The sequence below is a fragment of the Helianthus annuus genome, chromosome 9, assembly GCF_002127325.2.
Source record: "Helianthus annuus cultivar XRQ/B chromosome 9, HanXRQr2.0-SUNRISE, whole genome shotgun sequence".
Lineage (NCBI taxonomy): Eukaryota > Viridiplantae > Streptophyta > Magnoliopsida > Asterales > Asteraceae > Helianthus > Helianthus annuus.
The window spans coordinates 148,975,349-149,047,437 of record NC_035441.2 but is presented as its reverse complement, the minus strand read 5'-3'; the positions used below and the strand labels follow the sequence as shown (position 1 = coordinate 149,047,437).

Below are 72,089 nucleotides of genomic sequence, written 5' to 3'. Positions count from 1 at the left end.
TTCGTGAAGTCCCGAGGGACGGATAAAATTGAATCTTTTGAAAACAAACCCAACACAGATTTTGTTATGCAAAAGAAAATTTTGAAAAGAAACAGTCAAAACAACTACACACAACACACAAACTGTTGTGATGTAGGACCAAGTACCTCAAGATCACGAAGTTCATCATCAAGCTTTTACAATTATGATACTCCGAGGTTTATTGAGCGGAGATCATGTTTTGAATGAGGTGAGTATGGTCACATTGTCAGAAACTGTCCATATCTCACGAAAGGAAAGGCAAAAGTTGATGACCCCCATGGTAACAGTTACCGTACAAAATTTATTTCACCAAAACAGGACCCTCGTCTTGTTAAACAACGAGAAAAGAAACAGAAAAAGAAACAAAGAAAAGAAGTTGAAAAGGCTTTAAAACCAGAGGTTGTCCAAACACAGTCTGTTAAATCAGATGTTAAAATGAAAAACAAAAACAGATTTGGAAACCAAAACCAGTAACTGTTTCAGGGGGAGCTACATCAATTCCGAATCATCGGGAAATGGATGTCACAATTCTCGATGATGAGGGACGACCCAAGTCTGTGAAGGCTTGGGTCCCCTTCTCCAACTAATCTTTGAATGAGTGTGCAAGATGTTCCAAGAAGAACTATTGATAGTCTTAGGATTGTTGATAGTGGAGCGTCCATGCACAAGATCGGCGACATAAGGCTCCGAAGCATTGTTACATCTAGGAGAATATTGTTGCCTTTGACGGAGAGAGGAGAAAAGAAGACGAAAATTTCCAATGATGGAATGATGGTGAAAGAATGTGGTTGGATGAAGTTGAAAAATTCGACAAGATAAAAAATGTGCCAAAATTTGGTTGTTATGGTTTTTGATTGGGTCAAGAGGAAAGATTCCAATGAAATGTACGCGCCTGCAGCACCTCTGAAGCTTTTCGAAGATTCATGGATTTTTCTTCCACAATAAGTTCAAAGTCCACAAGATGAACGTGTAGTGTACTTTTCTCTACGGTGTGATTGAAGAAAATGTGTTTGTTGAACAAACCAACCGGGTGTGCGGATACCTTGGCATGGATTGAACAACCGCACACTACTTCTAAAGGAGAAAGACGAAGACCTTCGTTGGTGCAAAAGCATGTGGAATACATCATGCATGGATCGACCAATGATGATGTGTACAAGCTTTCCCACATGCTCCATTTGCCACTTACTAGCCGGACCCGGAGGTTTATCATATTGTTGCTGTGAAGAGAATTCTCAGTTCATAAAATCGACTTTGAAATCCACACCGGGTGGATATCCAGTTTAGGAGAGCACTCAGATTCCTGCCAATGCACAAAGAAGTTGCAGGATTATGGTTTTGAATTTCTAATCTCCCCTATCCTTGTCGATATTTAAGCTGCTTTATGATTTACTAAGATTTTGTACAGCACTCCTTGACCAGACACGTTGATCTTAAATATCACCTCACACATGATCGTTTCAATATGAATCTCATCAATGTTGTTTTGGTCCACACCGATGACCAACGTGCCGACCTTTTTACCAAAGCTTTTGACAAATCACGATTTGACTATTTACTAATGGTAAACGGCATTAAGGTCAAACCAGAGTAAAACCAACATCGGAAAATCATTTTTGTAAATATTTGTTTGTGTTTTCTTAATTTCTCATACTTTTTGCCTTTTAGGGAGAGTAAAAACGAAAAATACAAAAACATTAAAAAAATTTAAAAATACAAAAACATCGAAAAATTTCAAAAACACAAAAACAATAGAAAAACAAAAATGAGTTTCCTGGCGAGAAAAAGAGAATATGATAGTACATCAGTGGTCTGTCGAAACCTCTTTGAACCTAAAACGAAAAACGATAAGCAGCTCTATATAAGATGTATCGGTAGGCTCACAATCATTTTAAAGTGTGCAGGGTGATATAAACCTAAATCGACTGAAGACCGTGTGGGAAACGCTCATTGGCATATGGTCTGGGTACCGAAATTTCGTTTGATAGATTGCCGAGGTTCTGAAATACGTGGTCTTTATGCTGTTTATCATCTGGGTATCATGGTTGTTTCTTTTACCGAAAAATAACGAGGACGCAAGTCAAGAGCTTCCATGATACCATACATACATGTACATATTGCATACGACCTCAATAAGTGATAAACAATCACATGTCCCAAATCAATAAGTGATAAAATATCACAGTTATTCGGGAGTCAAGTTCGTCTCTTTGTCGGTACGATGGTACTAACTTGTTTCACGGACTTGCTCTTGTGCCCTTCATGCATCGAATATCAAGTTCCTCATTAATAAGTGATTTTATCACATAGGGCTTGTATTCATCCAAAAATAAGTGAGTATCTCACATCATACGTTGAAAACAAATGATAAATGGTATACTCGCCAGTAAGATGAACTCTCGTGCATACCTTGATACGGGAATGTGTCGTGTGTGGATGAACACCGATCGGTAAGTATAAATCATACCTTAATCGTATCCCCTAACTACGAGTACATCTGATGCGTTGAACTTAAGTGGACAACAATACCGATAATCGTTATAGGATGCTTATCTAAATGTTAACTAATTGAACAACAAGAGCGTTTTGGCATGACCATACACTGATATGATTCTCTTACCCTCGAAACTCGCAAAAAGAATGTCTGTAAATATTTATTTACTACTTTCCGTCTTTAAATTTGAAATATTCAAAAATTCCAAAAGGATTTTAGGTGTGTTTTAATATAAACTTTATAAAAGCCAAAAAGATTTTATTTCAAATTTCTTTTTGATTGCCCGATGTTGGATCTCGAGTCTTTACCACCTGAATCCTGATTGAATCCTGATTGAATCCTAAAACAACTGCATCTTCATAAACGGTCGACATTTAGTAAGTGTTGAAAGTTAAAATCTAAAATTGATCAAATTTTTATAACTTTCAAACTGTTGTCGGTCGGTGTTTGATTGAGAGTTGGTCATATGTGTGTCGTGTGTTTATGTTGACTATATTCCAAGCAGTTGTTCTCATTACGCGTTTAGCTTTCTTGTATGTGCAGATGCGACATCCGGATCAGCTAAAGGCAAAGAGAACGTGTTAGAAGACAAGCTTCGGAATGAAGACACGACATTGATGCAATCAAAGGATCAAGATGACTGAGTTGCAATTGACCACTTTTCAACACCTCAAGGATCTAAAATACGAAGATCAACGTTTCACGAGCATCATTCAAGGGGGAGTTTGTTGATACATTCGCTGTCCGTGACACGTGAAGACTCTGAAAGATCTGACAACTACGTGAAGAACGAACCCTCACGAGCAGCATCCAAGGGGGAGTTTGTTGATACACTTTGTGGATGCGGCTCGGTTCGAGCCCGACGTCGCAACATTCCTCCGTCGTGCGCCCCAGAGTTTGACACGCGAAGCACGAAGAGTCGCGAGCTGACATCACCATGACATCACCATGATGATGTCATGTAGGTTGAACAAATGCATGCAAATATTGAAAGAATTGATCTGCACGTTGATTTAATACATATTGGGCCAAATTGGATTGATTGGGCTTGTGTACGCAACTAACAGTAGATTGGACGAACCCTCATATGTGACGAAGACTTTAAGCCATGAACCCTTACCCTTCGTGGGCTTGTTGACAGTTCGTGGCCAAGTCCACAGTTCGTAGATATGTTGTTTTGTTTGTCTATTTAAACAGTCTGTTGGTCACAGAAGAGAGTAAGACACACAGTGAGAGCACACATCTAAGAGTTTGAGAGCATTATTTCTTGTATCATTCCTGTAACCAAACTCTTCCAGATCTATACACATTTAAGCTTTAAACGTTGAATCTTTGTTTGTATGTTTGCTCTCTCGCTCGGTTTGTGTCGTGATGAGGATTCCGCACTCGTTACGGCATCCGAAACAAGAAGTTATCGTAGTCCGACGATCCGTATCGGGACCTACAGCTACCCTCGGCCATATTGGTCTGAGTCAGTAGGGATATAGTCCTGCAAAGCCGTGATACTGAAAGATAATTAAGTAAGTTATTAATGCAAAATGTGGCATGTCCCTCTTTTGGAGGCAACGCTACCCTCGGCCATATTGGTCTGAGTCAGCAGGGATACAGTACCGTAAGGCCGGTTTAAAGTTTTAGTAATAGTTTATTTATAGGGATTAAAGTTGTTCTTACTACCCCCGATTTAATGCTATCTGCCTCAAGAGAAGTCCTAATAAGCTTGAATCAATTCCTCGCATGATCTATACACAGAACGAGGCAAAAACTTTACTCAAACCACCCTTCTAACCCCCTTCCAGGCAGTTAACATACTTTATATAGATCGTAAAGACACAAATTAGTGAATCAACAAATTAGTGGCAGCGGTAGTAGGTGTTGATGGTGGTGGGTTGGTGGTGTAGAGTTGATGGTGGCAAGTGTGATTTTTTGAAATTGTTTGTTTCGTATAAAATTTTGAATCATTTTGATCTTTCATTTTGGAACACTCAGGGGTTTTAGATTTTGGCATAATTACCGGTAACTGGTAAGTGATGGAGTGGGTGGTGACATGTGGTGGTAACTAGTGGTAGTTTGGTGGAGCTGTGGAGAAAGAGAGAGGAAGATAGAGAGTGTGTGAGAGAGAGAGGTGGGTGGTGGCAAGTGATGGAGTGGGTGGTGGCATGTCGTCGTGGTGGTGGCGACAGTAGTAGGTGTTGATGGTGGTGGGTTGGTGATGTAGAGAAAGAGAGAGAATGGGGAAGAGTTGAGACATGGTACATGTCTCTGTATATATATTGTTATATGTTTGTCTAGATATATTATTTTATGCTTTATAGTTTTTTACTCATTGGACTTTTAAGTTAACAAATAGAAAAAGTAAACCAATATTATTTATTTAATATGTGTGTGTTTTTTATAACATTAACTTTTTGCTTTTATTTTTTTAATGTAAAATAGGTTTTGGACTAAAATGGCAAGTTAAAAAGTATCTAACGAAAACGCCAAAAATATCCCTGGTTAAAATTGAGATTTTTAGACGGGGTTAGGCAATGTGATCAAAATGGCAAAAAAAAAAATGGAAAACTTAAGGACTTAGAGATGAAAATACTATTTGGACTAAAGTGGTAATTTGAGACAAACCTTAGGGACTAAAATGACAGTTTACTCTATTTTTTTTTTTGAATATTTTAATATGTATCTCACTCATGCTTTATATTATTATTGATAATAGAGTAAACTGCCATTTTGGTCTCTGAGGAGGTTTGGTCACTTTTGCCACTTTAGTCCAAAACTCAAACTTTTTACATCTAGTAGGTTACCACCCATGCTCCGCGACAATTTCGGAACACAGATAAAAATAAGAAAATCACGAGAGTTAAAGTTGTTTGATGTTTTAGTAAAGGGGCTAAACATGCCATTATTAAAGTAGAGGGTTAAACATGTAATTATTAAAGTTGAGAGGCTAAAGTTGTTTATTATTAAAGTTGAGGTGTGATAGTTGTCTTAGTTAAGGGGCTAAACATGTCATTATTAAAGTTGAGGGGTTGAAGTTGTTTATTTTTTAAGTTGAGGGGCTAAAGTTGTTTGATGTAGTTAAGGGGCTAAATATGTCAGTATTAAAGTTGAGGGGCTAAACATGTTGTTATTAAAGTTGAGGGGTTAAAGTTGTTTATTATTAAAGTTGAAGGGCTAAAGTTGTTTCGGTTAAAGGTTTAAACATGTCCTTCTTGATTATCCTTGTTAATCTTTTGCATGGCACCTCGTTGAATTGTGTGATATTTTGTAATATTCTCTTTGATTAACCTTTGGGATGGGATGCTTGTAATATTCTCTTTGATTAACCTTTGGGATGGGATGCTTATACACCGATAGATCCTTACTTATCTAAGACTGTGAGGGACCTAATTAAGAATAACAATTGGAACCTTACTCTACACATGAAAAGTATATATATTTTAGAGACGGCCATTTTTGAAGATTTGAATAATTGTATTACATAGTAGAATTTTTTTTTTTAATTTGCTTTTATACATACTTATTTGAAGATTTGAATAATTGTATTACATAGTAGATTTTTTTTTAATTTGCTTTTATAGATACTTATGTTATTTAGTATATATTTTGTGAATTTTGTTATTATTTTTTAGGATTCGTATATGTGTATACTAGGTTAGAACCTCATGTGTTACACGGGTTGAAAAAATATAATTATATATATTAAATAATAATTATATATACTAAGTAATAAAAAATTATATCTTTCAAAAAAATTAATTATAGTATTGCACACGCTGAATAAAATTGTAACAAAGTTAAAAAAAAGTTACATATACATCAATAAAAACACGACATATTGATTAGTAGATATTAGTTACCATTAAAAGCTCTTTTTAACATATAATAATAATAATAATAATAATAATAATAATAATAATTAAATTAAAAGATAAGGATAAGATTAGTGATATTTATGTATTAATTATTAAACAAAATAAAAAAAAAGTAAAATTGTGAGGTTAAAGGAGGGAATGACATGTAACGTTAATTGGAAATAAATGTAATGTTATATACTTAGTAATATAAAAGTTGTGTATTTAAAAACCCGTGTATTGCACAGGCTGTATAAAATATAATGTAATCTCTTACCACGTTTCTTACCGTCCAATCACATTAAATATTTGATTTTTTTAGAAATCACTCATAAAAACAATTATCATCATTATAGCACATTAAATATTCGATTATTTTGAGAAATCACTCATAAAAACAATTATCATTATTAATCTTTGTTTTTTTTAATATTTTAACTAACATAATAAAAATATAAGTTTATTTAAAAGATTAATAATTAATCTTATATTAAGTTTATTTAGTTAATGATACAATAATTATCTTTAATTAAAAATAAGTATCCATTGTTAAACGATTCTAATATATTATATTGAGAATTACGTTTTAAATTTGTTACTGTTCTATTCTTATCATTAATTAATATCTTCATATAATGACTATCTATATTTATAAAAAAATAAGTATCTATAATTAAGCAGAAGAATGAGTCGGGAAAATAAATAAATAGACAGCTCCAACAGTTTCTTCTATTATATGGTATACAAAATATAGATACAAATTTAAGGGACAATTGTATATACCCCCTATAAAAGTTATTTATTGCGTATTTCCCCAAATAAAATTGCATTTATCCCCCTCCCCCTCTATTAAAACAAATTGTCAATTTATCCATTTTGATTTTATTCATTAAAAGTAAAGCAGAGAATGACTATTTTACTCTTATTTGTATTAAAATTAAAATCTATTAATTTTTTCATTTAAAATTATAAAATCTTTTAATTTTTCATATTTATTTAAGAGTGAATTTCAAGTTTTGTCCTCTATCTTTAGGCCACTTTGCAAGTTTTGTCATTTATGTTTATATTTGACGAATTTTGTCCTTTATGTTTAAAATCAAGCACGTTTTGTCCTTTATGCTTGATTTTTAAGGACAAAATGTGCTTGATTTTTTAAACATAAAGGACAAAACGTGTTTGATTTTTAAACGTAAATGATAAAACGTGCTTGATTTTTAAACATAAAGGACAAAACTCGTCAAATTTAAATATAAAGGACAAAACTTGCAAAGTGGCCTAAAGATAAAGGACAAAACTTGAAATTCACTCTTTATTTAAGTTTTTCTAAATCTTTTTCTACTTTGTTTTTGTTTTCTTATTGTTTCGCTAATGCGTTTCTTTATTTTTCTTTCGTATGTGTGTAATCCACTCTTCTTCATAAAAAGTTTGTCATTTTGTTCGATCCCTCATTTTGCAAGTTTCATAACTAAAATTCGTAACTTTTGAAATAAAAATTTCATGTCGCAGGCCTCATGATTCAATCTATAAAAATCACATTCCTAAGTCCAAAACAATCTCGATGATTCTAATTTCGAAAGCTTCCTCCATAATCGATGTACTAAAAGTGAAATCTCATGTTCAGTCAACTCAATCTGAGAAAAGAACAAAGTTATGAAATATTCAATTCACACTCGATTAAGAACATGAAGAGTTAATTGGACGTAATGGCCTAGATGGAAACTTAGAATGAGAGTGAACTTTAGAATTTAATTTGTTGCTTGATAGGGTTTGTTTTAAGGTTATTTTTGTCATTGTGTGAAGTTTCATTAAATAAGGGGATATATGTAAATTTAGTTTTGAGTTGGATAAATATGCAATTAGGGTTTTTTTTATAAGGAATATATGCAATTCTCCCTAAATTTATCACGGTTTTTTTTAAGGAGATATATGCAATTCTCCCTAAATTTAATACAAGTTTTTTTTATAAGGAGATATATGCAATTCTCCCTAAAGTTAATACGTTTAGAATTTGAGTATAAGGCCATAGGGTGTGGTCATGACCCTCATGACCATCATAACCCTCCACGTCAGTGTTATATCACCCACCTCTAATCCACCATTCAAAACCAATACTCTAAGGGTGTGGTCATGGCCCAAACCATTATCCCCTTATTTATTTTAATTTATCTTTGTCTAAAGAAAAAATGAAATGATTTCTTGAAAAATGGAAAGAATAACCATGATTGCCATGGTTTAATATATGCAAACCATGGTGGATCATGCAAGAGGTGGTGTAGCCTTCCATTCATGTTCCTACATGGTGAATCATGTCTCAACTATGACCCCTACACGTTTTAGCCTACGTAGTTTCTTCCCGTATTTAAAATCTATTATTTTCTTTTGTAATCACCCGCAATTAATTCAAATATTATGTTTTCCTACGTCATACCAAATTAACAGTTTTAATATTATAATTATAATCGTTTATTTATAAATAATCTAAAGCTAATACTATTTAAACATTTTAATATATTATCTACAAAATACACGTTCATCAATATCAATGAATTTTATCTACCTAAACTTTTTAAATATAATATTGGGTAAATTACTTTTTGAGTCCCTGTGTTTTAGTGGTTTTAACCACTTAAGTACAAAATCAAAAAGTTTAACGCCCTGAGTCCCTAGCCATTTATTTTATAACGTTTTGAGTCCAATTTTGTTCATTTTATAACAATTTGAGTAAAAAAAATTGGGCTCAAAAGGTTAAAATTTGGACTCAAAAGGACTCAAATCGTTAATGAAAATGCTTATAGGGACTCAGGTCGTTAAACTTTTTGCTTTTGGACTCAACTAGTTAAAACCACTAAAACACAGGGACTAAAAAGTATTTATTCAATGGTTATATCAACTAATCTATCTATAGCATATAAAGAAATCTTTATATAAATTTTTAAACATAATATTTATTCGATCATAATTCTTGAATATTTGCATGACTATCTTTAATTATAAAAGTAAGTATTTATAATTAACTATGAGAGAGAAGCAGGAAAACAAATAAATAGATAAGATAATTAATATATTATTATCAGTTATCTTTGTATTTTATCAGTAAAATCTCTTCTAAAATTTTAAATCTAATATTATCAATAATTGACTTTTTATAATAAATATTTAGAAAAATAATTAAGACTGCCTCATAGAACGACATGTGTCCCTAACATGGTTTCTTTTATTATATGTATAGATACTAGGATCTTGACCTGGCGCGCTTTGCGGCGGCGTCGAAAGTTATAATAACTTGCATTTATAGTGTATATTTGACTTGACACTTTATCAAAAAAAAATGTACGTCTTCGTCGAATGAACACGCATTATATTTGACCCGACTCGCTTTCTAACACAGTTTACAACGTACACAAAATAAGTATAAAAACGTATTATTTTTTACCAGACTCGTTTGAGAGAAAAAATTATGTCAAAACGTGAGTCGTTTACGTTGAAACGTGAATTTAAAATGACAGGTACGTTAAAACTGTCATACGTCGCGCATTACGGTGGCGACACCTTAGTTGTTTGTAGTCGGCGGCACGTTATATGATTCGTTAACCATATAAAAAACATGTTTTGACATATCCGATCTAACTCTGTATAATATAAGCATTGCGGTTACAATATACGGTGATGACATTAACGTGTGATACCTACACGCGACATTACACGTGTTTGACTTTGTTATATACAGTACGTCTTCTTGACATTAACGTCACTAGATATGGATAAAAAAAGAGTATGAATCGCTCATTGTGGTGTAAAGTTGTAACAACATTTTAGATAACCGTGTAAAGTCGTAAAAGTAATTTCGACATTAACATGATTATACATAGATAAAAAAAAGTATATTAATGTGTGACGCTATGATCTAAAGTCGTAAAAGCAATTTGTAGTAAAATGAGACGTCAAGTTATTAAGTACAAAAAGTTGGTGGATCAAAGTTATCAATTACCAAAGTTGGAAATGAATAACTTACTTAGTTTAAGAGTGTGAAATGAAAGAATTAAAAATATAAGGGTTAGAATTGTAACTTTTGATGGTTATTTGAAAGTTGAAAAAGATAAAAGTGTAAGGGCTATATGTGTTATTTTTCAAAAGTTAAAGGAATTAAAGACAAAGGTCGGTGGACCTTTGTCTTTAATATATATTAAATTTATATAATTTTGAATATATTTGTAATTTAAAAAGTACTTGATTTTCATTTTGTTAGAATTCGATAGTAACAAAACAGTTTTTTGTTTATTTTCAATCCATCAGTTAAGACCGTTTGGAACCGTTTCACACCCAAGCCATGCCGCATTGGGGGGTTTGGGGGGGGGGGTAGGGGAATACTTGCGTGGGCCCTTTAACTTACTTTGTTTTATAATTTTTCTTGTAACAATATGTTGGTGGTGAGTGGCTGAAAGGGTGGTGGTTTGGATAGGCTGAAGAAGAAGGTTGGTTTGTTTTTAGGTATTTTTTTAAATGATCCTTTAAATTATAGAAATTTACACTTTAAACCTTAACTTATTATTTTTACTTCACTTTTATTTGTTAATTTTATTTAAATATTTATCCAAATTATTTAATGATATTTAAATTAGTGGGCAATGATTAAAAAATGATTAGGGTGGGCGATGTGGAGTGAAAGGGGTAATGTGTTAGTGAGCAGGGCCGGGCTTTTTTTTTTAACCGTAAATTTGGATCACTAACGGACCAATAGAGTATCATTGTGCCACCAGCGGAACCAACTGATCATATCCATCTCCAGTACGCATAGTACATATACACCAATTCAGGAGGAAAACCGATAAATATGGGAAAACCCACGTCTGGGAATCGAACCCAGAACCTATTGGTTCCAAAGCCTTATCCGACCCCAAGATGCCCCTAGGCTACAAAGTAATGGGCGAGCCGCACCCCCGGCCAAGGCCTGTTTTTTCCGAGCGCACTAAATAAAAAATTATTTTTTACATATACACATTTCGAGTTGGATTCTAAACAAAAATGAAGTTTGTCCAGTTAGTTCATGTGCTTGCTTGTTATCCATGGGACTCTATGTTTGATTCTGGTTCCCTTCATTCATTAATTTAAACTAGTTTTAATAAAAACATTTAATTCTTCTTTATAAGTTATAACGTGAAACCATAAAATTATTAAATTTGATTTCTAAAACTGAAAATTTATTTATTTACATGTGAATATAAATAGGTGAGTTTATTAACTGTTTTCATCATCAATTAAGCATCAAACACAACACAAACAACCCTATGGAATCCATCATCAAACACATTTGTTTACTTGCCTTCATTTCCCTTATGTGCATAGGTATACTTAGAATTATACTAACATTGTTTCCAATTCTTATTTTTGATCATGTATGTTCATTAATATATTGTGTGCAATCCTATAGATGTTTATGGTCAAGATTTCAACCTCGCCATCCGTCAAGTGCCAACACGTGCATCAGGAGAGTGGGATGTGACACTTGAAAACACCAGCCCTTGTGTCATTCTAGAAGCATACTTAGATTGTAAAGGGTTCCAATCCCACATAGAAATTGATCCTAAAGTCATCGTAAAACAGGGTGATGTGTGCGTCGTGCAGCGGATAGATCCTAGAAATAGCCTTCACTTCATCTACGCATGGGAAACTCAATTTCCTTTCAAATTGTTGAACCAATCTATAGCTTGTTTATGAATAACTTATTTTTGTTTAATCCCGTTCATTGAGCTGCAAAATTAATAAATAAGACAAAAGAGGAAATTACTTTCATATCGTTCAATATATGATATTCTCTTTAGTTAAAATTTATATATCATGAGTTAAGTACAAAATGTTTGTCTAAAATATGTTTGAGTTGATGATAAGCAAATGAACTTAATAAAAATTAGAACACAGGACTATACTACAATTGAGATAGAATCATATAATGATAGAACAAACAATTGACAAAAAATAACTTGGTATTTCAATACACATAAATTAGTATAAACAAACTCTTCTTTTAACTTTTTATTTGAAGTTTAATTAATTTTAATGACCCTTTCTCAAACTTAACAAGATTCACAATCTTGATGCTTGACTTTGAATTCTTTAAATATAAATTTTTAATCAAAGCTAGACGGAAGATCGTCCTTATCCATGTTTTAATACTTTTCTTATATTTTTGTTTTATAAGCGGAGAATCACTCTATGCATAAATACATAAGTTTTAGGTATAAAATCTTATTAGTATAACTTTATAACCATTTCTATGTAGTGCTTATCAGATAGGAGAGCAATAGAGAGACAAATATACGGTTACACAACTTTATGCGTCGTAGTCAGTGGTGGATATATGGTTTTTCTTTACCAGTGGCTTTTGAATATGTGTGGTGAATCAGAGTCACTGTTTGTACATTCACATATAACACTTTCGGATACTAAAAACACTAAAAAGATTTCTCCGGAGTCACCTGACCCCGATACCCAACACTTGGATCCACCTCTAATATCTGTCAAAACAACATGTACTGATGTTTATGCAGTTCTCGTTGTTTAGTGCTTTTACATAAAGGGTCCTTTATTAAAAAAACTACAATTACCACCCGTCGCGATGTGGCGGAGGATTCGTTAATTATATATCATATTACATGAACGGCAAATGTTTCTTACATGATTACGAGCCTGTGTGTAAAATATAGAAAAGAATAACTAAGTCGATCTCTGACCCATGTGTTGTGACAGACCTATCAAACGGGGAAAAATATATGTGTTGCGACGAGCCTGTCAAACGGGAAAAGATATATGAAAAAACGTTGAACCCCATACGCATATTGCGACGTGTTAACTCAGAAAATTTAGAACGAAATGTTAAATGGAAAACTTGCGTAAGATGAAAAGTATAAGGGACCAAAGTTGAAAGTATAAAAGTTTTGCGGTTAAATTGCAAAAGATCAAAAGCTTTGGGTTAAAAGTAAAAAAAATAAATTGGTTAAATTGCAAAAGATGGAAAGCTTTGAATTAGAAATGAAAAAACAAATTAAACAAAGGGGTTAAATTAACAAAGATTGAAACTCTAGACTTATATTGTCAAATATTGAAACTTTAAAGTTAGAAAGGAAAAATCTATTTTTAGGTTTTTGGGGGGTGGGGGTAGGTTTTTTAGGGGTTTTTCTTGGTGAGGTATAGTTTTTTAATCAAAATTACTCTACAAGAACATTTTACTAAATTACTCCACAAAAATATTTTACAAAATTACTCTACAAGCTCAAAATTACTCTACAGGATCATTTGTAGAGTAATTTTGATAATTACCCTACGAACAAATAATTACGAAAATGTCACAGCGTTTTACTTTTTCTTTTTTTTTTTTTTGCATTTTTCATGCTACTCATACGTTTAGTGCGTTAAAGTTATTTGTACGAAAACTTTTCTCTAAACATAAATATGTTGCTTATTTATAGTATTTTAATTTAATTTAATAATAGTTTGTACTTTATAGTAATTTATGAGAAATAAATGTGTATATCGCTTTCAATTGTAATCGTTGTCTAAAATGAAAAAGTTTAACGCCCTGAGTCCCTAGCTATTTATTTTATAACGTTTTGAGTCCAATTTTGTTCATTTTAAAACAATTTGAGTCCAAAAAATTGGACTCAAAAGGTTAAAATTTGGACTCAAAAGGACTCAAATCGTTAATGAAAATGCTTATAGGGACTCAGGTCGTTAAACTTTTTGCTTTTGAACTCAACTAGTTAAAACCACTAAAACACAGGGACTAAAAAAGTATTTATTCAATAGTTATATCAACTAATCTATCTATAGCATATAAAGAAATCTTTATATAACTTTTTAAACATAATATTTATTCGATCATAATTCTTGAATATTTGCATGACTATCTTTAGTTATAAAAGTAAGTATTTATAATTAACTATGAGAGAGAAGCAGGAAAACAAATAAATAGATAAGATAATTAATATATTGTTATCAGTTATCTTTGTATTTTATCAGTAAAATCTCTTCTAAAATTTTAAATCTAATATTATCAATAATTGACTTTTTATAATAAATATTTAGAAAAATAAATAATAAATATTTAGAAAAATAATTAAAACTGCCTCATAGAACGCCATGTGTCCCTAACATGGTTTCTTTTATTATATGTATAGATACTAGGATCTTGACCTACCGCGTTTTGCGGCGGCGTCGAAAGTTATAACAACTTGCATTTATAGTGTATATTTGACTTGACGCTTTATCAAAAAAAAATGTACGTCTTCGTCGAGTGAACACGCATTATATTTGACCCGAATCGCTTTCTAACACAGTTTACGACCGTACACAAAATAAGTATAAAAACGTATTATTTTTTACCAGACTCGTTTGAGAGAAAAAAATTATGTCAAAACGTGAGTCGTTTACGTTGAAACGTGAATTTAAAATGACAGGTACGTTAAAACTGCCATACGTCACGCATTACAGTGGCGACACCTTAGTTGTTTATAGTCGGCGGCACGTTATATGATTCGTTAACCATATAAAAAACATGTTTTGACATATCCCATCTAACTCTGTATAATATAAGCATTGCGGTTACAGTATACGGTGATGACATTAACGTGTGATACCTATACGCGACATTACACGTGTTTGACTTTGTTATATACAGTACGTTCTTGACATTAACGTCATTAGATATGGATAAAAAAAGAGTATGAATCGCTCATTGTGGTGTAAAGTTGTAACAACATTTTAGATAACCGTGTAAAGTCGTAAAAGTAATTTCGACATTAACATTGTTATACATAGATAAAAAAAAGTATATTAATGTGTGACGCTATGATCTAAAGTCGTAAAAGCATTTCGTAGTAAAATGAGACGTCAAGTTATTAAGTACAAAAAGTTGGTGGATCAAAGTTATCAATTACCAAAGTTGGAAATGAATAACCTACTTAGTTTGAGAGTGTGAAATGAAAGAATTAAAAATATAAAGGTTAGAATTGTAACTTTTGATGGTTATTTAAAAGTTGAAAAAGATAAAAATGTAAGGGCTATATGTGTTATTTTTCAAAAGTTAAAGGAATTAAAGACAAAGGTCCACCAACCTTTGTCTTTAATATATATTAAATTTATATAATTTTGAATATATTTGTAATTTAAAAAGTTTCAATCCATTAGTTAAGACCATTTGGAACCGTTTCACGCCCATGCCATGCCGCATTGGGGGGTTGGGGGGGGGGGCAGTGGCGAAGCTTGAGATTTCCGACCGGGGGTTAAAAACGTATTTACCCAAAAATTTCTATAAAACGGGGGGTCGAAAACCTATATACCCAAAAATTTCTATACGAAAACCACATACTCTCCACTACTGAAAGAAAAATTCGGGGGGTCGGCCGCCCCCTCCCGTCCACACTATCCTTCGCCCATGGGAGAGGGGGGGTTCCTGTGTGTAGGGGAATACTTGTGTGGGCCCTCTACCTTACTTTGTTTTTATCATTTTTCTTGTAACAATATGTTGGTGGTGAGTGGCTGAAAGGGTGGTGGCTTGGATAGGCTGAAGAAGAAGGTTGGTTTGTTTTTAGGTATTTTTTTAATGGTCCTTTAAATTATAGAAATTTACACTTTAAACCTTAACTTATTATTTTTACTTCACTTTTATTTGTTAATTTTATTTAAATATTTATCCAAATTATTTAATGATATTTAAATTAGTGGGCAATGATTAAAAAATGATTAGGGTGGGCGATGTGGAGTGAAAGGGGTACTGTGTTAGTGAGCTGGGCCGGGCTTTTTTTTTTAACCGTAAATTTGGATCACTGACGGACCACTAGAGTATCATTGTGCCACCAGCGGAACCACCCGATCATATCCATCTCCAGTAGGCATAGTGCATATACACCAATTCAGGAGGAAAACCGGAAAACCGATAAATATGGGAAAACCCCCTTCTGGGAATCGAACCCAGAACCTATTGGTTCCAAAGCCTTATCCCACCCCAAGATGCCCCTAGGCTATAAAGTCATGGGCGAGCCGCACCCCCGGCCAAGGCCTGTTTTTTCCGAGCGCACTAAATAAAAAATTATTTTTTTACATATACATTTTTCGAGCTGGATTCTAAACAAAAATGAAGTTTGTCCAGTTAGTTCATGTGCTTGCTTGTTATCCGTGGGACTCTATGTTTGATTCCGGTTCCCTTCATTCATTAATTTAAACTAGTTTTAATTAAAACATTTAATTCTTCTTTATAAGTTATAACAGTCTATTGATTTATTTGCAGTTTATTATTGAAAACATTTAATTCTTCTTTATAAGTTATAACATGAAACCATAAAATTATTAAATTTGATTTCTAAAACTGAAAATTTATTTATTTACATGTGAATATAAATAGGTGAGTTTGTTAACTGTTTTCATCATCAATTAAGCATCAAACACAACACAACAACCCTATGGAATCCATCATCAAACACATTTGTTTACTTGCCTTCATTTCCCTTATGTGCATAGGTATACATAGAATTATACTAACATTGTTTCCAATTCTTATTATTGATCATTTATGTTCATTAATATATTGTGTGCAATCCTATAGATGTTTATGGTCAAGATTTCAATCTCGCCATCCGTCAAGTGCCAACACGTGCATCAGGAGAGTGGGATGTGACACTTGAAAACACCAGCCCTTGTGTCATTCTAGAAGCATACTTAGATTGTAAAGGGTTCCAATCCCACATAGAAATTGATCCTAAAGTCATCGTAAAACAGGGTGATATGTGCGTCGTGCAGCGGATGGATCCTAGAAATAGCCTTCACTTCATCTACGCATGGGAAACTCAATTTCCTTTCAAATTGTTGAACCAATCTATAGCCTGTTCATGAATAACTTATTTTTGTTTAATCCTGTTCATTGAGCTGCAAAGTTAATAAATAAGACAAAAGTGGAAATTACTTTCATATCGTTCAATATATGATATTCTGTTTAGTTAAAATTTATATATCATGAGTTAAGTACAAAATGTTTGTCTAAAATATGTTTGAGTTAATGATAAGCAAATGAACTTTATAAAAATTAGAACACAGGACTATACTGCAATTGAGATAGAATCATATAATGATAGAACAAACAATTGACCAAAAATAACTTGGTATTTCAATACACATAAATTAGTAAAAACAACTCTTGTTTTAACTTTTTATTTGAAGTTTAATTAATTTTAATGACCCTTTCTCAAACTTAACAAGATTCACAATCTTGATGCTTGACTTTGAATTCTTTAAATGTAAATTTTTAATCAAAGCTAGACGGAAGATCGTCCTTATCCATGTTTTAATACTTTTCTTATATTTTTGTTTTATAAGCGGAGAATCACTCTATGCATAAATACATAAGTATTAGGTATAAAATCTTATTAGTATAACTTTATAACCATTTCTATGTAGTGCTTATCAGATAGGAGAGCAATAGAGAGACAAATATACGGTTACATAACTTTATGCGTCGTAGTCAGTGGTGGATATATGGTTTTTCTTTACCAATGGCTTTTGAATATTTGTGGTAAATCAGAGTCACTCTTTGTACATTACAAATATAACACTTTCGGATACTAAAAACACTAAAAAGATTTCTCCGGAGTCACCTGACCCCGATACCCAACACTTGGATCCACCTCTAATATCTGTCAAAACAACATGTACTGATGTTTATGCAGTTCTCGTTGTTTAGTGCTTTTACATAAAGGGTCCTTTATTAAAAAAAAAACTACAATTACCACCCGTCGCGATGTGGCGGAGGATTCGTTAATTATATATCATATTACATGAACGGCAAATGTTTCTTACATGATTACGAGCCTGTGTGTAATATATGGAAAAGAATAACTAAGTCGATCTCTGACCCATGTGTTGTGACAGACCTATCAAACGGGGAAAAATATATGTGTTGCGACGAGCCTGTCAAACGGGAAAAGATATATGAAAAAACGTTGAACCCCATACGCACATTGCGACGTGTTAACTCGGAAAATTTAGAACGAAATGTTAAATGGAAAACTTGCGTAAGATGAAAAGTATAAGGGACCAAAGTTGAAAGTATAAAAGTTTTGCGGTTAAATTGCAAAAGATCAAAAGCTTTGGGTTAAAAGTAAAAAAAAAAATAAAGTGGTTAAATTGCAAAAGATGGAAAGCTTGGAATTAGAAATGAAAAAACAAATTAAACAAAGGGGTTAAATTAACAAAGATTGAAACTTTAGACTTATATTGTCAAATATTGAAACTTTAGAGGTAGAAAGGAAAAATCTATTTTTAGGTTTTTGGGGGGTGGGGGTAGGTTTTTTAGGGGTTTTTCTTGATGAGGTATAGTTTTTTAATCAAAATTACTCTACAAGAACATTTTACTAAATTACTCCACAAAAATATTTTACAAAATTACTCTACAAGCTCAAAATTACTCTACAGGATCATTTGTAGAGTAATTTTGATAATTACCCTACGAACAAATAATTACGAAAATATCACAGCGTTTTTCTTTCTTCTTTTTTTTTTGCATTTTCATGCTATTCGTACGTTTAGTTCGTTAAAGTTATTTGTACGAAAACTTTTATCTAAACATAAATATGTTGCTTATTTATAGTATTTTAATTTAATTTAATAATAGTTTGTACTTTATAGTAATTTATGAGAAATACGTGTGTATATCGCTTTCAATTGTAATCGTTGTCCAAAATCAAAAAGTTTAACGCCCTGAGTCCCTAGCTATTTATTTTATAACGTTTTGAGTCCAATTTTGTTCATTTTAAAACAATTTGAGTCCAAAAAATTGGACTCAAAAGGTTAAAATTTGGACTCAAAAGGACTCAAATCGTTAATGAAAATGCATATAGGGACACAGGTCGTTAAACTTTTTGCTTTTGAACTCAACTAGTTAAAACAACTAAAATACAGGGACTAAAAAAGTATTTATTCAATAGTTATATCAACTAATCTATCTATAGCATATAAAGAAATCTTTATATAACTTTTTAAACATAATATTTATTCGATCATAATTCTTGAATATTTGCATGACTATCTTTAGTTATAAAAGTAAGTATTTATAATTAACTATGACAGAGAAGCAGGAAAACAAATAAATAGATAAGATAATTAATATATTATTATCAGTTATCTTTGTATTTTATCAGTAAAATCTCTTCTAAAATTTTAAATCTAATATTATCAATAATTGACTTTTTATAATAAATATTTAGAAAAATAAATAATAAATATTTAGAAAAATAATTAAGACTACCTCATAGAACGCCATGTGTCCCTAACATGGTTTCTTTTATTATATGTATAGAGCAAAAAACGTTGAACCTCACATGCACGCTACGACATGTTAACTCGCAAAATTTAGAATGAAACGTAAAACGAAAAACTTGCGAAAGATAAAAAGTATGGGGAACCAAAGTTGTAAATAATAAAGTATTGTATTAAATTATAAAAGAATGAAAATTTTGGGTTAAAAGTGAAAAAATTACAAGGGTTAAAATACAAAATAGAAAAATATTTGAATTAAAAGTGAAAATTTAAATTTTTTTCGAAACACTCCCCAAGCATGGGGTACTACACATAATGCAACAAGAAGTTGCTAATTTATAATATATAATGGCTTTTGAATATGTGTGGTAAATCAGAGTCACTCTTTGTACATTACAAATATAACACTTTCGGATTCTAAAAACACTAAAAAGATTTCTCCGGAGTCACCTGACCCGGATACCCAACACTTGGATCCACCTCTAATATCTGTCAAAACAACATGTACTGATGTTTATGCAGTTCTCGTTGTTTAGTGCTTTTACATAAAGGGTCCTTTATTAAAAAAAACTACAATTACCACCCATCGCGAGGTGGCGGAGGATTCGTTAATTATATATCATATTACATGAACGGAAAATGTTTCTTACATGATTACGAGCCTGTGTGTAAAATATAGAAAAGAATAACTAAGTCGATCTCTGACCCATGTGTTGTGACAGACCTATCAAACGGGGAAAAATAGATGTGTTGCGACGAGCCTGTCAAACGGGAGAAGATATATGAAAAAACGTTGAACCCCATACGCACATTGCGACGTGGTAACTCGGAAAATTTAGAACGAAATGTTAAATGGAAAACTTGCGTAACATGAAAAGTATAAGGGACCAAAGTTGAAAGTATAAAAGTTTTGCGGTTAAATTGCAAAAGATCAAAAGCTTTGGGTTAAAAGTAAAAAAAATAAAGTGGTTAAATTGCAAAAGATGGAAAGCTTTGAATTAGAAATGAAAAAACAAATTAAACAAAGGGGTTAAATTAACAAAGATTGAAACTGTAGACTTATATTGTCGAATATTGAAACTTTAGAGTTAGAAAGGAAAAATCTATTTTTAGGTTTTTGGGGGGTGGGGGTAGGGTTTTTAGGGTTTTTTTTTTTGGTGAGGTATAGTTTTTTAATCAAAATTACTCTACAAGAACATTTTACTAAATTACTCCAGAAGAATATTTTACAAAATTACTCGACAAGCTCAAAATTACTCTACAGGATCATTTGTAGAGTAATTTTGATAATTACCCTACGAACAAATAATTACGAAAATGTCACAGCGTTTTTCTTTCTTCTTTTTTTTTTTTTTTTTTTTTTTTGCATTTTTCATGCTATTCGTACGTTTAGTGCGTTAAAGTTATTTGTACGAAAACTTTTATCTAAACATAAATATGTTGCTTATTTATAGTATTTTAATTTAATTTAATAATAGTTTGTACTTTATAGTAATTTATGAGAAATACGTGTGTATATCGCTTTCAATTGTAATCGTTGTCCAAAATCAAAAAGTTTAACGCCCTGAGTCCCTAGCTATTTATTTTATAACGTTTTGAGTCCAATTTTGTTCATTTTAAAACAATTTGAGTCCAAAAAATTGGACTCAAAAGGTTAAAATTTGGACTCAAAAGGACTCAAATCGTTAATGAAAATGCATATAGGGACACAGGTCGTTAAACTTTTTGCTTTTGAACTCAACTAGTTAAAACAACTAAAATACAGGGACTAAAAAAGTATTTATTCAATAGTTATATCAACTAATCTATCTATAGCATATAAAGAAATCTTTATATAACTTTTTAAACATAATATTTATTCGATCATAATTCTTGAATATTTGCATGACTATCTTTAGTTATAAAAGTAAGTATTTATAATTAACTATGACAGAGAAGCAGGAAAACAAATAAATAGATAAGATAATTAATATATTATTATCAGTTATCTTTGTATTTTATCAGTAAAATCTCTTCTAAAATTTTAAATCTAATATTATCAATAATTGACTTTTTATAATAAATATTTAGAAAAATAAATAATAAATATTTAGAAAAATAATTAAGACTACCTCATAGAACGCCATGTGTCCCTAACATGGTTTCTTTTATTATATGTATAGATACTAGGATCTTGACCTGCCGCGTTTTGCGGCGGCGTCGAAAGTTATAATAACTTGCATTTATAGTGTATATTTGACTTGACTCTTTATCAAAAAAAATGTACGTCTTCGTCGAGTGAACACGCATTATATTTGACCCGAATCGCTTTCTAACACAGTTTACGACCGTACACAAAATAAGTATAAAAACGTATTATTTTTTACCAGACTCGTTTGAGAGAAAAAAATTATGTCAAAACGTGAGTCGTTTACGTTGAAACGTGAATTTAAAATGACAGGTACGTTAAAACTGCCATACGTCACGCATTACAGTGGCGACACCTTAGTTGTTTATAGTCGGCGGCACGTTATATGATTCGTTAACCATATAAAAAACATGTTTTGACATATCCCATCTAACTCTGTATAATATAACCATTGCGGTTACAGTATACGGTGATGACAGTAACGTGTGATACCTACACGCGACATTACACGTGTTTGACTTTGTTATATACAGTACGTTCTTGACATTAACGTCATTAGATATGGATAAAAAAAGAGTATGAATCGCTCATTGTGGTGTAAAGTTGTAACAACATTTTAGATAACCGTGTAAAGTCGTAAAAGTAATTTCGACATTAACATTGTTATACATAGATAAAAAAAAGTATATTAATGTGTGACGCTATGATCTAAAGTCGTAAAAGCATTTCGTAGTAAAATGAGACGTCAAGTTATTAAGTACAAAAAGTTGGTGGATCAAAGTTATCAATTACCAAAGATGGAAATGAATAACTTACTTAGTTTGAGAGTGTGAAAGGAAAGAATTAAAAATATAAAGGTTAGAATTGTAACTTTTGATGGTTATTTAAAAGTTGAAAAAGATAAAAGTGTAAGGGCTATATGTGTTATTTTTCAAAAGTTAAAGGAAATAAAGACAAAGGTCCACCGACCTTTGTCTTTAATATATATTAAATTTATATAATTTTGAATATATTTGTAATTTAAAAAGTACTTGATTTTCATTTTGTTAGAATTCGATAGTAACAAAACACTTTTTTGTTTATTTTCAATCCATCAGTTAAGACCGTTTGGAACCGTTTCACGCCCATGCCATGCCGCATTGGGGGGTTGGGGGGGGGAGGGGGGCAGTGGCGAAGCTTGAGATTTCCGACCGGGGGTTAAAAACGTATATACCCAAAAATTTCTATAAAACGGGGGGTCGAAAGCCTATATACCCAAAAATTTCTATACGAAAACCACATACTCTCCACTACTGAACGAAAAATTCGAAAGGTCGGCCGCCCCCTCCCGTCCACACTATCCTTCGCCCATGGGAGGGGGGGGGGGTTCCTGTGTGTAGGGGAATACTTGTGTGGGCCCTTTACCTTACTTTGTTTTTATCATTTTTCTTGTAACAATATGTTGGTGGTGAGTGGCTGAAAGGGTGGTGGCTTGGATAGGCTGAAGAAGAAGGTTGGTTTGTTTTTAGGTATCTTTTAAATGGTTCTTTAAATTATAGAAATTTACACTTTAAACCTTAACTTATTATTTTTACTTCACTTTTATTTGTTAATTTTGTTTAAATATTTATCCAAGTTATTTAATGATATTTAAATTAGTGGGCAATGATTAGAAAATGATTAGGGTGGGCGATGTGGAGTGAAAGGGGTAATGTGTTAGTGAGCAGGGCCGGGCTTTTTTTTTTAACCGTAAATTTGGATCACTGACGGACCACTAGAGTATCATTGTGCCACCAGCGGAACCACCCGATCATATCCATCTCCGGTAGGCATAGTGCATATACACCAATTCAGGAGGAAAACCGATAAATATGGGAAAACCCCCTTCTGGGAATCGAACCCAGAACCTATTGATTCCAAAGCCTTATCCCACCCCAAGATGCCCCTAGGCTATAAAGTCATGGGCGAGCCGCACCCCCGGCCAAGGCCTGTTTTTTCCGAGTGCACTAAATAAAAAATTATTTTTTTACATATACACATTTCGAGCTGGATTCTAAACAAAAAATGAAGTTTGTCCAGTTAGTTCATGTGCTTGCTTGTTATCCGTGGGACTCTATGTTTGATTCCGGTTCCCTTCATTCATTAATTTATACTAGTTTTAATGAAAACATTTAATTCTTCTTTATAAGTTATAACAGACTATTGATTTATTTGCAGTTTATTATTGAAAACATTTAATTCTTCTTTATAAGTTATAACATGAAACAATAAAATTATTAAATTTGATTTCTAAAACTGAAAATTTATTTATTTACATGTGAATATAAATAGGTAAGTTTGTTAACTGTTTTCATCATCAATTAAGCATTAAACACAACACAACAACCCTATGGAATCCATCATCAAACACATTTGTTTACTTGCCTTCATTTCCATTATGTGCATAGGTATACGTAGAATTATACTAACATTGTTTCCAATTCTTATTATTGATCATGTATGTTCATTAATATATTGTGTGCAATCCTATAGATGTTTATGGTCAAGATTTCAACCTCGCCATCCGTCAAGTGCCAACACGTGCATCAGGAGAGTGGGATGTGACACTTGAAAACACCAGCCCTTGTGTCATTCTAGAAGCATACTTAGATTGTAAAGGGTTTCAATCCCACATAGAAATTGATCCGAAAGTCATCGTAAAACAGGGTGATGTGTGCGTCGTGCAGCGGATAGATCCTAGAAATAGCCTTCACTTCATCTACGCATGGGAAACTCAATTTCCTTTCAAATTGTTGAACCAATCTATAGCCTGTTCATGAATAACTTATTTTTGTTTAATCCTGTTCATTGAGCTGCAAAATTAATAAATAAGACAAAAGAGGAAATTACTTTCATATCGTTCAATATATGATATTCTGTTTAGTTAAAATTTATATATCATGAGTTAAGTACAAAATGTTTGTCTAAAATATGTTTGAGTTAATGATAAGCAAATGAACTTTATAAAAATTAGAACACAGGACTATACTGCAATTGAGATAGAATCATATAATGATAGAACAAATAACTGACCAAAAATAACTTGGTATTTCAATACACATAAATTAGTAAAAACAAACTCTTGTTTTAACTTTTTATTTGAAGTTTAATTAATTTTAATGACCCTTTCTCAAACTTAACAAGATTCACAATCTTGATGCTTGACTTTGAATTCTTTAAATGTAAATTTTTATTCAAAGCTAGACGGAAGATCGTCCTTATCCATGTTTTAATACTTTTCTTATATTTTTGTTTTATAAGCGGAGAATCACTCTATGCATAAATACATAAGTTTTAGGTATAAAATCTTATTAGTATAACTTTATAACCATTTCTATGTAGTGCTTATCAGATAGGAGAGCAATAGAGAGACAAATATACGGTTACACAACTTTATGCGTCGTAGTCAGTGGTGGATATATGGTTTTTCTTTACCAACTAGGATTAAGACCCGCCCGCGTTGCGGCGCGGGTACATCGTAAACATTGAATGGATTAGTCCAAACGTTATATGATGCATTAACCATATAAAAACACACATTCGACGTATCCAGTTGAACTTAATGTAACCTGTATAAGCATTGTGATTGGATCAAACGTAAAGTATATCAAATTCATATCAAACAATCATAACATATTATATGTGACCCAGCTCATACATAGAAAACGTAATGCGTATGAAGGAAAATCTGCACATGTAATCGAAAGGGATTAATTAGAGCTTTTGGAAAAAGGGGGGAAAAAGAAACCATAATTTGACTCCACTCGGTTCAAAACAAACTTTACGAAACATACATAAAATAAATACGAAAACATATTATATTTGACCTGAATTATTTCCAAAAAAAAGTTCACGTCGAAACGTAGAACAACTTGAATTTATACCGAAACGTACATAAAAATATGCACGTAAAAATTGTGTCTTTAAACGAAAACGTATTATATTTGACCTGACTCGCCTATAAAAAAAGTTTACGTTGGAATATAAAACAAATAATATTTATACCTACCCGTACTTAAAATATGCACGTAAAAAATAGTTTTTAAGTAAAGGAAGTATAGGGGTAAACCGAAACAAAATATTAGTAAAAAAATTAATAGATTAAAAACGTTCGTAAAACCGTGCCAAGTAGCACCCATGCCACAACGGCATTGACTATCAACATCGTAAAAATAAAATGGGAAAATTACACTGAACGAAAAGCAGACTTAAAATCGTTGAACCACGCACAACCGTTACAGTGTGTTAATTCGAAGAAATTAACCAGAAACGTAAAATGTAGAAAATAATAACTTAGTCGATTTAGGACCCGCCCGTTGCGGCGAACTTATCAAAAGGGAAAAAATGGACACGTTGCGACGGGTCTGTAAAATATGAAAAAATAGAGCAAAAAACGTTGAACCTCACATGCACGCTACGACATGTTAACTCGCAAAATTTAGAATGAAACGTAAAACGAAAAACTTGCGAAAGATAAAAAGTATGGGGAACCAAAGTTGTAAATAATAAAGTATTGTATTAAATTATAAAAGAATGAAAATTTTGGGTTAAAAGTGAAAAAATTACAAGGGTTAAAATACAAAATAGAAAAATATTTGAATTAAAAGTGAAAATTTAAATTTTTTTCGAAACACTCCCCAAGCATGGGGTACTACACATAATGCAACAAGAAGTTGCTAATTTATAATATATAATGGCTTTTGAATATGTGTGGTAAATCAGAGTCACTCTTTGTACATTACAAATATAACACTTTCGGATTCTAAAAACACTAAAAAGATTTCTCCGGAGTCACCTGACCCGGATACCCAACACTTGGATCCACCTCTAATATCTGTCAAAACAACATGTACTGATGTTTATGCAGTTCTCGTTGTTTAGTGCTTTTACATAAAGGGTCCTTTATTAAAAAAAAACTACAATTACCACCCATCGCGAGGTGGCGGAGGATTCGTTAATTATATATCATATTACATGAACGGAAAATGTTTCTTACATGATTACGAGCCTGTGTGTAAAATATAGAAAAGAATAACTAAGTCGATCTCTGACCCATGTGTTGTGACAGACCTATCAAACGGGGAAAAATAGATGTGTTGCGACGAGCCTGTCAAACGGGAGAAGATATATGAAAAAACGTTGAACCCCATACGCACATTGCGACGTGGTAACTCGGAAAATTTAGAACGAAATGTTAAATGGAAAACTTGCGTAACATGAAAAGTATAAGGGACCAAAGTTGAAAGTATAAAAGTTTTGCGGTTAAATTGCAAAAGATCAAAAGCTTTGGGTTAAAAGTAAAAAAAATAAAGTGGTTAAATTGCAAAAGATGGAAAGCTTTGAATTAGAAATGAAAAAACAAATTAAACAAAGGGGTTAAATTAACAAAGATTGAAACTGTAGACTTATATTGTCGAATATTGAAACTTTAGAGTTAGAAAGGAAAAATCTATTTTTAGGTTTTTGGGGGGTGGGGGTAGGGTTTTTAGGGTTTTTTTTTTTTGGTGAGGTATAGTTTTTTAATCAAAATTACTCTACAAGAACATTTTACTAAATTACTCCAGAAGAATATTTTACAAAATTACTCGACAAGCTCAAAATTACTCTACAGGATCATTTGTAGAGTAATTTTGATAATTACCCTACGAACAAATAATTACGAAAATGTCACAGCGTTTTTCTTTCTTCTTTTTTTTTTTTTTTTTTTTGCATTTTTCATGCTATTCGTACGTTTAGTGCGTTAAAGTTATTTGTACGAAAACTTTTCTCTAAACATAAATATGTTGCTTATTTATAGTATTTTAATTTAATTTAATAGTAGTTTGTACTTTTTAGTAATTTATGAGAAATACATGTGTATATCGCTTTCAATTGTAATCGTTGTCCTGCTCTTTTACTGTCTCGTATTTTTTTACTTAACCAGTTGATTTTCCGAACCGCGCGTTGCGGCGGAGACCCAATGACTGCAAAACGCTTGTCAGCAACGACAAGCAGATACCGAATATCAAAACATAAATAAAAATGACGTGGCAAAGATAATCACTCCGTCCTAAAAAAACGATTTTAAATAACCTAATTTATAATAATAGGACCCACAGGTCCTACATGTTGGAAATTCGGTTGTTTTCAGTTCAATTATTACGGTGCTAACACGTTAAAATATGGATGACCTCGGTACCGGTAACGACACTGAAAGTATCGATCCGGAAAATCATCGAAATTAGGTACCGGCACTGAAAATGCTCGGTACAATACGGTATGGTATTTGAAGGTAAAAATCAATAAATACAGGTATGGTGTTAGACCGGCGTCGAACCAAAAGTAACGATTCTGAAAACGCCAAAAGGTGGGTACCAAATTGGTACCGAAAATGATTTGGTATAGTAAATTTGGTACCGATACGATACCGGTTTGATTACAGGATTTGATACGATTCGCTCATCAATAATATAAATATCCAAGTTAATTTTATATGCTACAATTCATTCATTCCAGAAAAGGACAAAAAAAAAACAAAAACAAAATAAGTTGTGTATATAAATCCCCATTCAAACGAAATACAGTTTACTTACTGTGTGTATGAAAAGTAAACTAAACGCTGCAATTACTTGCATTTCTACGTTGCTACAGGATTTGATGAGCTCGGTACCAATCGTTACCGAAATACCGTTACCGAAATCCCCAAAAGTGGGTACCGGTACCGAATATACCTGGTATGTTACGGCTTGGTTCCGGTCGGTACTGGTACGGCATTAATATTTGAGGACAAAAACCGGTGAATACCGGTGTCGAACCGGTACCGAATATACACCCGGTTTAGTAAATTTGATACCAATACTAGTACCCAATATTATTTGCTAATCTCTTAATGAAATTACTATTCATTCAATTGTAATTTTAATATATAGGTAAAGGTAATATGCTAAGCTGAAAAACCTATCATTTGTTGTTATTTTTTGATTATTGATATAATAAATAAAGTCTCGCTGGTAAGTGGCCTTAGCCCAGGCCCACGTATTTTTAATTGGATATATATATCTTGTCAAGTTTTCGGAAATAACATATTTTTGAAAACAAAAGATAACCTAAATTTTTTCTTTTTGTAAAAAGAATTGTTTTTTACAGAAATATATACAATTTCAAATTATCGAATTGCACAAAATTGAATTTTGTCACACCTAGTAATTTTGATTTAAAAAAAAATACTAATATTCACTAAAATGTCATTCAAAATGAATATACCATCATCACTTAGCTGGTACCGCATGTCATTCTAATACTATTATTTTGCTATGTTTATTGTCATAACATTAATTTTCGTTGTAAAAAAAGTAGTTGATATATATTTTTAGCAGCTAAGGGCCTTTTATTTCGGCTAGTACAGGGTACCTAAATCCTTAGGACCGGCTCTGTCAGTGAGGTGACATGCACTTTATGATGTGGCGTGAAAGGGACCCCAGGCCTGAATCGGTTCGAGTTCAAGATAGCCTAAATGCAAAACAGTTTCTGACTCTTGTTGTATGTGTTACTAAATAACAGTTTCTTATTCTTTATCTGTCGCTAAAAAGTTTTTTAGTATAGTCTCCCGAAAATCTTATTACCCACGTCTTGATTCCCGACAAAGTATCAGTGATCGAGTTTGTAGACATGTAGTACCCACAAGGCCACAACATCTATAGCAACACATACAGTTTTCCAAAACTAGTTTTATGATAATAAACTTGACTATAACGAATATGGTTGTGTTAAATATACCCAAAAGTTAACCTTTCAGGTGAGAGAATGGTGGGGAGGAGAGCGAGAATGACTGACATTAATTACCCAAATCATTAATTATCTAATATTTTTATTTTATTTTTTAACTATTAATTACAATCATTAGCTTTTAGTTTTTATATTATTTTTTAAGTAAACATAAAGGAGTTTTTTTCCATTATGGTATTATGGTGTGGGTGGAAAAAGTATTTACTATAATGATGTTGCTAAAAAATTATTTACCAAAATGGTGTTTTAAAGGTTAATTTGTTTCTCACTCCTATTTTCATTAGACAACTTCAATTTATTAAATATTTATGGATATACTCATGGTAAGTGATCTCTTACCAATTTTTTTTTTAATCTTAAAATAAACATTTTATTAATAATTTATTTTGTCGAATCTAGCATGCAATTGTTTAGTGAACTAGGTTTATCACCATCGCCGTGTTGCGGCGAACTTCTTTTATTATTTAGTCTGTGTTTACATGTGTTTTGAAATCACTACGAGCGCGTTGCGCACGTAACCGTTGACAAGATAAAAAGAAAATGTAGAAAAAAATACTAAAAGATAACCAAAAGAAAATCAATAAATAAGTTGTATGGTAATAATGTTTTTCATATGAAATCTGTGGTAAAAAATAAGTAAACGGTACTGGGTACCGGTACCGAATTTCCCGAACCGAAAGATGTTAAGTACCAATTCGGTACCGACTTTTGGCGTTCCTAGTACCAATTTTTACCTTCATATACCGGTACCGTAACTGGTATTTTCGGTACCGACTTTTGACGTTCCTAGTACCAATTTTTACCTTCATATACCGGTACCGTAACCAGTATTTTCGGTACCAGTATCAATTTGGTATCGGTTAGCACCAAGCCCATCCCTACCCTTGAAAAAAAAAAAAAATCATTAAAAGTTGAAGAAAATCTACGGCACCCGTGATCAAGGATGAGCAAATGGTACCGGGTAGCAGTACCGAAATTCCCGAACTAAAAGATTTTCAATATCAATTCAGTACCGATTTTTAGCGTTTTCTATACCTGACTAATACTGGTTTTTACCTTCTTGTACCGATACCGAACAAAATCGTAGATGTATTTTATTATAATATTAAAAGTGGTATTCATTAATAATAATAATAATATAGTTCCTTTATTATCATATTAAAACCTATATAAATTAGCAACTACTTTATGCTTGAGTGACTTGTACTTTTGGCTTTGGGTGTTTTTCAAAAAAAAACTTGATTTTTTTACTTTTAACCCAAAGGTTTCTACCTTTTCCAATTTTAACCCTACATAATTTGTTTTTTTAACTTTAACCCAAAACTTTTCATTATTTGCAATTTAACTTCGCAACTTTTCTCACTTAATACGACGCAACATAGGAGTGCGGTTCAACTTTTTTTTATGTTTTGTTTCAAATTTTGCAAGTTAACACGACGCAACGTACATGTGTGGTTCAACGTTTTTACCTCTATTTTTTCATGTTTGACAGGTTCGTCGCAACACGCAAATCCTAGGTCGAGTCAGTATTGGTAGTCGATAACGGTTGTGTGACATTAGTACTATTTGACACCGTTTTACGCCCCGCCGCAACGCGGGGTGTGCTTTGGGGGTTTTCCAAAGACAAAATGGTTATGCATATGGATGTCGTAAGCTTGGCTTTGGGGGTTTTCCAAAAAAAAAGTTGATTTTTTTTACTTTTCACCCAAAAGTATTTCATAAATTACTTTTAACCCAAAACTATTTGTTTTTTTTTTACTTTTAACCCAAAACTTTTTATCTTTGGCAATCTATCCTCACAACTTTTTTTACTTTCAACTTTAGTTCTTTATAGTTTTCTTTTTTCCCAAATTTTTCGCTTTATGCTTGGTTCTAAATTTTGTGACTTAACACATCGCAACGTGCCTCTTTTATTTAACGTTTTTACATTTCGTTCTAAATTTTACGAGTTAACACGACGCAACGTGCGTGTGTGGGTGAACATCATCTATTTTTTCCCGTTTGACAGATTTAACATAACGTACAGGTCCTAGATCGACTTATTTATAACTAAAGAATTCCCGCCGCATTGCGGCGGGTCTCAATTCTAGTTATAATAATAATAATAATAATAATAATAATAATAATAATAATAATAATAATAATAATAAAGGAACTGTTCATTCAGTTCCTTTATTATCATATAATAATTCCAGTTAAACGCACAAAATATAAACATATAAGTAAAAAATTATAAAAAATCATACAAAGTAAAAATAATTCCCTTTGAGAGAAAAGAAACTTATTTTAAAAATCAATCACACATATATACGGTCGTTTAATATTTCCTTTACTTTAGTAAACTTGTTTTAAAAATCTGTGTACACTTAAAAAATACTAGTGTTTCTAAAAGACTTGTATCGTTCTAAAAATCTTCAAATAACATGTGATTTTAATAATTATAGTTGTATTTGATAAAAAAAAATATGTTATTATATTTATTTTATTAAATCCTGAGATAAAGACTAAATTTGAACTCACCAACTCTTTCGTGGTAGTTAAATCAACAACTTTGTTTTTAATTTTTATCAATTAAATCGTACATTTTTGTTTTGATTAAAAAAAATATGTCTCTCAAATATTTTTACATGTTTCATTCAATGTATTGAAGATATCTTATAACTAATGTGATTAGTTTTATAAAATTATACTATATTTTGTTATTTATATAAAAACGTAAATGAAAGGAAATACACAAATTATCGTATATAAATTTGACTGATTACTAAAATAACTTTTTACGTTTTTTTTTTCAAAGTAGATTTAATATGAAATTTATTTTACTATTCAAAAAAAAATATACAGGTTAGAGAATATAGCAGGCCATGATTAAAGTCATAAATATTTAATGAAGTGAAGTTATCCAATTAGAATAGGAGTGAGAAACAAATAAACTATCAAAACACTATTTTGGTAAATAATTTTCTAGCAACACCATTTTAGTAAATATTTTTTCCAATAACACTATTATGGGAAAAAACTCAAACATAAAGTATTTTTTGTACAATCCATCTTTTATGTAATGAGTTTTCTTAGTCTTTGTTATAACACACAGACTTAACAAATGTTTTTGAATAAATTATTCAACTTTTAAACCAATCAAGTTGAATAAAGCTAGGGGGTGTTTGGGATTCCTTCTCAAAAACAACTTATTAACTTATATAACTCATAAGTTATAAGTTAGAATTTCTAACTTCTTAAAAACAACTTTTTTACACACAAAAACAACTTAAATAAGTTAAATCAAACACTATAAAAACAACTTATTAACTTTTATAAGTCCAAGTTATAAGTTGCCCCAAAATAAGCTAACCCAAACACTCACAAAAAGTGGTCTAAAATGTGTAAAAATATTAAAAGACAACAATTTATCATATAGATGTTTTAGTTTTTTTTTTTTTAATTTAAGATGGTTAGTATATAAAGCTATAGTGCATCATATCAACAAAAACAATTGTAAATGACATTTATAAAGCTATGGTGCTTTGAAAAAAATAAGATAAATGTCTTTATTAATTATAAAACATATATGAAGCAAAATTAGTATGTCTGTGGATGAGAGACAATGCATGGGTAACGTCTAGAATTCTATACCCAACTTTATCGTCGTGAAAGTGGTTTTGTCAATGTAGGTGATTAATTGTTTTAATGTTTGCACGTTTACTTTTTTTATTAGAGATTCGTTATTTATTTATTTACAATGAACCTTTTCACTTTCGTGTTTATAATAACGTGTCTTGATTATTTATTTATTAATATTGATATTAATACTAATACTAATAATAGTATAACAAAATATAAAAAAGTAACAAAAGTTTTATAAAATAAAATAATATAAAAAAACATAATTATTACTTTTGACTCTAGAATAAAATAATGTATTAATTCACTTAATCATTACCAAGTTTGACTAATTTTGTATATTAATCCGTATATTTAGGTGTATTTATCACACCCCTAACGAATATCTATCTATGTATAGAGAGAGATAGAGAGCAAGGGTTTATGAATATTAACTCCCAAGATAATTCCGTTAATAGAATTTGAAAAAATAAATGAATAGTTTGGCGGATTAATACAACTACAAGGGTTAGTCATTTTTATTGCGGACTTGTTTCTTGCTCTACAGAATCATAATCAGCTTCCTTGAGCATTATTTTCCGGTTCAAGCTCCGGGTACTCCTCCACTGGAAAATTGGTCTTGCCCGTCTTCCCTCGATAACGAATGCTAGCCCGGTCGTAAGCTCGTGCAGCCTCTTCCACCGTCCCGAAAATCCCCAGCCACTTCCGCACTTTCCCAGGAACCATAATCTCCGCAGCCCAATTTCCCGATGACCGTAAACTAACTCCTATATATCTCTTCTTCTTCCTCTCTTCTCCACTACCTGCGGGGAATAAATGACACCCATTACAACCATCTGCTGTCATTCCACAATCGCGACAAATTTATTGCTCAGGTGGAATCTCTATGATCACAATGCCACCTGGCACGACATTGTTACCGCCTCTTATGACCTGGCTGAGTACTGAAACGATGACCGAATCCTCATCCGCGGTTTTTGGGATTATTGAGGGATTATTATTCATTTTGGAAGATGGGAATGATGAGAATATGGTATACAGATTTCCTCGTGGCCTTAGATAGTTGCGATTTGCGAATGAGGAAGGTGGGGCTCATCATGTCGTACAATGAGTTTTAGTCCGAGTATGGGTGGCTGATAGCAGATACATGAAAGTGTATATGAAACTCCTGTCGTCAAATCCTGTTTTTTAGAAGCCTTAATTTAACTTCAAGTGCCTTAACTTTTGAGTTGATGATAACATGAAAATGTATATGAAACTCCTGTCGTCAAATCCTGTTTTTTAAAGCTTTAATTTAACTTCATTCAAGTGCCTTAACTTTTGAGTTGATGATATAAGACTATGGGGTATGGGGCGGGGTTGGGGCGTGGGTTGGGTACAAACGCCCAAGTCACCACCTCGGGTGGGCTTGGGTTTCGGCGTGGCCCTTTGGGCGGGGGTTTCAGCCTGGGCGTTGGGCGTGCCTAGCGGTCCTCCGTGGCCGACTCTCAATTGGTTGGGTTGGCTAGGCTAGGTGGCTAGGATTTAAATTTTAAAAAATAAATGTTTGGCCAAGCCACATCGCTACCCCAACTACTATAAAACCCCTCACCGCCTGTCCACATCGCTACCCCAACCCTTCACTCCACCTACCCGAACCCGCTACCCACACTTGAAAAATGGCTTCATGGACGCACGAGGAAGAGCTAGCACTTGTAACGAGCGTCGTGGACGCGATGAAGGGCCGCCAACCCGATGAGACCCGTTACTGGCCGGAAGCTTTCGCTAGCTACCGGCACAACGTGGGGAACGACCGGCACAATCTAAACGCGTGCCAACACAAGTGGCGCGAACTATGACCGAAGCTCGACCGTTTTAAAGCCTTCTACGACAGTGTCCCGGGCGGTGATATAAGTCACGAAGCCCGGGTGGCGGTGGCCAACATCGAGTTCCGGGGCAAGGAGCGGAAGCCGTTTGACAAGCTCGCCCTGTTCGAAATCTACCTAACGCTTTAGGGGTTTTTTAGATTTGTAATCCTTTTTTTTTTAAGATTTTGTAATTTTTAGGAAATTTCAATAATAATTTTACATTTTTTTTAATTTTGTGTGTATTTTTATAATAATTTTAGGTTTTTTTCAATTTTTTTATAATAATTGATACGTGGCCAACCCACGCGGGCTAGCCACGCCCCGCCATACCGACCCAACATGCAAGTGACCAGCGGTGTCCCTCAGAGTTCACGTGTCAACCTATGCCCCAAACCCCCGTCCTACCATACCTCACGGTCTAATGTTTTAATTAGTAATTAGATTTTATGTGTCATTAATAAGTAATTATACTTGGTGAATGTGTTTTTTTTTTTTTTTTTCATGTTCCAATAACTGAAAAAATATTTGAGAAGATATTTTACTATTTTATGAGATAAGACTCCCTCCAATGCTTCTTGTTGGGGGTTGCACTTGATGATGTGGATGATGCATTTGTAAAGGAAGCATTGGGGTATGTGTCATTTAAAGGGGTTTGCATGTAGGGAAGTGCACTACATGCAGGAGAGAGAAGGTGAAGGTGGGCCTTTTAAATGTTTTTAAAATAGAAAAAGAAATTGTGATATGGAAGAGAGAGGATGCATGTGGGAATGATGAGTTGGAGTTAAAAAGAGGAGAGAGAATAAATGTGAGAAGAATGAGTTAAAAGCTGATATGGCAGTGATAACTAGGATGCATGTAGTAATGCAGACCGTTGCATTGCGGACAGTCTAACAAAATTGAAACAAAGCATTAATATGCCAAGTTTAATGGACAAAAGTTTACCCTTTAAAAAATATTATCATAAATTCATATTAATCAGTGGGATTTTCTTACGCTACACAGCGAGAATTTGGTCATTATCGGTTCAGTTTGTTAACAATAACGACGCTTGTTATAGCAACCAAAAAAATAAAACCTTAAAAATAAAGTCGTGATACAAAATGATAAATGTTGGGAAAATGAGCATTAAAGAACACCAAACTGAATTTTAAAATAAAAAAGTTGACCTGCTTGTTTTTAAATAAAATTTGTGTTAAAACATAGATAAAATGATCATGGCAACGACGTACTCAGAGTTTAAGATAACATTATGTCGTGCAAAACTTATTTAAAAGTTAAAAGAAGTAAATTCATTACATATTATATATGACCCGACCTGATTTCGATTAAAATTTATATCGAAACGTAGATAAAATTAAGCATTCCGCATCGGTATATTTGAAACTTAACAAAAAAATTATATTTTATAAGTTATAAAACAAAATATAGATGTGTAAAACTGCTTATAAAATATAAATAATAGGGTAAATTACTTTTTGAGTCCATGTGTTTTATGGGTTTTAACTAGTTGAGTCCAAAAGCAAAAAGTTTAACGACTTGAGTCCCCATAAGCATTTTCTTTAACCATTTGAGTCCAAATTTCTAACCCAGTTAGAATTTTGTTGTTAAGTTTTGTTAAATGACCAAATTACCCCTAAAAATAAAAAAAAACACTAATTTATTTAGATTTTTTTGTCTCTTCTTATACACCTCTCTCCTTATCTCTATCTCCCTAAAAAAACAAAAACAAATCTGCAACTTTCTCAATCATATTTTTTTCTCTCTCTAAACCACCTCCATCCTACCAACTAGTGATACTGATAGACAAAGATGGCGGATGAAGACGACCGCAGCCGGTGATGGTAGCAAGTCCACTGCAAGGTTACATGACCCCAATGCTTCAACTTGCTACTTACCTTCACTCCCAAAACTTCTCAATAACCATCGCTCACTCCGACTTCAATCTGTGATGACGTCATATCGGAGCATCGCCGGAAACTGAAAACCGTTAAACTGTCACCCCTCCGTCAGTTTCCAACCGTAAGATCTGTTTTTTACTTCTTCTGTTTCTCTTATTCTTCTTTATAATATTCTGGCGACACTCGACCACGTCGTTTCAACGCGTTGTGGAACTTTCCAGATTCTCCAAACTCGCTACTTACAAATTTGACTCGGTAAGGGTATTATCGAAGTTTAACGAGTTGATTCAGTTTAAAATAGAATCTAGGGTTTCGTTTCCTGATCACAAGTCTGTGAGTTTTGTTGTGGAAGAGATCAAGTTGGGCTCCTTTTGGTGGATGACTAGAAGGCTTAAACTTGCAGAGCTCACAGTGGATCAGTGGGAGAGGTTCGAAGGTGGTTACAGAAGCAATTTTTTCTAATTTAGGCTAGGTTTTTGCTCATGTGCCAAAAGATGAAGTTGAGATCTGGATTGAGAAAATGCAACAGGAATCGATACTTGCTCAGATGGCCGAATTGAAGAAGATTTTGTATGGTAAGTTCAAAGACTCGATCAACCAGGAAGACTGATTGCTAATTGCTCAGTATTTTTTTATGTTGTACCAAACGTTCTCTTGTATTCTAAGGCATATTCGTAAAACCATCTGAGTATAGTGATAACGTCATCAAGGGGATGTATGTGTTGTCGGTGGATGAGTATAGTGATAACCGGTTCTGAACTTGAGTTCAAAAACCTTTGATTCGAAAAGTAATTTGATTCGGAGCTCGTAAAGATGGTAAGTAGTCAAGATGGCAAAGATGACGGAGAAGATGATGGTTGTTGGTGGTGTTGTCGGAGGTGAACAATGGTGTCGGTGTAGTTGCAGGTAGTCTACGGTGATGATGATGGTTTAGATGGTGATGCCCGGAGTGACGATGACGATGACGATGACGGTGGTGTCGAAGTTTGGGGAGATTGAGGATGGGCCGTTGGGGTTGGATAAGTAGATGGGGAAGTCGAGAGGGTTTGCGCCTCTGTAGATTTAGAAACCCTTAATCAATATCTGATCTGCACAGTTGCCGGAACAGAAATCGATTTCTGATCTCGTTGTCACAGTTGCCGGAATAGAACTTAACAATCGATTTCACCAACTTGTGTTAATTGGGGGATTATATATTCTTTTTCTTTTTGAGTCCCTGTGTTTTATAGGGGTAATTTGGTTATTTAACAAAACTTAACAACAAAATTCTAACTGGGTTAGAAATTTGGACTCAAATGGTTAAAGAAAATGCTTATGGGGACTCAGGTCGTTAAACTTTTTGCTTTTGGTCTCAACTAGTTAAAATCTATAAAACACAGGGACTCAAAAAGTAATTTACCCTAAATAATAGAAAGAGTTAAATGACATTTTTGTCCCTGTGGTTTGGATCATTTCGCCAGTTTAGTACAAAGGTTTCATTTTTTGCCTGTGGGTCCAAAAATGTTTCATCATTGTCATTTTATCCGCTAGGTTAACTTTATCCATTTTTCTGTTAACGAGAAGGGCAATTTGATCATTTTATATGTAATCCTGTTAACTAGAAGGGCAATTCGGTCATATAAAATGACTGAATTGCGCTTCTCGTTAACAGAAAGAATTGATGAAGTTAACCCAGTGAACTAAAATGGCAACGGCGAAACATTTTTGGACCCACAGGCGAAAAACGAAACATTTGGACGAAACTAGCAAAATGACCCAAATCACAAGGACTAAAATGACATTTAATTCTAATAAAAAAAATATTTAAGTTGAACAAGTGGTGAATTTAGGAAAAACTAAGACTACACCATGATTCCTAAAGAAAACCGAAGAAAAAACTTACGTGAAGATGATATGCATACGAGGAAAGCTTGGGAAAATTGAATGACTCCACCTACTCTAAGACTATGGGGGTATGGGGCGGGGGTTGGGGCATGGGTTGGTTACAAACTCCTACGTCACCATTCCGGGTGGGTTTGGGTTTAAGTTAGGCCTGTAAACGAACCGAACGTTCATGAACTGTTCATGAACTTGTTCGGCGGGAAGTTCGTTTATGTTCGTTTATTTAATAAACAAACGAACACGAACAAAAAAATTTGTTCGTTTAATTAAATGAACGAACATGAACACACCTTGTGTTCGTTCATTTATGTTCGTGAACATTCTTTTATGTTCGTTCATTTATGTTCGTGAATGTTCGTTTATTTACGTTCGTTTATGTTCGTTTAAATTTTAATAAATACATAAATAGTTATATTTATATAAATATTAGGTTTTCTAACTACTTATATAAATATAACTAATTAGTATATCTATGAACCCTTATTTAGATGTGTTTTCGGATGAAATGTAATATATTAGACTTGTTTCTTCAATCATGTTAATTTATGTTTCAGCCCCTTGGGCGGGGGTTTCAGCCCGGGTTTCAGCCCGGGTGTTGGGCGGGCTACGAACATGACATGGTGGAACCTCGTTGGCCAATAGCACTAGCCCTTTGAAATTGGATTTTTTTTCCACGTCACCCCAACTACGCCCCACCATACTCTTTGAAATTGGCTTTTGGTCTTGGATGCCCCATACTCTACGTGTCGCACCATGCCCCTAACCCACACCCCACCATACCCCAAGGTCTAAATAAAACATAAATATGTCCACGTTAGCATGTCAATCAAATAACAAGTAGGGCCGACCAAGTTAGGCGACGGCCCGAGGTCCTAATCTCTAAAGGGCCAGGAATTCTTAAAAAAACCTATATATTGAAAAGCACAACATAAAATGCGATTTTGCCTAGTGGTTAGAACCTTGTATTCCTTTTTTCTGAGTGTAGGTTCGAGTCCCTCTTCCATCATTTTTTTAATCAATTCAATATATTTTAAATCCACTCAACAATTCTGTTAAGGTTCTTGATTAATTAAAGAAAATAGATAGAAGTCAGACTAGAAAATAGAGAGATGATTAGAACTTGATAACTTTCATTCATAATCTCAAATGAAAACGCACAGGACTATATATAGTTAACATTCATGCCACTAACCCTAATAAGATGTACCCACTACTCACAAATTAGTTACCAACTACTCCTAACAATATGGAAAAATACGTTACATGGAAAACATGAGCATTTCCTTATTTCCCTTTATTTTAACACATGACTAACAACTTGAACATTCAAAATAAAGTGGCTGGACTACATGTGCTTTTACTCAGAGGGTGACTTGGGCTTCGGTACATAATAATCCACCCTGCTCGAACTCGCCTTGTCCTCAAGGCGAAAAATCGAAATACAACTTGGTGGAAACCACGGCGGACGCCACTCGAGTTGTACGGTAGCATTCGGAGCCGTTTCCATCAAACGCCATGGTGGGTGCCACTCGGGTAACCCAGCTACCGCTTTGATTGATTTCATTGGTTTCGTTGTTGGCGGTGAACTCACAACCTTCTTCAACCTAGAAAAAAACCATTGTTGTCTTAATCAGAATTTGGGTAGGTGTTGGTTTGGATGACGGCTTGGTCACAGTGGCTTTTTGCAGCGACAGAACGGGTGTTGGAGCCAATGGGGTTGGTATAGGTTTTAGAGTTGGTTTTGGAGTGGCAGTTGTGGGCGGTGTAGCGACAGCGAGTGACGAGGTTGGTGGTGCGTTGACGGAAACGGGCCGTGGTGTAGAAAAAATGGGTGTGGTTGCTCATCTTTGAGACTCCTCTTTTAGATGATTGATTATCTCAAAAAGAGTCGACTCAATCCGATCCATTGAAGCCTTCCATTCACGAGCGTCCATAGGAGTGGATCAAGACTACTCTGATACCACTGTTAAGGTTCTTGATTAATTCACCAAAGAAAATAGATAGAAGCCAGACTAGAAAATAGAGAGATGATTAGAACTTGATAACTTTCATTCATAATCTCAAATGAAAACGTACAGGACTATATATATAGTTAACATTCATGCCACTAACCCTAATAAGATGTACCCACTACTCACAAATTAGTTACCAGCTACTCCTAACAATATGGAAAAATACGTTACATGGAAAACATGAGCATTTCCTTATTTCCCTTTATTTTAACACATGACTAACAACTTGAACATTCAAAATAAAGTGGCTGGACTACATGTGCTTTTACTCAGAGGGTGACTTGGGCTTCGCTACATAACAAATTCAATGCGATTTATCCTAGTGTTTAGAGGTTTGCATTCAGTTTCTTTCTAATTAACTATATCCATTCCTACTTCTTTTATTAATTTGTTTGTTTTGGAAACCAATATAGACAAATTGAAACTTTTTAAAGTTTTTTTCTTTAATCTATAAGCAATTAATAAATTAAGTTCGAAAATAACAAAAATAAAACGATTTCACAATTAAGCCCTAAAAATACCTATTACCTATATATTTACCCATATCTCCATTTATAAAGCACAAAATTTAAACGCACATTAAAATAAGCAATTAATAAATTAATGTTTCAAAATAATAAAAATATAATGATTTTACAATTAGGCCGAAAAAAAACCTTTTTACCTATATATTTACCGATATCTCCATTTAAAAAGCTCAAAATTTAAACCCACATTAAAAGATGTAATCCATTGAGGTTGGTAGGGGCGTTAGGAGAGCCTCATGATTCGCTCAGGTAAGTAAGTTCAATCATTTTACTACACAACTTTTGTTTTGTTTATTTTATAACAATTATGATTGTATTGTGACTTTTTTAATATATTAATTTTTTTTTGTCTCGTCTGTGGTCCAAAAGCTTTTTATCACTCTTGGGAACGGTTCTAATAATAAGTGCCTGGATTATTTAATTCTGTCATGTGTTAAGAATAAATATATTATATAAATAGCTAAACATTATTGGTTGTCAAGGTGACCTTTGTGAACTCATGAGCTGCATCAATCGCTCTCATGAATTCTGTCCTAGGTAGTCTCCTTTCAATATGTGAAAGACGAAGTTGCGACTGCTCGTCAACCTAATACGTTAACGCTTATGTCATGCAGCCAGTTTCAAACATATTTTATGTTTGGACGGTTAGACGGCTTCACACCTAGTGGTTAAATATGGGTATATGTTAAGCCCAATTATTGAACTGAACAAAGTCACTATTGTTATGTTTGATTGGATTAGAGAAGGGGAACTCATCTAAACTTTTTGAGTTAAATCATAATCTCACATCATGTTCTATCACCATCAGTAAATCACTTATACTCATTACACCATCACATTCAATCATTTATTTTTTTAAAGTTAAATATAAACTAAACCAATAAAAAACCAACCATTTTTAAAATACTTAAAATCAAATATTAAAGCCCAATTAAAATTAAAAAATAAACAACCGAAGAAAAACTCAAATTTAAAAACTAATACAAAAATAAAACTACTTTTCGTCGGAATTAAGAAGGTGGAGATCTAAAGCGCCAATGTGTTCTGTTACATATACATATACATATCGTAGTTGAAAGTGGGCGTTTTCATTCCGCAACTCCAAAACAATATCATCGGGAATGGCTACTTGGGACGAACGGTCCATTACGTAGTATGGTGATATTGCGTTCCTCTCATCCTTTAAGATCATAATGTGCAATATGATACACATGTACACCAAGCTCCTTAATTTCGATTGCTCCATTGCATGTACAGGACGATTAATTATACCCCTTCTTTGAAGGTTTCTCTTTGTCGTGGGTTGGATACGAATAAGCTTTTACAAAAAAAGACCAATTTGGGTAAATGCCTTCAATAAGATAGTAGTTGCGTCTATATTGTCTCCCATTGACCACAAATGGACATGGAGGTGTGGTTCCATGTATTTCATTATTGAATAATGTTGATCGATCATCATCATCATCATAGTCAGTAAATCCCACCAATAGCAAAGCTCTACCGCTTAGGAATAGAGAGGCTGCTTCCAGTGAGACCCCCGGCTTCATAGTAGTTTTGCATCAAGCCTTGGATGTAAGGCACATAACTCTTGGCAAAAAGGCCGATTAGTGCATGTATGTAACATCCCGATTTTTTCGTGGTATTAAAATATATATAATCTTTCAAGTAAGTTTGTATTGGTGGAAATAGTATTTTATCACACCCCAAAAATACTAAAATTCAGTTATCATGTTTCATTATGATATTAACATGAAGTATTGTAACTAGGTATATTGAACCTAGTTAAAATATTAGTTATCTATTAGTGAAAATAGTGCTTTGACCAAACTAGATAACTAACCAAAACATAAGGGCCAAAAGTGAATATGCTAGAACCTTAGATAAATAAAAAAAAAAAAAAGAGAGGGAAAACGAAAAGGGCGTGACCAGGAGGTCACCCCTGTGCGACACAGGATAAGGAAGAAGGAGAAAGGAGAAGGAGACTGATTTCACACGAGGATCACGAAATTGGAGGGTTGAAGTCTCGATTATGTCTTCTTTGCTTGATTCTAAGGCTCCAGTAAGTGATTTCATATGTTGTTTGATGAAACTCAAAGTAGTGTTCTTCATGCTTTTTGTTCAAACCACGAAATTAGGGTTAATTGTGTGTGATTTTGGTGTTGAACAACCATAGTCTTTATGCTAAACTGATTGATTGTAACTTTTGAGTTATGGATTCATGTTGCATGTTATGATTTGGGTTCATTCAAGATTTGGTGATTAGGGTAGAGATGTATGAAAACCATGTGTGAAGTTGCTGACCAAAATCTGAGTAGAAACTAACGATCCTAAAACAACGATGATTTTGTTTAAAAACATAAAAGATGATACTATTTGAGAATTACAAAGAAAGTAGACATCTTTAATGATGAATTGAGTGCATGAGAGTTCATATAAGCGAAAAAATGGTGGAATATAGTTTATGCCCGCAAGGTGTTTGATTAAATGCCTAAACCAAAATAAAAGTGAGATTTTGAAAGTTTTGCCATGTTTACTTGATTTCTAATGATTTGCTAACAATAACTTAGTGTTTTGTAAACATAAAGCTTTGGTGAATCTAATGGTGAATGAGATTAACATAAAGTACATATGTAAATGTTATTTTCACTTGATCATCCAAACGGGTCACTTGAGTGAATGAGTTAATTGGGTTGGATTATAACCCAAACTTATACACATTGGTTAGTCGATGAAATTATGGTGAAAATGACCCGTATGTTATGAGTAAACACAAATGCGTGATAACGGGTCAAATGGATGCTGATAAACCAATTAACAAGTTTGGGGTAAAAGAATGATTTAGAACACATGTTTGATCATGGGTTGGATAAGTAACTAGGTATTATGAGATAAATGCCCATGTTACGTGTTCTAATGATTTGCAAGTTTGATTTGTTGTCAAGATAGGTGGCATAATGTTTGGATGGCAACGGGTCCAACGGGTGATAAAGCAACAACATTCCTACGGGCAAAGGTGAGTGACTCGAGTATGTTTGGAGTCGCATTGATTTAAATAGTCTTATTGTTGGATTAAATTTCTTATAGTTAAGGTGGTTTAATGAAACTTATCGAATATGGTTTAACTTAACAATAACGTATTGTTTTAGCGATGTTTTGGGGGGTTTTAACCCATCAAGAAAGAGTACACAATGTTAATGGGTCGAGATACCCAAATGCTGAAAATTCAGCTTATTTTCAGATTTTTGCTAGTCTTTAAAAATTCATAGAAAATTAACCGAATGTCCGTTCGGGGCGTATTTTATATCCACGAAAAGGTCTCGAAGTCACCGTTAATAAGAATTTTAGTTTGAAGTGAAATACTCAATATAAATATGGGAAAATGCTGAATTACTACAGCTGCATAAAGCTGAGTGAAAAACATAAATTTTATAGTACTTGCATAATCTTAGGGAATTTATAAGGAACCAATGGGATGTGATTATGTTGTTGTTTTAAACCTATTTGTAGCTATATATTACACGAGTTGAGGTGAGTGATTCCTTCAATATGGATGTGTATGCTAAATTAAAAAGTCACGGGTTTTGTAACCTGCATGTGCAAAAACATGTGTTCATTTAGTAGTGCTTATGAATGAATGACATTTGTGTCGTAAAAACTATATAACGTATTGGAGTATTTTATGAATACATGTATGAATTATTAAGAGTATGTTAGATAACAATGATTGTTGATAATCGTATATATTGTCTAATGAATTACAACATAGATATGTGGCAGTTTACCATTTTATTTATATTGACCGAATCAATTCGATAATGGTTTACTTTGAAGTTTTTCTTGATTCTATATTAGCAGGGATATACATGATATATAAAAAAGGGCATCCATATTAGAATGGAGAAAGTCACAAAATGCGTGACACGAGATAATGAAGTGGCGATATTGTTTTGTTGGGCATTATGAGCATTGAATACTCCGTTATGTTTGGTACAAAATCATATTATGAATCCTCACTTAATGAAAGCTAATATTTTGGTGTTTTCAATGTAGGTGATAAGTCATGAAAATCAACGGGGTGTCTTGAACCAGAATCATGAAAGAAGAAAACATCTCACAAGTCATTCACCAATAATTCGGTTCAATCTATAGATATTAGTCATAATTATGCTTACCGTAGGAATATATAATTTCTCGGTTGAGGCTAATAATATGGTAATGTTATATGACAGATTCGGGTGGTAGGAAGGCGAAAGTGATCAAGTTTTTGAAGCGGGTCAACGATGTGAAGATTTAGTGATGCCTTGTTCACTAAGTAATATGGGTTTCCTTATTGGGTCAACTTGACTTAGTTATTTGCATTTTAGAGTTTAACTTCAATGTTTATTTTAGCCAAGTGCTAGTATATCAATGTAGTAGTGGGTTATATTTGTTTTATAAAAACCTTGGTTAACAAGCAGGTATTGTTTTCGTAAGGATTTGTTGTGATGCAAACGGGTCATGGCGAAATTTTCTAAAAGTGTGTTTGTAATTGTTTTATTAATCCGATTATGTGGATTAATAGATTTTAGGAATATTAACCTTTATTAGGTAATATTAACAAAAAGAAAATCTGGGCCTATTTTCCTCATAGTATTAGAATATTGTTTTTAACAAGTCGGGCGTTTCAAGTTGGTATCAGAGCCGTGGGTTGAGAGAATTGAATATGAAGTGGTATTCAAACTCAACCTTAGTGCTCTTATGGGGAGATGAAAGTTAACCCGAGACTTGATCACGAAGCCAAAGACGGTTAAGGCGGCCTAAGGCCTAACTAACTTACCGGTATTGATAACGAGCTACTCGTTTTAACGAGTAATATAGAATGCCTCGTATTATCGTACAGGATCTTATTTAATTGTAATGTTACTAATATTTTGTGAATATTTCAGTGGTATGATTCCGGCATCTGAAGATGGCAGGAATTTGATGATCCACCAGACGTGATGGTAGAAGGGTCGGAAGTATGAAGTAGGGCATGCTCATCAAGGACCTAAGCCAAGTGATGATACCGAATAAAGGACAAATGGCAATGAAAGCTCATCAGAGCGAGTATCACCCAGGTGCACACTTTAATTTATTATATGAATAATAGTATGCAACATTCAAGTAATGAATGACGGTTGCATACGGAATTAAGGCTTGGGAAAACTGGATGAGATACCCATCCAGGGTGATGCTCCCAAGAGAAATTGGGCGGGTAATACGCATCATTCATAATTGTGAATAATTAGAGTACAAAAGACTTCTGATTTAGAAACTCGGACGAGGCTGACCATCCAAGTAGATATTCTTAGTAAGATCTTACTGAGGAAAAGTAACGATTACATTGATGAATGCGATTGCATAAAAGTTTTGTAAAATGAAAACATTCTACATGTTTTGAGACGAAAATGGGTTAAACTAATAATTGTTAAACAACAATAAAAAGTGGTTTTACCAAACAAAATCGGAGACACGAACATGAACTAAGGATTTACTTACATTGGAGGTAATGTGTTAGTTATAATAAGGTCATACGTACCATGTGTTGACTGCTTACCTTGGCCAAGTAACTAGTCAACACATGATACCATGAACTTCTTATAATAAACACATATACGTCCAATGTAGTAAGGACGATGTTAATGGAAATGGAATAATCCCATGAAAAGAATGTGGATGGTTTAAGCTTAAGTGCTTAAACATCATAATGGGTCAACTAAGCGTAAACACAAACCGGGTAACGGGAGTGTGAGAAATGGAGGTATTACCCAAGTGGAAAACGATCATAGTCGTAGATAATGATCGTAGAAAAGATAAAAAGGGAAAAGAAAGAAATGATGATGATAATCCTCATTCATGGTCTATAAGGCCATGAATGATGGATTCGCATGTAAAACCAATGTATAAATGACCCACGGAGTCATAGAATGGACGTATTGCCTATAATGATCGAACATAGTCATGGGCTATGATTGGAAAAGAATAGAAATTGTATTGATGACCTAAATGCCCATGCTTGGTGGGAAGGAGAAAGAATATTAATTTTGGCACTCACTGTCTAAAGGACCTTATGTGACAAAGGAAAAATGAGAATGAATGGTATAAAGGGCCATGACGGGCCGACAAAAGAAAATAATAGTAACAAGAACGAATGATCTAGAGGTTCACGAGACCCTAATATTTTTCAAACATGAAAATAAGTAATTTTCAAAACATAAAATGGATGTGTGACACCAAATACATTTAATGGATGACACGGGTAAAGGGTGGTCTACGGGATCATCATGACCTTCTGGTTATAAATAAAGGCAAGGGTCTATAGGACCAATGTGACCTTCGGGTCACGGATAAAAAGAAATGCCTAAAGAAATAGCCTACGGGGTAAAATTAAAAAAGGCATGTTGGTCAATTGTGTTAAGGCGTGGGAATCGGTTACGATTCCCCGCGTAAAATAAAATTGGTAAAGAGAAAGCAATTGGTCGTCAATTCCTTGATGCGAGTAATTGACACAAGTTAAAAAAAACGTTGAACTAAAACTTGGTTTTAGTCAGTAACGACAATTTTAACGAATGTAATAAAAGTGACATAAAGTAGATATCTACGAACATCATGGAATGAATGGTGATTGTCCAAGGACATCACGAATGTAAGGCGATGATATATGGACATCACAGATAATACTTGGAGTGCAAGGACTCCAATAGAAGTAAAGTGAAGTGTAAGGACTTCACGGATAATATTAGGGTTTAAATATCTCATAATCTAAGGCAAATAATTAAATTACAAGTGTTAATGGTTGTGAGACATGTACGTATTAAGTACACAGAAGTGCGGTGAGCATACTTGTAAGTACACACGAAGGGCCCCTACTTACTTATTAAGTACGCAAGTATGGAAAAGTGTTTAGCTGTTTATAAATTGTAATATGGGAATATGAATGTAGGTAAGTACGTATGAGCCCATATAAATATTTTTTTAACGAAGAAGAAGATAATACATAAATATGTCTAATTATGTGTATGATAATGGCGTTAAGCTCCTATGTGAATGAATTATGCAAGTAAAAAGAGAGAAATTAGAATGATAAACTAGAATTAAGCACCCCCGCGTTGCGGCAGGGGTGTAAAAGTATGTCAATTAGTACCAATGCTACATAACCGTCAGCGATCACTAACGCTGAAGTTGTGGCGTGTTAAAACGAAGAAATAGACCCAAATGTAGAACACTTAAAAAATAACTAATTCGATCTAGGATTCATGCGTTGCGACGAACCCGTCAATTGAGAAAAAAACAGACAAAAAAACATTGAACAACACATAGACGTTTTCGCAAAATTTAGTACGAAACGTAAAACAAAAATTTGCGAAAGACGAAAAGTATAGGGAACCAAAGTTGAATATAAAAAAGTTGTGAGGTTAAATTGTAAAAGAACAAAAGTTTTGACTTTAAAGTACAAATTTCAATTTTATGAAGTTAAAATTGCAAGAAATTCAAACATTTAGGTTAAATGTAAAATTTCAAATTTTTTTTTGAAAACTACCCAAAACATATGGTATAACATTCAATGCATAAAAAAGTTACTTATTTATAATATATAAATTGTAATAATAGTAGTGGTGGATGATAACTTGAAGTATACGAACTTCACGGGTGTATACATGAAGTGTCCGGACTTCATGGGGTAATAACATTGATGTCTAAAGACTTCTTGGAAATGATAATAAGGATAAGTACCTCACGAGTGTCAAGTAAGATTTAGGGCATGTTTGGCTAAGCTTTTTGAAATAACTTATTGACTTATTGGCTTTTTGAAAAGTTATTAGCTCCAAAATGATGTTTGGTAATGAGAGTGTATGTGAGGGGAAAAAGCCAATAAGTCAATAAGTCACTTCATACTGACTTTTCCAAAAAGCCAAAAAGCCAATAAGTTGTTTCAAAAAGCTTAGCCAAACATGCCCTTAATTCCCAAAAATTGTAACGTGTAAAACCAATGTTAAGTAATTAGGTAATGGTTGAAAAGTTACTTTCACGGCATGTGGATGTAAAATAATTAGTAATCGTTTTCAAAACGTATAAATACTTGGAGGTGGACTAAGATGTGAACGAAAAGTTAATTAATGATAAAGGAATTAAGAAGTGTTACCATGATTGAAATAAGTATGGACTAGAGGTTGAATAACCTCATATAAAGGAAGGGGTTCATGTTAGAACTCGTGTTTAATATGAGCACGTGTTTTAAATACGTTTAAATATAGATGTTACAGGTGGAAAGATGGAAGGCGTGTGCGAGTTGCATAGGTGGTATGCAACGGGACTCAAACGAGCATGGATGAATGCTCTACTTGATCGTACACGTAAGTAAATTCTAAATGTGAAATCCATTTAATGGACACCTTTAGTTTAATGATAGTTGAATAATAGAATAACTCATTGCTTAAGCTTAAAGGCGCAAACAAGTGGGATGGTGATTAAACTATTAGGGTAATATCCTAGTGTAGAGTATAATTCGGTTTCGAGGACGAAACCTGTTTAAGGGGGGTAGACTTGTAACATCCCGATTTTTTCGTGGTATTAAAATATATATAATCTTTCAAGTAAGTTTGTATTGGTGGAAATAGTATTTTATCACACCCCAAAAATACTAAATTTCAGTTATCATGTTTCATTATGATATTAACATGAAGTATTGTAACTAGGTATATTGAACCTAGTAAAAATATTAGTTATCTATTAGTGAAAATAGTGCTTTGACCAAACTAGATAACTAACCAAAACATAAGGGCCAAAAGTGAATATGCTAGAACCTTAGATAAATAAAAACAAAAAAAAAAAAAAGGGAAAAAGAAAAGGGCGTGACCAGGAGGTCACCCCTATGCGACGCAGGATAAGGAAGAAGGAGAAGGAGACTGATTTCACACGAGGATCACGAAATTAGAGGGTTGAAGTCTCGATTATGTCTTCTTTGCTTGATTCTAAGGCTCTAGTAAGTGATTTCATATGTTGTTTGATGAAACTCAAAGTAGTGTTCTTCATGCTTTTTGTTCAAACCACGAAATTAGGGTTAAATGTGTGTGATTTTGGTGTTGAACAACCATAGTCTTTATGCTAAACTGATTGATTGTTACTTTTGAGTTATGGATTCATGTTGCATGTTATGATTTGGGTTCAAATTCAAGATTTGGTGATTAGGGTAGAGATGTATGAAAACCATGTGTGAAGTTGTTGACCAAAATCTGAGTAGAAACTAACGATCCTAAAATAACGATGATTTTGTTTAAAAACATAAAAGATGATACTATTTGAGAATTACAAAGAAAGTAGACACCTTTAATGATGAATTGAGTGCATGAGAGTTCATATAAGCGAAAAAATGGTGGAATATAGTTTATGCTTGCAAGGTGTTTGATTAAATGCCTAAACCAAAATAAAAGTGAGATTTTGAAAGTTTTGCCATGTTTACTTGATTTCTAATGATTTGCTAACAATAACTTAGTGTTTTGTAAACATAAAGCTTTGGTGAATCTAATGGTGAATGAGATTAACATAAAGTACATATGTAAATGTTATTTTCACTTGATCATCCAAACGGGTCACTTGAGTGAATGAGTTAATTGGGTTGGATTATAACCCAAACTCATACACATTGGTTAGTCGATGAAATTATGGTGAAAATGACCCGTATGTTATGAGTAAACACAAATGCGTGATAACGGGTCAAATGGATGCTGATAAACCAATTAACAAGTTTGGGGTAAAAGAATGATTTAGAACACATGTTTGATCATGGGTTGGATAAGTAACTAGGTATTATGAGATAAATGCCCATGTTACGTGTTCTAATGATTTGCAAGTTTGATTTGTTGTCAAGATAGGTGGCATAATGTTTGGATGGCAACGGGTCCAACGGGTGATAAAGCAACAACATTCCTACGGGCAAAGGTGAGTGACTCGAGTATGTTTGGAGTCGCATTGATTTAAATAGTCTTATTGTTGGCTTAAATTTCTTCTAGTTAAGGTGGTTTAATGAAACTTATCGAATATGGTTTAACTTAACAATAACGTATTGTTTTAGCGATATTTTGGGGGGTTTAACCCATCAAGAACGAGTACACAATGTTAATGGGTCGAGATACCCAAATGCTGAAAACTCAGCTTATTTCCATATTTTTGCTAGTCTTTAAAAATTCATAGAAAATCAACCGAATGTCCGTTCGGGGCGTATTTTATATCCATGAAAAGGTCTCGGAGTCACCGTTAATAAGAATTTTAGTTTGAAGTGAAATACTCAATATAAATATGGGAAAATACTGAATTACTACAGCTGCATAAAGCTGAGTGAAAAACATAAATTTTATAGTATTTGCATAATCTTAGGGAATTTATAAGGAATCAATGGGATATGATTATGTTGTTGTTTTAAACCTCTTTGTAGCTATATATATTACACGAGTTGAGGTGAGTGATTCCTTGAATATGGATGTGTATGCTAAATTAAAAAGTCATGGGTGTTGTAACCTACATGTGCAAAAACATGTGTTCATTTAGTAGTGCTTATGAATGAATGACACTTGTGTCGTAAAAACTATATAACGTATTGGAGTATGTTATGTATACATGTATGAATTATTAAGAGTATGTTAGATAATAATGATTGTTGATAATCGTATATATTGTCTAATGAATTACAACATAGATATGTGGCAGTTTACCATTTTATTTATATTGCCCGAATCAATTCGATAATGGTTTACTTTGAAGTTTTTCTTGATTCTATATTAGCAGGGATATACATGAGATATAAGAAAAGAGCATCCATATTAGAATGGAGAAAGTCACAAAATGCGTGACTCGAGATAATGAAGTGGTGGCTCGATATTGTTTTGTTAGGCATTATGAGCATTGAATACTCCGTTATGTTTGGTACAAAATCATATTATGAGTACTCACTTAACAAAAGCTAATATTTTGGTGTTTTCAATGTAGGTGATAAGTCATGAAAATCAACGGGGTGTCTTGAACCAGAATCATGAAAGAAGAAAACATCTCACAAGTCATTCACCAATAATTCAGTTCAATCTATATATATTTGTCATAATTATGCTTACCGTAGGAATATATAATTTCTCGGTTGAGGCTAATAATATGGTAATGTTATATGACAGATTCTGGTGGGAGGAAGGCGAAAGTGATCAAGTTTTTGAAGCGGGTCAACGATGTGAAGATTTAGTGATGCCTTGTTCAATAAGTAATATAGGTATCCTTATTGGATCAAATTGACTTAGTTATTTGCATTTTAGCGTTTAACTTCAATGTTTATTTTAGCCAAGTGCTAGTATGTCAATGTAGTAGTGGGTTATATTTGTTTTATAAAAACCTTGGTTAATAAGCAGGTATTGTTTTCGTAAGGATTGGTCGTGATGCAAACAGGTCATGGCGAAATTTTCTAAAAGTGTGTTTGTAATTGTTTTATTAAACCGATTATGTGGATTAATAGATAATTGGAATATTAACCTTTATTAGGTAATAATATTAATAAAAAGAAAAATCTGGGCCTATTTTCCGCAAAGTATTACAATATTGTTTTTAACAAGTCAGGCGTTTCAATGTACCCCCTTATCTTTCGGCTATCAACGTCACTACATGATGCATGATTAACCGTCCCCCGTTTTTAATGTTATTTTCACGATATTAGTAAAATAACGTTAAAATTAGTGCAATTTCACTTTTGACCCCCTCCCGAGGGCCCACACATTTATACATTATACGTGCACACCGCAAGCGGGGCGAAATGATGGTGATCAATATAGAACATTAATGTCGTTGTTTAAATCAGGAACACCAAAGTACGCATGCAAATCCATAAATCATTCGACGCACCCGTCGGTTTTTTTTGTTGTCACCTCTCACTGGTTTCACAAACTCGTCAAGCAATTTCTCCAAACAATAAGCCTACAGTCAATGCTACCGAGCATCCTTGGAAGGTGATATCTGGCTTCATGTGCGCTGTACGAACGTGTAATGTCATTTCTAGTCGGTCTTCCTAGAAACTCGGTACCGTCTAACTTCGCATTGCAAAAATTATCGGTTACAAGTTGACGAATCGCGGATGTGCATTTTTGTGAAACGTGAATCTCTTTTTGCACCTAACATTGTAACCTTTTTGAAACTATTCAAATTAAGCTTCGATATTTCCCACGATTTTTAAAAATGGCTACTTCAATAAATGGAATCTCACTTTAAACGTCTAAGCACTGTACTTTGGGTTTTTGACAAAATAATCATTTATTAGAACTTCATGAGCCCCTTTCTACTCACTCCGCACAAATTTTCTGTGATCGTCCCGTATCTTCAAGTTGCAAGAAAAGAGTCAGACGAAGTAAATGAGTTGGGTAGAAATGAAGTACTTGAACCCTCACGGTACGCTCTGAGTGCCCTTATAGAGTGTCCATTTTATTTAAAAGAAAAAAAACATATTATATATCTCCTGTACCAGTTGTATCTCCGCTTTCATAGGATTTCGTAGACAACTCTTGCTGCTATGAGAATCATCATTTTGAAGGCGATTTTCCCTATTTTGGCTTCTTAAATAGCTTGATGAGGATTTCCCTGCAAGATCTAGTGAAGCATGGTATAATTAAGTAATCATCTTCATCAAGACTAGTAATTTTCAAAGGAATATTGTCAATGGAAGCTCCTATACTTATGGGTCTAGCATTAAAGATGTGTTCTTATATTTTTAGTACAAAACAGTCAAATCTCATATAATTTTAAAGCAAGCTTATAACATTGGAGAAGGAATGGAATGGAGGTTTTGCTCATTTTTCGAAACCCTCACACATCTTATACCTTATCCATAAAAATATAAGGTTTTGCTTAAAAATATATAGATAAGGTATAAGGATAAGGAATGGAATGGAGTGATGTTTTTAGGTAGTTCACTTAAATTTTATGGCCGGTTTAAATGAATATAAGGAATGGGACATGTATCCTCTAAGCAAATTAACCTTATTAAATTATATATTATTCCTTACACAATTGCATCACCCCTACGACGTTTTTTTTTTCGCCTGAAAAATAGAATCATTCACACGCTTAAATTTGCATTCGGATGGCTACTTGATACGAAGAGGCATGCCCATATCCATACACATTCGTGCACATTCATACACATATGCTCATAAGAAATCAAGAACTCACGTAAGTACGCAATTATGTAAACACATACCTATACCTATACCAATACTAATACCCATACCCATATGCATATGCATACACATAACAAAGTAATGCTTTTGTAAAGCTCTGTTAAGAACTTCCACACCTCAGTGTACCATTGAAAAAAAAAACCAATCACTTATAGAAGATGTCAATATGGCCCAAAAAAAACATCCAAAGGCACTATGCTTCAACTAATACATCTCATATAGCTTTAAAGATTTATGAATCTAAAGCTTTGTTTGCTTAAAGCAATTTCATAAACATTTAACAGTTTACCTATGCTTCAACTAATTTTAACTTAACATTCTAAAATTTCATCGGACAATTGATGAACATTGCAAACACCTGCAATACCTTGTTATCTCGAAGAACAACAACAACGAAAGAAATTAAGTTTCACTAACCTTTAAAATTTAATTAGATAGAGAAAGTATTTGTAATTAGCAATAATCTGAATACAAAACCAAATTAAAACAACATACAAAAGAATCAAACAATCCTTCATCTAAAATCGAAAATGAAACCACCCTAACTTCTTGTAAACCCAAACGTAAACTCATAAAATCAATAATTAATAATTCAATATTAATCAATTTAGCAGCCGATAGTTTTTGGTGAACGATAATCATGACAAAAAATGGATAATCTATACCCCCACATTCAACAGTTTAGACCATGTAACCAGAATTTAAACAAAAGGCCGGAACATTCAGTTTGAACCCGCCACCACTGATAGATTTAAGCCACACCACCATCACCACTAATGCTGATACTCATATCCACCAGAATTAGGTGCATGCAACACTGATCGACATAACTGTTGGTTTTAGTCCCCTCTCAACACTCTCAATATACACACAAAACACACACTCACGTATGTATATAAAAGAAAGAAAAATAGATGCAAAATAGGAAAGATGAAAAGCTGCTTGCAATTTTATTCAACATAAACTAGGCCTTAAATAGGCATACAAACTGCTGCAACGGACTAAAGGACTTATTCAAAACCTATTCTAAACAAGATACTAGTTCTCCCTAATACCTGGACAAACAAAAGACTCGATCACACAAACAACTTATTCAAACTCACGTGCATGGACTCAATTATCACACGCAAGATTGTTAGTTGACCCATTAAACTAAACACATTGCTGACACTACTAGAAAAGTAGGCAATTGCGATCATAATTTGCGACCAACATAATACGGTCGCAAAAATAGCGACCAGATTGTGACCAAAACCAAAATAGTCGCAAAATTAACGATCAACCTAGATTCGGTCGCAAAACGGTCGCAAATATGATAAATAGTGGTTGGAAAACGGTCGCAGATACAAGAAAAATAAAAAAGTAAAAGTTGCAACCGTCCAAAGCGGTCGCAAATACGAGAAGAATATAAAAAACAAAAGTTGCGACCGTTTAAAGCAATCACAAATACGAGGAAAATAAAAAAAAAAGTTGCGACCGTCTAAAGCGGTCGCAAATATGAGAGATATACAAAAAAGTAAATTTTCATTTTAGTCCCTGAGGTTTGTCTTAAAGTGCCATTTTGAACACATTGCCTAACTCCAATAAAAAAAACTATTTGGACTAAAACGATAATTTAAGACAAACTTTAGGGACTAAAATGATAATTAACTCATAAAAAACCAACTAAACTGCCTCACATTTTTTACATTTACTCTGCTCACATTAGGGTTTTTTTCTACTCACAATTCTGCGCGATTCACCGCTCCCTCATCTGATCAAACAAAACCTCCCGTCCACGCGTCTGGTCGAATTAACCTCAAGTAACATCTTAACCCTAATTTCCATGTGGTTCATCTTCCCAACGCGATCAAAAATGTATTCGTTATCATCAAAACCTTCGCAATCGATTTGATATGCTTCAATCACATCAAAATCTTCCCAATCGATCATATAACTTTTGGTTTACACTCGAATTCATTATCTTTCGATTTGTATATTTAGGTTATGAATGTCAATTTTATCATTATCTTATGTAGAAGACATGTTCATCTATCTCAAACATGTAATTTGGGGATTTGAAGAAGGAGAAGCAAGTGAACACATCTGACTTCGATTGATCAGCAATCTCTCTGATCTCCATAAGTACACAGGTTTGTACATACGCTCGATTTCGCATCAATCTTCTTGTTTATGCCAAATTTCTCTACTGAGGTCCAAAATAGATCGAAATAACGGTTTTTATCTGTATATTCAACGTTATTCAGTTTTTTATCTGTATATTCAACGTTTTTGTTGCATATGAATTGCCCTAATTGACAACTGCAAGTCATGTTGCTCTTTAACTGTATTTGGATGATGTATATTCTAAATTGAAGATGACCGGTGATTTTGAATGAGTGATATTCTGATAAATTTAGCTTTTCTTAGTCTCAGGTTTTCTATATAGTTGCTTCTATCAGTATTTGGTGTTTTTGTTGCATATGATTTGCCCTAATTGACAATTGCAAGTCATGTTGTTGTTAACTGCGTTTGGATGATGACTATTTTAATCATAGATGATCAAACATTTTAAAGTTAGGTTTTGGTTTCGTATGCTCAATTTTCTATCAACAACTCATTAATCTTCTCGTTTATGTCAAATTACTTTATTAAGGCGCAAAATAATTCGATATTGTTGAATTTATCCGTATTTGTAGTTGTTGCATATGATTTGCCCTAGTTGACATTTGCAAGTCATGTGGTTGTTATATGTATTTGGATGATGACTATTGTAAATCAAAGATGATCGACTATTTGGTTCCTTTTGTATTGCAAATATCTCCAACGGATAAGACTGAGAAACGTTCCATTCTAATAGTTCTGCACTCTCAAAACTAGAATGTGAATACCTCTGTTTTGAGTTGTTTCACAGAACTGCAGACTCGCAACATTGAGCTTAAAATGAGCTGCAAATATGGCTGTTGGAGTTGGAGCTGGTGTACCATGGGTTATGTGCAGGCAAACTGATGCTCCAGTAAACATTGTACATTCCTACTCTGTTGATTATTCAAATTACATGTGCCATTTTTGACCCATTTACTTGTGATTGATGGGTCAATTCTGTTATTTTTCATGTCTAATGGGTCAAATGGGTATGTAAAAGTCAGATTATTAACCTTATTTTCATGCAGATAATGTGTTTCTTTACTAACCCATGCAAGCCTATTATACTTGCACTTGCTTGGCCCGACCCGAAAATAAATCTTACAACGTTGGATTTACATGCTATGGATAACACTGTACTTGTCGGAGTGTCGTTCTTTACGGGAGCTTGCCAATCTTGTATGTCTCAAGGTAATTTTTCTACACACCCTGTTCTTTCTTCCGGTCAAAACGTTGGATTTTGCCGGCGCACTTTTATTCTGCCAGTTACAATTTCTCTAAGCATCAAGTTTCCGATATTAAGTGACTAAAACTCAAGATTTGAAAGAGAAAATTAAATGCTAATATAGTATTTTATATCACTACTTCCAGTGACCACAAGGTCCACAACTACAGCACTAAGCAGGTGATTAGTGTTACTCCGTGGATATACGACTACTTGCTCGCTAATGTTAGGGAACCACTGGTAAGAAGTCGAAAACTCATGTGAACTCTAGTGAATTCTGGTTAAACATTCAGTTGATTAATTGTGTATGAGTGAAAGAAGGAAGGATTTGTATGATTTGCAGATTCTAAGAGAACTTAGAGAGGAGACTGCACCAATGCGTGGGAGTCAAATGCAGGTATTTTGGTTCTGTTTGCGGTTTCTTTTTATGGAATTTGGTCTTACTTATGTGGTATGTTACTAGGTATCCCCTGATCAAACACAATCACTTGCGATGCTTGTCCAGATTCTCAGGCAATGTTAATGATCTGTATGTACATGGTAGACAAGTCCCAAGGTATGTTTATTATTATCACTTATTCATGAACTTAAATATCTTATATTATTATGGTAGACATACTATTTAGTTTAGTTTATTCGTTTTCTTAAAAAAATGTTAGACCTTTTAGAGTCTAGTTTCAATTAGTGCTTCTATCTTTATTGTTTGGAATAGGCATCTAAGTACTTGTTAGGTTATACTACTTTCAGCAAAATCAGGCTGTGTGCACTCAACATCTCTCAGTAATATAACTAATAGGAGAGAATCATGAAATGTTTGTATTTCGGCTGTAAACTCAACTGTACAAATTAAGATGCTTGTTAGGTTAGTTTTATTAGCTATTGTAGGTCAGAATATTTTTGTAGGTTAGTTATATGCTAGTGTCAACAGTCAGAAGGTATGTCAGACAAACATTTATGTTACTTTAATACGGATTGAATTCTATGTTACAGCATACACACATTTCATTGAGGTAGAAACTTTTAATTATCTAGTTTTCGCTATAATAATTTATATTGGCAGGTTGCAGCTGCTGGGTATGACAGACAAGGGGTAGCCGATCATGCGGAAAATCTCGCCACCAAAATTCGAAATAACTTAACCAATTCTATGAAATCTCTTGGTGTTGACATCTTGACTGGTGTTGGCACTGTTGTGGTATGTCATGTAACTGGCCAATCGAGTCATTTATACTATTTACCTTTATCTCGTTAACTTGCATCGGATCATACACGCACCTTATGTTTAATTATTATAAATATATTTACAGGGTCCACAAAAGGTTAAATATGGAAAGGTTGGGGGCACTGAGACAGTCATTACAGCAAAAGACATAATTATAGCTACTGGATCAGTACCATTTTGTTCCTAAGGGAGTTGAAGTTGATGGTAAGTACTGGGTTCTCTGTCTGTTTTTCTTATCAAAAGCGTCTAGCTGTAATACGAGCTACAATAAGTTTCAGCTGAATCTTTTTGGTTCTATAGGAACTTAGCTTTCTGTTTGCAATAGCATCTGAATCTTAGCTGGAATATAACTGGTAACTTTGACAACAATATAAGCAGCTAATCAGTTTAATAAATTATGATTATGCCGGCCATTAATATTTCACTTTGCATTGGTTTCATTAGATCGAAAGGTTGAACGTGATTATCCAAGATATAGTGAAAGAAAAAGAAGAAGAAAAAGAAAGGTTGAACGAAATTATTGCGGGATTGGTGGTGGAAAAAGGGAAAGATAACGTGGAGAAAGAGGCTATGAATCAAAGAATGGCAAACATTGAAGTGATGATAAAAGCTAGGTTTCAAAACGTATAATGTAGGTTATAAATAATTTGTTTTAACATGTATTTTGTTATAATAACTTTGGTATTTGATGTTTTAAGTGGAATGTTTTATATAATTGTGAAAATTTGATGATGTGTAAATTTAAAAAAATGACATTATATGCAGGTTAAAAAAATGGCTAAAAAGAAAAAAAGAAGCAGTTTGCAACCGCGAAAGATAGTCACAAATTTTCTTAAGGCAAGCGGTCGGAAAATGATTGCAAATTTTAAAAGGCAAGCAGTCGCAAAACGGTCGCAACAAGAGTGTCGCAACCAAAGTCGCACAAAACCAGTAACAGTCGCAAAATTTGCGACCACTTTTATAGTCGCAAAACACAGGTCGCAAATGATAGCAGCAGTCGCAACTCAGTCGTAATAGAGCAATTGCGACGGGTGTTTTTCCGATTGCATGTTTGATCGGGAAACGGTCGCAATAGGGCAGTTGCGACTGTTTTGCGACCGGAAATGCGGTGGCAAAAACCCAGTTTTCTAGTAGTGTGAGTCGTAACCGACTTGACCCGTAGCCGACCTGAATCATCAAGATTACATCCAACAATAACAGGACCACCACCAGAACCTTAACCATAGTCATAATTTGTTCATAGAGATTCGGAAGAGTCACCATATGAGTCTCTCTGATCTTTGTTCCGGCGGTAGCATTGGTGACAACATCGATCTTCTAGAGGCGTTGTAGAGAAAAAAAAATGAGAGAAAGAGAGAGAGGAGCAACTGAATCAGAAAACTCAAAAGTGATTTTTGGTCGTAAATTAAAGGAAACCATATAGAAGCACAAAGTACGAATGCAAAAATATTTTTTTTATAAGAAAGTTATTATCGTAGGAGAAGTTGATTTAAAAGTCAATGTATGTTTTCAAAAAATTCGTATCGTATGTTTTAAAAGTTATAATTAATTAAACTCTTTAAAATATGTAAAATTATTTTTTTCATCCTAATATGTGTGTGTGTATATATGGAATTTATAATTTGAAAACCCACTTTTATGGTTAAAACCCATGAAAACCTAATATCAGAAGGGAAAATGTCACAAAAATGTAAACAAGTTTATTAATTATTTCAATTAAATTACTGAAATTTTTTTGTCTCTCTAAAATAACTAAACTTTAATTTAGTGTTTTAATACTATGTAATTTGTAATCAGGTTATTATTTTTTTTCTCATTTAATGCTTATTTGGATAGGATATTATTTAGATTTTGTAGATTTTATAAAATCAAAATATAAATTAAACCCACCCAACATCATGCCGACGTTTCAGAACTCCGATCACATACACTCCCAACCCAACCTTGGCCCTCCGTTGAACGAAGAGCAACCGACCCTGCGTTTCAGACCCTTCGACGACGACTAGCAACCTTCGACAAAGACGGTTTCTTTCTTCGTGATCTAAGATCAGTGAATTTTTCAGATTGTTTTTTTTCCGTTTTTTGTTGCTTTTTTCCGATTTAGTTCTAGATTGTTTTTTTTATTCGATTTTAGTTGGTTCCAATGGGATGTGGATTGGTGGTGGCTAGGAAAAGAAAGGAATGATTGAGATTGATGCTTTCTTCATTTCAAATATTACTGGTTCCTTAAGAAATGTTTGATGTTTAGGTGGATATAGCTGGCGTGATGAGTTTGAATCGTGTAAAATTAAAAAATTGTGAAGTAATGAAGTTGATAACATGAAGTAGGTGTCATTATAATAAAGATATGATTTTTTAAATTTTAAATAGAATAAATCTATATCAATATATATACTTCCCACGTCATATTAAAAATGATTTTTAAAATTTTAAATAGAATAAATCTATATCAAATATATACTTCCCACGTCATATTAAAAATAAAAAAAAATTAATAAAACCAGACAAATCATCATGGGTAACCTGGTAACCTGATAATTACAGACCAATTGAAACCTCAATATTTTTTATTTAATTAAAAAAGGTTTAAGTCATTTATAGTTTTTACAAAAAGAAACTTTAAAAAAATCGCATGGATTTGTCACACACGTGTAGCAATATGTCGTTTAATTGCTACAAAGATTTTGAGGCAATAATAACATTATTTTTACACATGTGTAACAAACGCTTACATTTTTTATTTTTTTTAAGAAACTTTAAACTGTCCAAAATAATATTGAGATTAGATTACAATTACCTGCTATTATAGTCTAAAGGAAAAATTACATTTTTCGTCCTTTATGTTTGTATCTAGTTGCAATGGATGACCTTTACCTTTAATATTTACAGCCACATTCCTTTTTTTTTTGAAAACCTGTTACATCTTTCGTCCTTTACCCCAAACCCAGTTAAAAATTTGGTTAAGTTACATCACGTGCACAGCACGTGAGGGCATTTATGTCCATTCATAACAACCAGCTACCCACCATTTAAAAGCCCCAATATCTCCCCCAAATCCCTGATTAGGGTTTCTTCCCCATTGTTTTAGCCCCCATACCTGCAACTCTCTCTAAGGCGGCTGGCCCAAAATTAGGGTTTGGATCTTAAATCATCTGCTCATAAACGAAGATTGTGTTATGCGATTGTGGAAGAGAAGCTGTTATCTCACCTCTTGGACAAATAGGAACCCAGGTCGCCGTTTTTATGGGTGTCCTGATCAAGGATCGACATGTCGATTCATAGGATGGGTAGATCAGTCCAATTGCCATTCATGTGTGAACATCATCCCAGGTCTGCTACGAAACAGAAACATGTTAGAGGAGAAGGTGAAAGAACTTAAATCTGAGACAATGAAGCTGAAAAAGATTTTGATTTTGAGTTGGGTTTGCTTCATCGTGTATTTGTTCACGTAATGCAAAGCAGTCTAGATGTAATGTGGTAGTCTTGATGTAATGTAGTTTAATGCAAGTAGTTTTTGTATGAAATGTGATATGTAAGTAGTTTTGATGTAATGCAGTACCTTTTGATGTAATGCAGTACCTTCGGCAAATGATGTTGTCTTTCTTGTTGTTGCAAAACGGAATTTTGACCCATAACCTGTTTTGATGTAATGCAGTACCTTCGGCAAAAGATATTGTCTTTCTTGTTGTTGCAAAACGGAATTTTGACCCATAACCTGTTTTGACAATCTCTATATTGACCCAAAACCTGTTTGGACATAACCTGTTTGGTAAGCAGCACATAATTGACCTGTTTCGACAGTCTCTATTTTGACCCATAACCTGTTTGGACATAACATGTTTGGCAAACAGCACATAACCTGTTTGGACACTTTAAATGGCTGCAAATTGCAAACAAACAAGACAAATGACCCATTCAACTGCTGTAGACATCAAACACAATGCAACTGCTGTTTGGACACTTTAAATGGCTGCAAATTGCAAACAAACAAGACAAATGACCCATTCAACTGCTGTAGACATCAAACACAATGCAACTGCTGTTTTGACCCATTCAAGTGTTGTAGACATCAAACACAATGCAAATTGCAAACAAAAACTGCCACATTGGCATAGATAACCAAGTTATAAAAGACACGTTTTAAACATGTTCCAAACATCTAGAGTTAGTACATATCCCATAAAGTACTAAGTTAGACCTTAACAAACCAAAAGTCAAAGACCATAACAAACCAAAAGTCAAAAGTTAAACCCCTGCCAACAGATCTAGTCCTTCCTTTTTTCACCTTGCCCCTTGCAAGTCCTTTGATTGTGTCCGGTGTTCCCACATTTTCCACATACACCCTTCATATTCTTCTTTGATAACCTGCCCTTCTTCTTGCTTGAGCCTTCATCCTCCATCTCCACGGCTGACCTTTTCCTAACCTTCTTTGGCCTACCCACTTGTTTGTGGTGTTTTGGTGGTGTTATCTTGATAGGAACTTCACTCTTCGGCCATAGAGCTTTACCATTTATAGGGTTTATCTTGAAAGCATACACCTCTTTCCACCTGCCTATTGAGTAGACTGGATCAAACCAGCTTTCCAAAGCATGAACTCTTTGACCATTAATAGCCATGAACCATATTGCAGCCACTGCATGTCTACAGGGCCTGCCTGTCACAATCATGAACAATCAGTCATAAACAGTTAATAATCATAAAAGTCAGTCACAAACAGTTAATAATATACCTGTGATTTCCTAGCCTTTACAAGCACAAGTCTTTTTGGCCAACTCCACTACCCTTGTGTGTCCAGGTTTACCACTCACCCCATACAGATCCCCTCCATTCCACTGCACATGATAAAAGGCTGCATCTTTCTTAATTGTCTGAAGTTGTTTTTGTGCCCAAGGTGTAATGAGACCTTCAGTCCTTTCTATAACCCTCAAAACTGTCACAATCCTCCTCATTAGGTACTCCCTGATATACTCCAAACCAGCAATGATAGGCTTGTCCTTCCCTTCCAGTATCTTGCCATTGAAGGTTTCACACATGTTATTAAGTAGCATGTCACTTAATGCCCTACCTGTTCATTGGTTTTTATCATTAGTTAAGTGTATACCAGTTAAGACCAAGTGAGAAATGGGAACACAATGTACATACCAGAGAAATGGGACTTTGTCTAGTGAAGAGGGGGGATTTTAGACAGCCACAAGTGAGCTTTTTTGTTAAAAGCTTTCAATTCCTCCATGGAAGTTTGAAACTCAGGAATTGTTGTTTCCTGTGCACATTTCCACAATAAATCTTTGTATTGTCTACCTTTAAAGGTTCCTTTCATATTCTCATGAATATGTCTGAGACAATATCTGTGCTCAGCTAATGGAAACAACTTGGAAACTGCAGGTAGCAGACCCTGTGGAAAACAGATTGTAATTAAACCTAAACCAATATCAAATCTCAGAACTGAATTAAAAAAAGAATGCAAGTAAATACTAACCTTTTTCCTATCACTTATAAATGTAAAGGCTGAGTTTCTTGGTATCTCAAGGTCATCAGCTAACAGATCTAGGAACCATGTCCAAGCACTTAGATTTTCAGCCTCAACAATTGCATAACACACTGGATAGATTCCATTATTAGGGTCAACACCCACTGCACTTAAGAGTTGTCCAGGATAAGGCCCCTTCATGAATGCATCATCCAAACCAAGTAAATCCCTGCCTAATGCTTTAAACCCCTGCTTTAAAGCCCCTAAACAAACATAGATCCTTCTAAACTGTCTAGTCAGATCCCTTGGATGACCAGGTTCTAGATCTATCTTAACAGTGGTACCAGGATTTTTACTTTGCAACTCAAGGACATAGTCCCTCAACAGACCATACTGTGATGAGTAATCACCTTCCACCATCTTCCTTGCTTTTGTTTTAGCCCTGTAAGCCTTCATCCTGGATACACCAACAACATACTTTCTTTGAAATTGTTCTTGAACAGCTTTGACATGAATATCTGGATTTTCTTCAATTTGTTAAACCATTTGTTGAGAGAGAAAGGTTGAAGTACAAGCATGTATTTTTCGGGTACAAACACATTTATGTTCTTCAAGAAGAGTCTTGACCATCCAAGTTTCTTCACCTTTAACTTTTGAGATAAGTATGGCCCATGGACATGGGCATTCTGCAGAATCTTTTTTGCTGCCTCTTCCCCCAACATGTACATTGGATCCTTCACCAGCAGCCCCTTTACCTTTGCCTTTATTCACAGGAGGCCCTGTTCTTTTAAACTTTGGCAATTTTTCCCCTTGACTTTTACCCTTCTTCACAGCAGGCCCTTTACCTTTGCCTTTGTCCACAGCAGGCCCTTTGCCTTTGTCCACAGCAGCCCCTTTACCCTTTGCTCCCTTTGCTTGACTTTCAATATGAACTCCATTATCATCTACATCAAATTGAGGCAACTTACCATGACACACTGCCCTCACCCTTGTGCTATCATCCTTAACAATAACAATGTGCCTTCTTGTCTCAACTGAATGAACCTTTATGAGCTTCTTTGCCTCCTCCTTAGTTCCAAACACTTGTCCCAAATAAAAGTTCACTCTATTCTCATTTCTCCTTCTTTGTTCATGTATTTGTATCTTCCTAGTGCTTGTTTGATTGTCATCAGACTCTGACCCACTTGGGAATGCTTCATTGTCTAAGATTTCATCTTCTATATCTTCATCTTGATGAATAACAGTGTCATTTACTTCCATGTCAACATTCATAGTGTAGTCCCTCATATCTACATCATAATCTGGCATGCAATTGTTTTCATCAACCACAAAGTCACTGTCACTATCCTCCTCTTCAGTGCTTGTTTCATTTTCAGGACCCTCTTCATTTAAAACATCCCCTTCAATGTCAACTGGTGCATTATCATACAAGAACATGTCCACATGTTCTTCCTGCACACTCACACCTTCCTGCACAGTCATACCTTCCTGGACACTTACACCACCCTGCACAGTCACACCTTCCTGCTCATTCACTTCCTGCACACTCACACTTTCCTGCTCATTCACACTCACACCTCCCTGCTCATTCACACTCAAACCTTCCTGCTCATTCACACTCCCACTTTCATGCCCAATGTTATCAACATCTAACTGCAACCTTCTTGTTACAGTTAGTTTTGAAGGCACTATTGCATAAGGGCCAGGCTCATCAATTTCTTCAATTGTAATGCCCTTTTGTGGCTTCATAGGTGACTGAAAGAAGTCCTTAATAATGTGTAAACCATGTAAAGTAAACACATTGATAATCTTATGAAATTCTAAATGCCTAGACAAGTTCAAAACATCTTGGTCACTACTTAAATCTTCAATACCATTATCTAAATCCTTTTCAGGGTTTTGGAAAAAAATAGTATATATGATCAGTAACAGAATAACCCAGCTCATCCATCAAATCTGAAATCTCGTGAACAGAAAACATATCAACGTCGATCATGTCAACAAAATTAACCTTACCACCTTCGTATACACGACCAGGACTCTTGGTTAACCTACCACCATGATGTAACCTAATACTGAATAGATGAGGCATACCAACTGCAAATTTCAAATTTTTACTAGTTAGAAACATACACATTACAATAGGTTGTCTTGAATCATTCAAAAAGATCAGAATTTAAGGTTACAGCTAAACTTACCATACAACTGAAGAACTTCATCTCCATCCATGGCCTCTCGTATAAACCACGTTGGTGGTACTGGTTCTTGATTCATCGTCATGACCGTACAAGCAAGATTTCTTGCTGAAGAAGATGATCGATCAGAGCAGAGCAGATGAATTTGGGGATGTTATGCCATTTCGAAGACCTAGGGGAGATGATAAGGATTGAACTGATAAATGAGGGATTTGGGGGAGATATTGGGGCTTTTAATGGTGGGTAGCTGGGTGTGATGAATGGACAAAAATGCCCTCACGTGCTGTGCACGTGATGTAACTTAACCAATTTTTTTAACTGGGTTTGAGGTAAAGGACGAAAGATGTAACAGGTTTTCAAAAAAAAAAGGACTGTGGCTGTAAATATTAAAGGTAAAGGTCATCCATTGCAACTAGGTACAAACATAAAGGACGAAAAGTGTAATTTTTCCTAGTCTAAAATTACTAATCAATAAAATTTTCTTTTCATATGATACTCCCTATATATATATATATATATATATATATATATATATATATATATATATATATATATATATATATATATATATATATATATATATATATATATATATATATATAGGCTTCGGTTCAAATTAGAACCACCACGAGTTGTGAAAACCATGAGAACTCCTACTTTTTGCACGAGTTGTGCCACAATTTTTTTGCAAAAATGTAGATGGAAATATTATAAACACATCTATAAAAAAACAAAAAAAATTATCAAGTCGGTAGTTTTGCCTCATGTAATTTTTGTTTATGCACTGATGTAGATTTTGTTATGACGGTAAATATTTTTTTTATACCTCATGTAAATTTGTGTATGTGGCATTTTTAATTTTTTTTGTTTTGTTTTTCTGTCACAAGTGATTTTTTTATGATTTTTGTGTATGTGGCATTGTTAATTCTTTTAATCTAACCATATATATATATATATATATATATATATATATATATATATATAGAGAGAGTGGAGATCCTACGGAAAGTGTGTTTTTTCTAAAAAGTGTAAAAAGTCATAAAACACAATAATTTCAGGCATAAAACACACCTAAAACCCACAAATAATAGAATGAATATTCCTAAAACACACCATCGTAGAACTATAAATATAAAACACACAATGCTAAGCAACATAAAACACAATAATATTTGTCATTCCACAATCAGAGCCTTAACATCTAAAACACAACACAAAACCCACATACATGATGTTTTAGTAATCTTCATCATATTATTTGTGGGTTTTTGGTGTGTTTTATGGTTGACATTATGGTGTTTTATGACTTTTTACACTTTTTAGGAAATTTGGACTTTCTGGCCAACTCCTATCCTATATATATATATAGGGGAAGGTTTAAATGAAAACCACTAGTTATCGCTAAAACTCGAAAACTAACTAAAAAAACCTACAAAACATACCAAAAAAAAAAAAATTTGCATACCAATTTTCGCTATTTAAATTATATAAAAAAAACCTTTTTCCAAAAAAAAAAAATTCTTTTGTAGTGCACATGTGTATGTATGTGTACTACACATGTGAATTATTACACATGTGCACTACAATTTTTTTTTTTTTGAAAAAATGTTTTTTTGTATAAAAAAACTAGCGATTTTAATAAAAAATTGAAAAAAATTTTGTGTGTTTTTTAGGCTTTTTTAGTTAGTTTTCGAGTTTTCGCGATATAGGGAGGGGCTCATGCGAGAACCACCCTTATTGTGAGAACCTTGAGAACCAATGTGAACACAACCTAAAATAGCTAAAAAAACCTAACCCCCACACCCCCCCTCCAAAAAAAACCTAAACCCCCCACCCCCCCCCCAAAAAAAACCTAACCCCCCCCCCCAAAAAAAAAACCTAAACCCCCCCCAAGCTAAATGCTAAAAAAAACCTAACCCCACCCCCCCCCCCCCAAATGTAAACCCCCCTCCCCCACCCCACAAAAACCTAAAACCCCCCCTCCCCCCAAGCTAAAATGCTAAAAACTAAACCCCCAAAAAACCTAAAAAAATCTAAAAAAAATCTAACAAAATCTAAAAATTTTTTTTTGAATTTTTTAATATTTTTTATGTTAAAATCGCTACTTTTAGAAGCCAAATTTTCTTTTTAAATTTAAAAAAAAAAAATTTTTTTGGCTTCGAAAAGTAGCGATTTTTTATAAAAAATATTAAAAAATTTAAAAAAATTTTTTGTGTGATTTTTAGCTATTTTTAGGCATTTTTGGTGTGTTCACATTGGTTCTCGCGGTTCTCACAATAAGAGGTGGTTCTCGCATGATCTTCTCCCTATATATATATATATATATATATATATATAGGGAGGGGCTCATGCGAGAACCACCCTTATTGTGAGAACCTTGAGAACCAATGTGAACACAACCTAAAATAGCTAAAAAAACCTAAAAAAACCTAACCCCCCCCCCTCCCCCAAAAAAAACCTAACCCCCCCCCCCTCCCAAAGCTAAATGCTAAAAACTAAAACCCCCAAAAAACCTAAACCCCCCCCCCCCAAAAAAAAAAAAAAAAAAAAAACCTAAACCCCCCTCCCCCACCCCCCAAAAACCTAAACCCCCCCTAAGCTAAAATGCTAAAAACTAAACCCCCAAAAAACCTAAAAAAATCTAAAATAATCAAAAAAAAATCTAAAATTTTTTTTAGTATTTTTTATGCTCAAATCGCTACTTTTAGTGGCCAAAAATTTTATTTTTTTAGATATTAAAAAAAAATTTTTTTGTGTGATTTTTAGCTATTTTTAGGCATTTTTGGTGTGTTCACATTGGTTCTCGCGGTTCTCACAATAAGAGGTGGTTCTCTCATGATCTTCTCCCTATATATATATATATATATATATATATATATATATATATATATATATATATATATATATATGAATAACAATTAAACCCTAAAATCAAGCGTCAGTAATACAAACCCCTAATTCAACCCACATAGGTGGTGGTATACTGACGGTTGGTGGTGGCGGTGTACCAATGGTGGTAGTATCCTCACGCTTATGACAGTGGGCAGCGGTGATGGTATCCTCAAAGTTAAGGATGTCTATATATAGTTGTATGACGATGATAGTGCAACAAAAGGGGATTAGCTAATGGATGGTTTGGTGGGGGGGTTAGTATGTAGATGGTTCGACGATCGTCGAAAGAAAGATAAACAAAATAATTGGAGGTCGGGAGTAAGAGGTAGGTAAGAACCGCTTGAGGGGGGGAGGGTTGTTGTGAAAGAGGGTAACAACCTTGAGTAGGATTGCTGACTATTTATGACATAAAACTTATCATTAGCATTTACAATGGTTTATCTCCGTTCTGATGGCTTGTATATCAAAGTTGTAATAGCCTTGATTGAGCTTCCTTTTAACCACACTTGCATATTTTGTTACCACGATAAATATTTTTTTACACCTCATGTAAATTTGTGTATATGGCATTTTAATTTTTTTTTTGGCCGAAACAAGTGATTTTTTTATGATATTTGAGAAAAATTTTTTTTGGAAAAACCTTTTGAATGGCCTAGTTCTCATTGTTCTCACAACTTAAGGTAGTTCTCATTTTAACCTAACCATATATATATGAATAAAAATTAAACCCTAATTCAAGCGTCAATAATGCAAACCCTTAATTCAACTCATATAGGTGGTGGTATATTCACGGTGGTGGCGGTGTACCAATGGTGGTAGTATCCTCATGCTTATGATAGTGGACAGTGGTGATGGTATCCTCAAAGTTGAGGATGTCTATATATATAGTTGTATGACGATGATAGTGTCACACCCCTTTCTTAGGCGGAAGCACAAGGTGTGATCATGAAAGATTTTCATTGCATACGATTGGTAAACATACTACATGCTCATAAAAATAACTTCAAACTCCATTAACATTACATAACGGAAAACATAGTTTAAGTGTTTACATCACGAGACAACATATTGCCTGAAAAGTTTACATCTTTATTCAACGATAGACTTAAACGACATCCAAGAGCAAGAGTATGACCGCGCGCACATCCACTTTAGTTACCTGAAATACATGTGAGTTTTTGGAAAAACGTCAACATAATGTTGGTGTGAATTCATGCAGTTCTTGTATTGAACGTTTGTATGCTTTGTATGAAAAAACATGGTATGTATCTTGTATAAATCAAGTATCTCTGTATGTATCTTGTATAAATCAAGTATCTCTGTATGTATCTTGTATAAATCAAGTATTTCTGTATGTATCTAGGTTGTTAATGGGTTGCAAGGCCATTAACATGTAACATGACATAGGAAGCAACCAAACCATAGGCATTTTTCTAGTTGTCAATTCACGACTAAGACACAAAAGCACTACTCGGTACTCGTTCTCACCAAGAGTGTGGCTGCTCGAAAACCCGTTAGATCTAACCTTTTGTTCTGCGGTCTAGGTATATTGTTGATTAATGGTGCTTATGGTACCCTATTCGTGACACGATTTCTCATATCATGTATCATTTCTCGTATCATTTTCTCAAAACGCATCATACTTGGTACTAGTTTTCACCAAGAGTGCTTCTTGTTTTTGTATCCATCAATTTAGGGCTGTAAACGAGCCGAGTCGAGTCGAGCCGAGCCGAGCTAGACCTAGCTCGAGCTCGGCTCGAACTTGATTCGAGCTGGCTCGGCTCGAGCTCGAATTTCAAATCGAGCTGAGATTTTAGGCTCGAGCTCGACTCGATTAGAGTTCGAGCTAGCTCGGCTCGGCTCGATCTAGCTCGAACTAACAAAGAAACGCAAAATTTACTACTTAGAAAGTCCTTAAAAATGAATTTCTTCATAGACTAAGGGCCATAATTGTCATTTAATTTAACCATATGGCTAAATATGCAAGTATAAATAGTTAATTCACTTTGTACATTTTCTTTACCTCCTTTTATAGGGAAGATACTTCCTTAGTTTTTGTTTTCTAAGCGATGTGGGACAAAAACAATGGAGGATGTAAACCTTATCGAGCCAGCTCACGAGCCGAGCCAGGTCAAGCTCGAGCTCGGCTCGTTTACAAACCGAGCCGAGCTGACCTGGCTCATTTACAACCGAGCCAATTTCGAGCCGAGCTTTCTTCGATCTTTTTTCAAGCGAATTTCGAGCGAGCTGCGAGTCACGAGTTTTTTGAACACCCCTATCCATCATACCATTTGTAAACATTGTAATATTTGTAACATGTATTTCACCCCCGAAGTTATAAAACTGAAAACAGTTAAAAGAAAAGGGGGAGCATGAACTCACAACT

General features: G+C 33.8%; 1 protein-coding gene and 3 long non-coding RNA genes across 16 annotated transcripts; 3 read left to right on the top strand and 1 right to left on the bottom strand.

The window, feature by feature from the left end:
* Positions 1 to 33,745: 33,745 nt before the first annotated feature.
* Positions 33,746 to 34,195, bottom strand: LOC110876349 (ethylene-responsive transcription factor ERF071). The gene is made up of 2 exons (XM_022124520.1): positions 34,093 to 34,195; positions 33,746 to 33,993 (listed from the first exon to the last, which is right to left on the bottom strand). Exons 1-2 carry the CDS (start codon positions 34,193 to 34,195, stop codon positions 33,746 to 33,748), a joined length of 351 nt encoding a protein of 116 aa, XP_021980212.1.
* Positions 34,196 to 43,280: 9,085 nt separating this feature from the next.
* Positions 43,281 to 45,840, top strand: LOC110874673. 5 transcript variants are annotated; one of them, XR_004867544.1, is made up of 4 exons: positions 43,281 to 43,414; positions 44,302 to 44,368; positions 45,406 to 45,491; positions 45,585 to 45,818. It is a non-coding gene; the product is annotated as an uncharacterized LOC110874673 (long non-coding RNA). The 5 variants fall into 5 exon arrangements; XR_004867545.1 differs by having other exon boundaries at positions 43,329 to 43,414; positions 44,298 to 44,368; XR_004867542.1 differs by having other exon boundaries at positions 44,302 to 45,491; positions 45,585 to 45,840.
* A 3,553-nt stretch (positions 45,841 to 49,393) lies between these two features.
* Positions 49,394 to 52,778, top strand: LOC110874672. 3 transcript variants are annotated; one of them, XR_004867540.1, is made up of 4 exons: positions 49,397 to 50,356; positions 51,242 to 51,312; positions 52,357 to 52,423; positions 52,536 to 52,778. It is a non-coding gene; the product is annotated as an uncharacterized LOC110874672 (long non-coding RNA). The 3 variants fall into 3 exon arrangements; XR_004867541.1 differs by having other exon boundaries at positions 49,398 to 50,356; positions 51,246 to 51,312; XR_004867539.1 differs by having other exon boundaries at positions 49,394 to 50,356; positions 51,242 to 52,423.
* Positions 52,779 to 56,303: 3,525 nt separating this feature from the next.
* Positions 56,304 to 59,881, top strand: LOC110878683. Of its 7 annotated transcripts, none has more exons than XR_004867534.1 (11): positions 56,306 to 56,435; positions 56,597 to 56,710; positions 57,472 to 57,582; positions 57,731 to 57,893; positions 58,074 to 58,167; positions 58,271 to 58,324; positions 58,391 to 58,483; positions 58,988 to 59,122; positions 59,235 to 59,353; positions 59,450 to 59,502; positions 59,594 to 59,881. It is a non-coding gene; the product is annotated as an uncharacterized LOC110878683 (long non-coding RNA). The 7 variants fall into 7 exon arrangements; XR_004867533.1 differs by having other exon boundaries at positions 56,306 to 56,520; XR_004867535.1 differs by having other exon boundaries at positions 56,308 to 56,710; positions 57,761 to 57,893.
* Positions 59,882 to 72,089: the final 12,208 nt, after the last annotated feature.

Excerpts from the sequence above, each read along its gene's own strand:
- LOC110876349 (XM_022124520.1), bottom strand. The coding sequence starts at position 34,195 with ATGAATAATAATCCCTCAATAATCCCAAAAACCGCGGATGAGGATTCG. Across the intron at positions 33,994-34,092 it reads CGGTAACAATGTCGTGCCAG|GTAGTGGAGAAGAGAGGAAG; the intron begins GTGGCATTGTGA and ends TATTCCCCGCAG.